We start from the raw sequence: 72,089 nt of genomic DNA, 5'->3' as shown, positions 1-72,089 counted from the left end.
CCCGGGCGTGAATCCAGGATTTTTGTTGGTGGTTAGCACTTTTAATAGAAATAGAAAAGATAATTGCTTCGCTTTCGCTTGAATAAAACGCATGATTAACTCTATGAGAGGAATGGCTTAATTTTCCTAAATTTGGGGCCGGGAGGGGAGCGTGAATCCAGGATTTTTGCTGGGGAGGGGTTAGCGCTTTTATTAGAAATAGAAAAGATTATTTCTTCTTCATCATTTAGCGATTTTAGCTATAACATTTGAATAAAAGCTAGTAAGATATGCCTTTCGCTTGAATAAAACGCATGATTAACTCTATGAGAGGTATTGCTTAATTTTCCTAAATTTGGGGCCGGGAGGGGAGCGTGACTCCAGGATTTTTGCGGGGGAGGGGGTTAGCGCTTTTATTAGAAATAGAAAAGATTATTGCTTCTTCATCATTTAGCGATTTTAGCTATAACATTTGAATAAAAGCTAGTAAGATATGCCTTTCGCTTGAATAAAACGCATGATTAACTCTCTGAGAGAGATGGCTTAATTTTCCTAAATTTGGGGCCGGGAGGGGAGCGTGAATCCAGGATTTGTGCTGGGGAGGGGGGTTAGCGCTTTTATTAGAAATAGAAAAGATTATTGCTTCTTCATCATTTAGTGATTTTAGCTATAACATTTGAATAAAAGCTAGTAAGATCTGCCTTTCTCTTGAATAAAACGCATGATTAACTCTATGAGAGAGATGGCTTAATTTTCCTAAATTTGGGGCGGGGCGGGGAGCGTGAATCCCGGCTTTTTGCTGGGGAGGAGGTTATCGATTTTATAAGAAATAGAAAAGATTATTGCTTATTCATCATTTAGCGATTTTATATATAACATTTGAATAAAAGCTAGTAAGATATGCCTTTCGCTTGAATAAAACGCATGATTAACTATATTATAGAGATGGCTTAATTTTCCTAAATTTGGGGCCGGGAGGGGAGCGTGAAGCCAGGATTTTTGCTGGGGTGGGGGTTATCTCTTTTATTAGAAATAGAAAAGATTATTGCTTCTTCATCATTTAGCGATTTTAGATATAACATTTGAATAAAAGATAGTAAGTTATAAATTTCGCTTGAATAAAAAAATGAAACTTAATATAATAATGCTTTTACTTACTACCGAGGAAAGTTGAATTAATTATAATCAAACTATGATTTTCAGAGTTTAGGTTGCTTTCGACAAAGATTTCTCCTTACATACGGGAAATTTCCACAAGATGATTGATCCATGGCCCTTCTAAAAGTGATAGAAGCTACTACACCCTGCTTCAACCTCTTTTACATATTCAAACTGAATTCTCGTATAACAATGCTTTGAGTTATTCCGCAGAAAATTGACCCCTCTAAATATTGACTCAGAGGATCGTGTGCTGAATTGTACAACGTTACCTCTTTGCATATTATTTTCACAGCTTTCAAGTTGATATCCTTGAACACACTTCCACCGTCTCAGTTTATTATATGAAAGCGAGCTGTATTTGTTAGAGCTTCAGAATCAGTCCCTATTTATTTAATTTAAGCACTTTTTTTTTTCAGATATAATAATGTTTGGCGTGATTGATACGGAATATATTGGTCTGAAATATTCCTCAACTGGCATCATTTTCGAAGCAGCTTTCTTACTCCTAGACAACCAACGACGTGAATTTCATTGCTATAAATGGAACATCAGATACAATATGTATAAGTACGAGAAAAACAGATGGCGTCCTACACTAAATTTTATAAATCAAAATGGCTTTTACGCTAAAACCATACGAGCACATAATGAAAATGGCTATAAAATACAACATGTACAAGAAGAAATTCTTGTAGCATTTAGGGTTCTCCTACATGCCGAATCTGAAAGCTTTTTCCCTGATCTGTTTGATCTGAAAGTGTAATTTCAGAGAAATTCTTTAAGCGTTTAGGTTTAACTGACCTTTTTTAGGGATGAGCATTTATGGTTCTCCTACATGATGAATCTGAAAGTGGGATTTCAAAGAAATTCTTTAAGAGTTTAGGGTTAACTTACCTTTTTTAGGGATGAGCATTTAGGGTTCTCCTACATTCTGAACCTGAAAGCTTTTTCCCTGACCTGTTGGATCTGAAAGTGGGATTTCAGAGAAATTCTTTAAGCGTTTAGGGTTAACTTACCTTTTTTTAGGGATGAGCATTTAGGGTTCTCCTACATGCTGAACCTGAAAGTGTGTTCCCTGACCTGTTGGATCTGAAAGTGTAATTTCAGAGAAATTCTTTAAGCGTTTAGGTTTAACTTACCTTTTTTTTAGGGATGAGCATTTAGGGTTCTCCTACATGTTGAATCTGAAAGTGTAATTTCAGAGAAATTCTTTAAGCGTTTAGGGTTAACTTACATTTTTAGGGATGAGCATTTAGGGTTCTCATACATGTTGAATCTGAAAGTGTTATATCAGAGAAATTCTTTAAGAGTTTAGTGTTAACTTACCTTTTTTTAGGGATGATCATTTAGGGTTCTCCTACATGTTGAATCTGAAAGTATAATTTTCATGGCGACGGATTTTTCTAAAGAATAAAAACGGTTGAGGCTTAAGATATTTATTGCTTAAACATTTGAAAAAAAAATGACATATTAAAAAAGAAGCTTAATCCATTTGATATGAGGAGGAGCAAGTTTAGGACTTTGGATATCTGATGCATTTTTCCATGTCAGGTATCTTTTCCGATATCCACTGAGCGAAATATCTAACTTCATCTTCTGGGTCATGGACTGAATGCGGGTACTTCTCACATTTGAAGTCTTCTAAATTGAATAATGCTATGTTTTTATCACATTTTTCTAGCAAGAGTTTATCAGTTGGCACGTTTCCCTTAACATAAACAGCTTGCACACCGAAAAAACTGCATATTTCCCGAATTTCTTCTTGTACATGTTGTATTTTATAGCCATTTTCATTATGTGCTCGTATGGTTTTAGCGTAAAAGCCATTTTGATTTATAAAATTTAGTGTAGGACCCCATCTGTTTTTCTCGTACTTTTACACATTGTATCTGATGTTCCATTTATAGCAATGAATTTCACGTCGTTGGTTGTCTATGAGTAAGAAAGCTGCTTCGAAAATGATGCCAGTTGATGAATATTTAATTCCAATATATTCCTTATCAATCACGCCAAACATTATTATATCTGAAAAAAAAAGTGCTTAAATTAAATAAATATGGAATTATTATGAAACTCTAACAAATACAGCTCGCTTTCATAGAATAAACTGAGAAGGAGGGAGTGTGTTCAAGGATCTCAACTTGAAAACTGTGAAAATGATAGGCAAATAGGTAACGTTTTACATTTCAGCACCCGCTCCTCTGAGTAAATATTTAGAGGGGTCAATTTTCTGCGGAATAACTCAAAGCATTGTTATACGAGAATTCAGTTTGAATATGTAAAAGAGATTGAAGCAGGGTGTAGTAGCTTCTATCACTTTTAGAAGGGCCATGGATCAATCATCTTGTGGAAATTTCCCGTATGTAATGAGAAATCTTTGTCAAAAGCAACCTAAACTCTGAAAAATCATAGTTTGATTATAATTAATTCAACTTTCCTCGGGAATAAGTCAAAGCATTATTATATGAAGGTTCAGGTTTTTATTCAAGCGAAAGGCATAACTTACTAGCTTTTATTCAAATGTTATAGCTAAAATCACTAAATGATGAAGAAGCAATAATCTTTTCTATTTCTAATAAAAGCGCTAACCCCCTCCCCAGCAAAAATCCTTGATTCACGCTCCCCTCCCGTCCACAAATTTAGGAAAATTAATCCATCCCTCTCATAGAGTTAATCATGCGTTTTATTCAAGCGAAAGGCATATCTTACTAGCTTTTATTCAAATGTTATAGCTAAAATCGCTAAATGATGAAGAAGCAATAATCTTTTCTATTTCTAATAAAAGCGCTAACCCCCCTCCCCAGCCAAAATCCTGGATTCGCGCTCCCCGCCCCGCCCCCCCTTTCGGACACTTAAGCACTCTCTCTCAGAGATGTAATACTGCTTTTTATTCCAGCGATAGGCCTAGCTTACTTGCTTTTATTCAAATGTTATAGCTAAAATCACTAAATGATGAAGAAGAACTAATCTTTTCTATTTCTAATAAAAGCGCTAACCCCCTCCCCAGCAAAAATCCTGGATTCACGCTCCCTCCCGGCCCCAAATATAGGAAAATTAAGCCATCTCTCTAATTGAGTTAATCTTGCGATATATTCAAGCGAAATGCATATCTTACTAGCTTTTATTCAAATGTTATAGCTAAAATCGCTAAATGATGAAGAAGAAATAATCTTTTATATTTATAATAAAAGCGCTAACCCCCCCCCCCCAGCAAAAATCCTGGATTCACGCTCCCCTCCTGGCACAAAATTTATTAATATTAATCAATCCATCTCATATAGTTAATCATGCGTTTTATTCAATAGAAATGAATCACTTAATAGCTTTTATTAATATTTTATAGATTAAATAAATAAATGATGAAGAATATCTACTATTTTATATTTCTAATAAAAGATCTAACCTCCTCCCCCTCACAACTCCGGGCGTCTCGCGCCTCTACCCGGCCCCCCACCGGTCGGACAAGTAAGACCTTCCGCTCAGAGTGGTAATCAAGCGTTTTATTCAAGCGAAAGGGAAGACCTTATCTTTTATATTTCTATTAAAAGTGTTAACCACCAACAAAAATCCTGGATTCACGCCCGGGAATATAAAAGAAGTTTTATTAAAGGCTTGAAAAGATTATAAATTTACACATTAGTTTTCTTGTCAAAGGGCGTACATGTCTGCACAAAAAATCCCCCTTACTTTTACTTACAACGAAGCTGTTAGAAGCAATGTATTGCCCCCTTTCACATAATGCCCTAAATATATTGTTAAACTTAATCTGTTTCTCTCCCTCCATACAGGTTACGAAACTATAATTGTCTCAAAGTGTTTTAATTTTGACGGAGAAACCCTTTGACTGCTGTGTTTGTAAACACATCGGAAAAGGGGACCAAAGTAATTATAACCCTGCGGAAATGTACTGTCAAAACATATCGGGTTAATAGCTAAGAGATATGCAGAAGTTGATAAGGCTTACAGAAAGGCCAAATTTATTGAAATGCTATTTCTTTTTGCGAGAATTTGGGATTGTAAAACAATGGTGGAGGGATTTAGCTGGAAATATAGAAGGAAGGAATTTATTGAAATGCTATTTCTTTTTGCGAGAATTTGGGGTTGTATAGTTTGTTGGGGGGGGGGATTTAGCTGGAAATATAGAGGGAAGGAATTTATTGAAATGGTATTTCTTTTTGCTAGAATATGATTGTAAAACAATGGAGGGGGGATGTACCTGGAATATTGAATGAATGAATATAATGAAATGCTATTTCTTTTTGTGAGAATTTGGAGTGGTGAGTTGGAAATATATAAGGGAGGAATATAATGAAATGCTATTTCTTTTGTGAGAATTTGGGGTTGTATAACAATGGTGGGGGGAGGGGGATTTAGCTGGAAATATAGAATGAAGGAATTTATTGAAATGCTATTTCTTTTTTGCGAGAATATGATTGTAAAACAATGGAGGGGGGATTTACCTGGGATATTGAAGGAAGGAATTTAATGAAATGCTATTTCTTTTTGTGAGAATTTGGAGTGGTGAGTTGGAAATATAGAGGGAAGGAATTTATTTGCATTGAGTATAAAGATTGTATGGTTTGTTGGGGGGGGGGGGATTTAGCTGGAAATATAGAGGGGAGGAATGTATGTTTTAGCTGAATATACTAGAGGGTGGCCACGGAAAATTCTTTTGAAAATAAAAATGTACTTACATTGCTAATTGCGGCTGCCAAGGCCTCAAGCTCATCAAATTTATCCATTGTGTCTTGGAACTTTCTGAATGTTTAATCACATTGCATGCCCGTTATATACGAAATATCTAGGTCAAATTGCTATGTAAACAAAGCCCTCTGATTGGCTGAGAAGGGGGATGTAACCGACTCGCTGATTGGCTGAGAAGAGGGATGTAACTGTTTCCGGGAACTCGTAACATTTGGCACGGAAATAAATTCTATTTCCGGATCATAACATCTGCCTCGAACAGGAAGGAAGTGTCATTAACTGTTTCCGGGAACTCGTAACATCTGGCTCGAATAACAACAACAAATTGGATCATAACATCTGCCTCAAACAGGAAGGAAGTGTCATTAACTTTGGTTCAAACGACAACAACATCTGGCTCAAATAACAACAACAAGAAGGAAGTGTCAAAGTTCCTGTTTTTCCATTCTCACTGACAAAATCCATAAAACCATCAAATAATCAACACACATAACCGTCCATGAAAACAGACATAAATGTGATAAACTTCCTGTTTTTTCATTCTCACTGACAAAGTCCATAAAACCATCCATAAATGTGACAAAATTCTTGTTTTTCAAATTCTCACTGACAGAGTCCATAAACCACGTGGTTCTATGCCCATATAAGGAGCCTCAGTCGGAGTTATAGGGTCATCTCTACTAGCGTATCAAAAAAAAAAATTAAAATAGAGGTTTCAAGCTCCTATTTGAAAAAAAGTGGATTTTTTTATTCTTTGCCAAAAGAAAAATCATGGACTCGTGTTTACTTATTTTTTATTTTTATTTTACAGAGATGATCGTATCGACCCAGTGGTCCTTTAATGTCAGGATCGAGCTCATTCAAACGGGAATTAAAAGTTTTAGTTCCTTTTTTAAGTGACCAAAAATATTGGATGACAACTGTGCCTCCTCCCATACCCCTTTATTTCTCAAAGTCACCCGATATAAATTTTGAGATAGCCATTCTGCTCAGCGTAGTTGAAAGACCGAATAACTATGCCTTTAGATATTACACGACCCCCACAGTCCCTGGGGAAAGGTCTAAGTTATAAAATTTGCCCTCTGTTTACGTATAGCATTTGCTATTAGGAAGTATGAATACATTTTTCGGGTGGGGGGGGAGAATTTTCTTTTGGGGTATTTTCCAAGGGAAAAATTTGCCATGGGGAGGGAAGTTCTTATGGGGTGATTTTTTCAGGGGAAAGTTTACACCAGAGGAATTTCCCAGAATTCCTACACAAAAGTCTTCTTACGTGTTGCTTTCTCTTTGCCGACTCAATTTTACGCTTGGAGATGGTAAAGATGTTTTCGGTAAATTTTTACCTGGATTGAATTGTCTAGAGGATATACCCGTGGGGAAGACGGATTTTTTCGTGTAGGTGGAGCCAGATTTCCAGGCGCTATTTAAAAAACTATCAGTAATTACAACCCCTCCAGAAATTAGGAGGGGATTGACCCCTCTTCAACACCTTGTTTTTTACGCTAAACTTTGAATTTTTCCCAATTCTTTAAGAATGACTCCAGAAACACAAAGTTAGTATATAGTTCCTACTTTTATAATATAAAAAAAGTTAGGGAGCACTGTGTACATAGTAGAACTTGTTAGCAAAAACAGAAGTAGAGTTGACCACAAAGATGAAACATTGAAAGCACTGTCACTTTTGGATCCTGAAATTGTCCTTGCTGAAGAGCAGTTTCACAAATCCTTCTTCTGAAGAAAACTTGAAGCATCATGAGGACACACCAAAATTACAGATGCAATTCATGTGCCATGTTCAGGACTTTCTTCAAGTCATTGAAGGAAGGGGCAATTCATTTGCTGAATCAGAAAATGACCTTCTTACTGTTGAAACAAGGAAGATCATGCCCAGTAACGTAGTACACAGCGCCAGGAACGCATACAAAATAGGACTCGACCAATATAAAAAGTTTACAGAAGAGCGACTGACAACATGATCCACGCCATTCACAGATGCTATTAAGAAAAATAACCCGCCACTATTCACAAGTATGATAGCCAAGAAACCGTCAAAGGCGAAACAAGAGATTTATAGTCTGAAGAACAGTTGTTCTTTGTTTGGTAGATTGTACATTGCCTGCCAGTCTTGTGACAGCGATATGGACGAGTTTTTTAAGCAGTAGAACCAGCCCATTCCCACTGTATTGTCCGACAGTGGATCCTTTAGAAAAACTGTAAAATCTGACCTTACAGCTTGTTTAGAAGCATTGCTGGACATACCAACTACTATTCTTCGAGTCAGTGGAAAAGTATTCAATGGACCAGCCTTGGTTCATATGCTTGCACCCGGCTCCCGCAAATTTTTCAAAGATTACGCGGACACAGTTTTTCTACCGTACATTCATAGCCAACTAGAGACGGTCAGTCGCATCGACGTTATATGAGACAGGTACATCAAAAGCAGCTTGAAGAAAAGAGAAAGAGAAAGGAGAGGTTTCGGACAGCGAGTCAGCCTAAAAGAATCAACTCCTATCCCTCGGAACAGGCCTGTTTTCCTCCTTAACGAAGAAAAAAAAGCGCGACTGTTCTTCCTGTTAGCAGACCGCTTGGCAATTATGAATTTGTTTGGAAAGGAAGTTTATATCAGAAAGGATTCAGATGTTGTGCCTTCGGTGTCAGCTGCTCGAGATGATTTTGTCCCTTGCGATCTTGAAGAGGCAGATACATAAATTATCCTCCACGATCGTCACTGCTGCCTGTCTGGTCACCAACAAGTTATGATACGAACCGTAGATACAGATGTGCTCGTGCTAGCTGTGGCTGATTGCTCATCCGTCCCACTTATTGAGCTCTGGGTGGACTTTGGTGTGAATCAGCAGCGCAGAATCATCCCAGCTCACGAAATTCCTCATACGCTTGGCCCCCAAAAGTCAAAGGTTTTGCCTGGTTTCCACGCGTTTACAGGCTGCGATACATTATCTTCCTTTTCTGCCATTGGAAAGAAGAAAGCCCTTGATGTCTGGAGTAGTAATCCTGATGCAACTGACGCGTTCTTGCATTTGTTGTCTGCGTCGACTGCTACGAGATCGCGAGCGCAAGAGCTACTGGAGAGATTTGGAGCTTTATGCTATGAGCGGACAAGCGAAGTCCAGGGTTTTACCGAAGCGAGAAAAGTGCTTTTTGCCATGGGACGGCAGATTGACCGCATCCCACCAACATCCGACGCCCTTCTTCAGCACACCAGACGTGCACACTTTCAGGTTGGCCGAATTTCGGGAAGAGCAGCCGAACCCATTCAGAATCCTCCTTCCCCCTCTGAATTTGGATGGAAGTTCATAAATGATGTATGGCATCCTGTCCGGACGACGCTACCCAAGGCTTCCAAGGCGTATAAAGAACTGGTCAAATGTGGCTGCAAGAAAGCCTGCAAGCCACCATGCAAGTTCATGAAGGCTTCACTACCGTGCACTGATTTGTGTGCCTGTAATGGAGCCTGCTACATTTCTGACGCCAGCAACAAATAGACTGCTGAACCAGGGCACCAACTGCATACAACTTTTCTTTTTTTTTCTTATTTTTGCCTCTTTTTACTTCTTCCTGCAGTGATTAAAGTCATATCTTTAAACAAAAGTTATAGTAGTGTATTTGATTCTTAAAGGAGGGCAAACGAGGGGGGGGCAGTCGTAGTTTTGCGCGTCAGGACTGTCATCCTCGGTTTCCTTTGCCCAGTGTTTGCCACCTACTCCCAGTAGAGTCATCATAACCACCGCAGCCAAAATTGAAAAGAAACTCAGTTTGACATTTTCCTTTAATGCTCCCCCCAGTTCCCCCTCTTACCCATATCCAGGATTTAGGATGTAATACTGTACCACTTGATCTTGAGAATGCCTCCTGAAATGGCGAGAACAAACTTAGAGACAGCAGATCAGAAATTTCCCTTCTTCAGCATTTCCCCGGGGGAAATATTTACCCTTGTTTCTGTCCTCCCAGGACATCCTCTGCACTTTCGCCATGGCATTAAATCAGTGACTATATACAATTGAATAAACAAACCGAATACAAATTTTAAATTGGAAAAAACAAATATTTCCCGTCTCCCCCCTGTTAGGTGAGTTTCAGCCCCCCATCCCTTCCTTTCATGTTGAGACACTCCAAGCGCCTTTTCCATCACTTTGCTTCAATTTCTGCCTAATACCGAGTATACACACTGAATATCAAGCTAAAATAGGGAAAAAGAATTTTTTTTGCTTTTCTCCTTTTTGGGTGGCTTTTACCCCCTGTTTCCCCCTCTTAAAGTATTCGGATCACTTGTGTCTCAGTTTCATTCAAAAGAGCACATCAAACTGCCCCTGTTGACCAACTTTCACACTTTTTTCCAAATTTGCACGAACCTTTGACTAAGCGACTACACTATAATCCTTTTCAAGATAGCGTAATCTAAGACAATATAGACTAATTTATAACATCACCAGGGTTACCAACTTTTTCGGTCACGAATATGTCCCCTGAGCATCCAAAAATATGTCAATTGTAGCCAAAATATGTCCATATTTCGTATAAAATATGTCCATCTTGAAATCTCAGAAACTAGAGGCTATATTTCTTATCACTTGGGGTATTGACTTTCAAAGCGGCCAATTAAGATAAATTATAAAGAAAACAAAAAATAATCATTTAATACGAGCACAAAACTCATAAAAACGTGTAAACAATAAAATATAACTTGTGGGGGCTTAAGGCTAATCTTCTAACGAGTATTCCTCTTGAAAGGTATGTTCAGCATGAGAGTCAAAATTCTCTATTCCTTTGCTAGCTTTTTGCCAATCGGAGTATTTCTTGCGCCTTTCAAAATATATAAGCCAGGATTCCAGCGACGTTCCAGAGCGTTCTAGCGACGTTGCTTCACATGCATCAAACAACTAGTCGTTTGTATTAGAAGACCGTTTCGTAATTTGGTCTTGATAAAATCAAGTAGCATAATTTTTCTTTCAGCTGTTGCAGAAGACTGGGCAGGCCACATAACAACATCATAAAATCACAAAATTCGTTGTAATTTTCTTCCCCCTTGGCATCTTTACTTTTTCTTAAGGCAGACCGGAAAACTAACGGATTCACTTCTGCAGTGGTTACGCGAATAATATGTTCTTTTTCGTCAAAAATTGAGTTCCAAAGTTAGTCAAGATCGCTTCTCGCCTCCTCTTGTAGAAATTCGGTTTCCGGATAACCCCTTTCAAAGATAGCAAAAAGTAGATAAACTAGAATTTTACCATAAGTTCTGCACGAGCTATTGAATTTTTTACTTTTATTTCAAATAAAAGGATTTATACTATTCATAACTACTGCTAATAAACCCATATAATTTATATTAAGAATTATTATATAATATTTTGGTAGTAATAAGAGACGGGTTGTACTACAGCAATCTGTGATGGTTTTATCTTACTTATGAGTTAGTGTTTTCACATCTTGTTGGGTTGAAATATTTCTATTTATTCATAAAACATTTCCATTTTGACATGTTGGATTAAACACCCTGATGTTTAACTGTTGCTACTCTAGGAGAGGAAATTATGTGCTAAACGATACATACAAGAATCATTCCACTCGTACAGTTTAGTTAAGTTTTGTCATTTGTCAGTTAAGAAGTAGTTTGTGTTGTATATTGCTTTTGCGTTTTCTAAGGTGATATTTTGGATAAGTTTGTGGCGAAAAGGTATAATAGCTTGTGTTGTATTTGGCTCTTAGTAAGATGAAGGGCTTTTTGTCGTTTTGTGAGGTAGTAGAAAATTTAAAAAATGTTTCCTGGGCTTAAACTATGCCCTGAAAAACCTTCCTGAAGTATCTACCCTCATCATATTAAATACCTAACCTCTATGTATTGAATAATTAATTAAAATATACCTGCATCGTAGGTCTCACCAAGACTAAGTTAATTATAACCGATTGCAGACAGATAAGCCTGTTTTTCTCAGATCAAACAGAGTACACTTCTCGAGTGTGTTATGGATAATACACACATCTGGTCCCGGTGTTTCTCAAAATTTGATACAAATCGCTTACAGCCATGGTTAAAATCCAATTCAGGCTGTAAGGAGTGTATTACAAAAATGTAGAGTCAAATAAAAATAGGCTAGGCTAGACACAAACCAAAATAATATATTAAAATTTTTGTCCTAGGATTAAAATAGGTTTGGGTACTTATGTATTATATCTTACACACCACAATGAAAACCACGCTATACATTGTATTACTCTATAGCGGTGTTTTGAATTATCCCGTCAAAAACGGGTTTTTCGTGACTGGTTTCCATTGCAGTATATGTTTAGTACAGGAGTACCGATTTAAATTTTTGACCCAGGATTGAAATAGGTTTGGGTTATTATGCATTATATCTTACACACCGCTATATACTATATAGGTAAATGCTTCAGGAAACCAGTCAACCGGCTATTTGCAATGACTAAATGGATCTCAAAGCGTGGTTTGTCATTCCGTTTACAATATTTAAACGGAATCTTTTATATACGGCAATGCAAGCCAGACAAACAGTTTGTGGTAACGAACTGTAAGTAAGGAGCGACCCGGCTCAATGGTAACCGAAACTCTAAAAAACGGAATTTTGATACCAATAGATACATCAAAAGAAATAGATTTTAATTTTGATTTCAAATATATAAGTTTTCATCAAGTTTAATCTTACCCATCAAAAGTTACGCGCCTGAGAAAAGTTATAGAAACTTAATGAAAATCACACAATCATATTCACCGTATTAGAGAACCCTACCGTAGAGGTTTCAAGCTCCTATCTACAAAAATGTAGAATTTTGTATTTTTTGCCAGAAGAAAGATCACGGATGCGTGTGTATGTGTTTTTGTTTTTTTTCCCCAGGGGTAATCGTATTGACCCAGTGGTCCTAGAATATTATAGTAGAGCTTGTTGGAACGGAAATTAAAAGTCCTAGTGCCCTTTTTAAGTGACCGAAAAATGGAGGGCAACTAGGCCCCCTCCCACGCTCATTTTTTCTCAAAGTCACCCAATTAAAATTTTGAGAGAGCCATTTTGTTCAGCATAGACGAAAATCCAATAAATATGTCTTTTAGGATGACTTAATCCCCCAGAGCTCCCAGGGAACGGTCTGCAAGTTATGAACTTTGTCTAGTGTTTACATATTGTATTGGTTATTGGGAAGTATACAGACATTTTCAGAAAGGATTTTTTTATGGGGGGGGGGGCTGGAGGAGGATGCTACTTGGGAGAATCTGTGCGCGGTGGATGTGTCTTTGGGGTAAGGGACATTTCTATGACGGGGGCGCCGGATTTACAAGAATTATTTAAAACAAGATGAGAAATTAAATTAAAAAAAAAACAAGTTTTTTTTTAACTGAAAGTAAGAAGGAACAGAATAACTTAAAATGAACAGAAATTATTACGTATTTTAGGGGGGTCTCCCCCCAGACAATAACACGCTCTTTACGCGACAGTTTTTTTTTGTGCTTTAAAAATAGCTATCTATTCTAATTAAAAGGCCTGTGTGATTAAGGAGTTTGTGAATAAATTTTTTTTTTCTTTTAAAGTAAGAAGCGTCGTGTTGACTAAGGGGAGAACCCCCTCATATATGTAATAACATATACGTAATAAAAAAAGCAATAAAAAAACAAGCGATACGGCTCAATAGTAATCGAAACTTTTAAAAACGGAATTTTGATGTCAATAAATGTATCAAAAGAATGGGCTTATAATTCTGGTCCTAAATATGTAAATTTTTATTAAGTTTAGTATTACTCCTCAAAGGCTACGAGCCTGAGAAAATATTTATTAGAGGGGATTTTTTAAAGAGGGGGGAACATCCCCTACAAGTGAAAGAATTTTAATGAAAATCACACCGTCAGATTCAGCGTATCAAAAAACCCTTTTACACAGGTTTCAAGCTCATATCTGCAAAAATCTGCAACTTTGTATTTTTTGCCAGAAGAAAAATATACGAATATAGAAGTTCGTTACGTAAGTTAATTTGTAAATTACGTCAGAACCAAATTTAGAGACAGCCATTTTGCAAAAGAAAAGTAAAATTTTTATGCAAATTTTGTTTACTTATTTAATGACGGTGAGCCAAAATAAAAGCTGTATTAACTAAAAAATGATAAGAAATTAAATAAAAACTAAAGTTTTTTAAACTGAATATTAAAGTTTTTTAAACTGAAAGTAAGGAGCGACATTAAAACTTAAGACGAACAGAAATTATTCCGTATATGAAGGGGGCTGTCCCCTCCTCAACGCCTCGCTCTTTACGCTAAAGTTTGACTTTGTCTCACAACTTTATTTTTTGAAACAATAAAAAACTTTAGCGTAAAGAGCGAGGCGTTGAGGAGGGGACGGCCCCTTTCATATGCGGAATAATTTCTGTTCCTTCTGTGTTTTAATGTCGCTCCTTACTTTCGGTTTAAAAAAATTGTTTTTTTTTATTTAATCACTAAATATACCGAGACGTGTAATGAAAAACATGTGTGCGCTGCCTTCGGGGATATAACCAACGGAAAGCGCGGTATTTAATTTGTTGTTTTTTGGGGTTGAGGGGGGGCGACTGTATCTTGGTTTGGTTACTTTTTTAATTTTTCTGCGCATATGATTTGCCCCCCCCCCACCTAATGGGCAAAGATATATCCCGTTGTTGTTTCTAATCTACTGTATATTCATAAATTTTTATTTTATTGTCATAAACCAAAATAGAACTATATAAAAGAGTCCGTTTAGTAGAAGAGTACCGTTTAAACTCTGTTTTTTTGGGGTTTTAGGGGAAAAAATGTACCTAGGTTAGGTTAGGTTACGTATTTAATATATGCTATGCTTTACCCCCCCCCCTAATGTGCAAATATATAGCCCAAATTCGTTTCTAAACTATTATACTTTCATCCTATTTTATTTCATTAACATTAACCAAACATGACTTCTTTCATGTGTGACATATAATGCATAAGTACCTAGGTTTGCATCTCTTACGAAATTTCCTAAGCATCAAAAATGAAGAAGGAGTATAAATACAAGGGTACTCTTGCATTATATGGGCATTTGCAAGGAAACCAGTCATGAGGCTTCCACTCGACAGAAACAAAGATTTGACGCTATCTGATGTTGTATAAACCATTATTCAGGGGTTTCTCACTCTGGGAACTATATTTAAACTGAGGTTTTTTGGGGTTTAGGGGAGGGGGGGAGGTACCTAGGTTAGGCTAGGTTGGGTTACGTATTTAATACATGCTATGCTTTACCCCCCCCCCACCTAATGTGCAAATATATAGCCCGAATTTGTTTCTAATCTATTATATATTCATCCTATTTATTTTAATTCATTAGCATTAGCCAAACTTGACTTTTTATCCGATACAAGCCCTCCCAAAATGGACCTGAAGGATTCCCTCTCAGATTGGTTTGAAATATCCTCCACCCCTGAAAATTCCCCCCCCCCTCCCGAATCTTTTTTGTAATTTTATGATGGTTTCTGTACTTTTCAATGTTTAGAAGGATTCGCCCGTTTTTTGTCTATTTTAAAATTTTCTTAACATGAAATCGAAAAATGAGAGGAGAAGCTTATATCGACGCCACTCACCATCTCCCCTAGCTATTATGGGAATGTCTTTGTGTTTCGTCCAAAGTAGGCCAGTGCCATTTTAATTCCTTGTTTTATGCTCCTTTTGAATATACGCTAATAGTTGTTAGCCTGAAAATGTACCCCTCCCCCTGATAGTCCCATGTACATCCCTAGGAAAATAAAAAAATAAAAAAATATTGAAAACTAAAACAATGAAATCCTTTCTTAATAATATGCACTATGTTACTATTAATCATACTACCATTTTGCTTTCTATTGTTATCCATTTTTTAAAACTATTTCAAATAATATTTGGTAAATAATGCGGTCAATGAGAGACAAAGATGACTGCAGAATAACCTGTCTTAATAAAGAGCCTATGAGGTATGACTATATTCAATGAATGTAGGAATATATTATTAGAGCTGAATAAGGGATCTTCAGGGGGGGGGGGTGCATTTTCAATATAATGACTATTATAATGTCTCCTTCAGAAAAGCCAAAAATCTTCGTTATTACATAAATTGGTGCTTCCAAGTATAGGCACTATCCTACATCGGGGGAGCTTTCGAAGCTCATACTTGGCCGATGAAGTTTACTCGTCATTGTACTACTCGCGAAATGGAACATACCCTTGGGGAACGCCCCTATGCTTGCCGTACTGGAAGTCCCCACCAGGAGAGCAGGAGTCCCTATAATAGAGTTTTCTTAACGTACTTTGTAATAACCTATGCATTTGGAATGACCCTTCAGTAGTGGGCTTTAAGGTGCTTTAAGAGAAGACACAATAAATCTTTTAAAATGAAAAATATGATTTCATTGCGAGGATTAGCGGCTTATCGTTTGATGATGGTCCCGTGAGACCTTATATTGAAAAAAAAAACACAGGAAAATATTCACAAAATAAAGGAGTCTTGGAAACATCTCGATAAAAAACTATTATTTTAAACTTTGATGAAAATTCTGTTATTTGAAAATACCTAAAATTGCAAACTTACAAGCATAAACTTGCACAAAAAATGGAAAGCAAGGGTTGAGTTGATACCAAACGCTATTTCCATTTTCTAGTGTTTAACTTCATTTGACCGTTAGAAATCCAGTAGGCTAGATGCTGTAAGGGCTCAACAAAAAATCTTTTTATAATTATAATTTACGGTATGACTGAATCATTCAAATGTCGGGATTTCTCTCCCAGGGAGAGTTTGCTTCGTACCTTCAATGCAATTACTTTTTTTCGACCACTTCGTATGGAAAGGGTGATGTTTAGAGTGGGTTTATTCGATTTCTAGTGCTCGTTTTAAGAGTCAAAAATGATCGGAGTGCAACCAGCCTCCCTTCTGTACCTTATTTCTACTCAACAGACCCCGTTCCCTGACCCTCAAAGACATCCGATTAAAATTTGATGTATCCATTAAGGGGTTACTCATTTCTTGCCCACTGGTGTATATGCGCCACCTGATGTACATGATTTCTGAATGTGGGACGCCGCTTCGATACCCATTTTGTTGAAACCAGTCAAACAATCCAATAAATATGCCTACACAGCCACTGGGGTAAGGACTCATCCCCACAGCCACTGTGGTAAGGGCTGAAATAATGCAAATTTTGAGTTGTTTACATATAGCTTTATTTTGGAAAAAGGGCTTGTTTGATGTTGGGTCTGCTTTTGGCTCGAAACTTAAGGAAAAGAATCAAAACCAGGAATCAAAGCAAAAGCTTAGGTCCGTAATTCCGTTGAATGAACCAATTTTTGTAAGAAATAGCCTTAATGCAATGTCTTTTTTTGCAATCAACAAGCTATTCAAATAACAATTCTCGATAAATTTAGGTTAATTTCTACTATCTGTCAAATGCATCTTGCACGCCAATATTCTGCCGGTATTTCACCGATATAGAAGTTACTTTAAATCTGTGAATTTTTGCTGCAGCCTGTTCGTTTTTTTTTCAGAAAGCTTAAGTTTGAACTGCAACGGAAGCCCTAAGGCTGGATTTAATAACTTGATTTGCCATAAAAATGGCAGTGTCTCGTAATAGCTTGGACTTTGATAAACTGACAAAACTGGCAGTGTTGAAATCTCCGCCAATAGATGAAAAAATGATGCAATTGTTGGAATATGATGCCCCCATACTTTCCTCCTCGGGGGTGGGGGGGGGAGGATATTCTTAAAATAGAAAAAAAGCGTAGACTGAATTGAGCCTGTACTAAAATGTGCGAAAATTAGTAAAATCCTAATATTTGAGAAAAAATAATGAAAAAGACACCGCTTACCTTAGTAAAAATCTTAGCTCTGCTCTCTCTCGAAAGTAGTCTTTGCAAGAAACGTGTCTCGGCGGGTATAATGTTGGGGGTGGAGGATCTAGACCCGTACTGTTAGGTTATATGCACCGCACGCCTAGGCTGACATGATTGTGGGTTCCCAATGCCGTACACAATTTTTTATTGTAGGCGGGGTAAAGTATATTTTTGAAGATCTGGGGGGGGGCGACAATTGTGTTGCTATTTCCTTTTTTTAATGAAATACAAAAAGTATTTGTTAAAGTATAGGGGAAGGCATACAATTTCTGGGGAAAGGGCTAATTCCCCACCCCCTTCCCAACAAGCACTAGTGGCCACCATCGGCTCTGATTCAGTTTACTTTTCCATAGTTTGCACTTAGCCTACATGTTTGCGAAGTTGTCTGGACAAAGAAAATGGACCTTTTCCTCGTCCTTCCTAAAATCCTGGATTCGTGCCAGGTTACTAAGCAGTGTACCAGTGTCTTTTATCCAGTTTATTTTCCGGTTGATTATATTAAGTTTTGTAATAGTTCTTTTAATGGGTAAATGAGATGAGGCCAATCAGAAATATTTGTGAGCCAACATTTGTGAGGCCAATTAGAAATGATTCCGGAGAAATGTACCATGCCGTGTTTTGGTCTAATATCTACTAGCAATGAGATTGAGGCACTGCTTTATTCTTGCTACAATCGAGATATTCTAAGAGACTAGCTGGATATCCTCCCCACGGGCAGAAGGCAGAACTTTGCATTTTTCTATGATTTTTCTTTGAGCTATGGGTCTTATTAGGGAGGCATGGGACTGAACCTTTTTAAGGAAGACGGACGTTGACGGTCTACAGCTCATATTGCCCCTTAAAAAGGGAAAATATGTTAAAATTCATAAAATCCTTGAAATTGAAATCTGAACCTTCTTTATTTCACAGCAAAACGCGTTCAAAAAAATTTCATGGGGAAATGAATGCCCCCTCCCTCCAAAAAAAAAACAGAAACAACTAACTATGTAGGAGCTATTGATTTTTTCCCCCTTTCTTTCGAGTAAAAAGTAGTAACTACCGCTATTAACAAGCCTGAATAATACAAATTTAACTGAAAAGTATACTGGATTAATTTGGTTGGGATTTAGGATTGAATCAGGGTTGTGGCTGCCATGGAAAGATTCGTGAAAATATGGACTTTTCATGCCAACTACAATATGTTATACAAGTGAAATCTTTAGAAATTGATCTTTCGAGATCGACAACCGATTATTTTATCGGTTATTTTAGCGATTATTTCGAGAGGACAACCGCCTCTCTTCTTCAGCGCGTAACGAAATAATGTATTCAAGAAAAGTGCCAAAGAAAAAAAAAAAAAAACGCGGAAAGTCAATGTGAAAAGAAACCAAAAAACCAACGAAAAACCCAAAAAATTAAAAGATGAATAAAATTCAATAAAAGCCAAAATTACAATAATTAAAACCAAATAACTAACAACAATAAAACCGAGTCATTCGCCAATATCCGTGTTTTGCACAAAATCCAAAAAGTTATGAACTGCCATTGACGGATACTAGCGAATAACTGAGAAGTTGAAAGAAGACAATTCATTCACTAAAAAACAAATGTGGTTTAAGAAATTATGATAGGTTACGTATTTAATATATGCTATGCTTTACTCCCCCCCCCCCCTAATATGCAAATGTATAGTCCAAATATGTTTCTAAACTATTATATTTTCATCCTACTTTGTTGTATTTCATTAGCATTAACGAAACTTCACTTCACGCGTGTTTTCTAGATTCTTGACAAGTACCATGTATTTTTTCCCAGTATTAAAACAGGTACAGACTAGTCTTTTGTCCGATTTCCTTAGCCTTAAACATAGAGAAGGAGAAGAACACCTCCCCAGGCATCCGCCCAATTTAGGCTCTGAATTCATTCCTGCATGTGATCATTGGACTTGCTCAATATAATGCCGCAGTTTTCATCAATATCGCCCCCCCCCCTCTTTTGAGAGGGTTTGTCCCTTTTTCGTAAATTACGCAGATTTTTTAGGCTCGTAACTTTTTATGAGTAATCTGGAATTTAATGAATCTTGTTTAGTTGGAATCACCGTAAAAACGAGATTCATTTGATGCATTTGTTATTGCCAACCATCCTTTTTTAAAGTTTTGGTTACTGTAGTCACATTTCGCTCTTTACTTGCAGTTCTACTAATGTAAGCAAGCATCATGAGTCAGTTGATTTGAGCTAGTTTTATAGATATACGTTGTATTGTCTACGAAGCAATACTTTTTGTTCGTTTAAAATTTCAACACCGCTATTTACTTTCATCAGATATTTTTTTTTTTTTTTAATTAACAGCATCAACAAGACTGATTTTCAAAAGTGTAAATAATAGTTAGTGCCCCTCTCTTCTCCCGTCACCCTTCCCTTTATAAATCATTTTAAAAATAAACCTTAATGTTTGAATAATCTTCAATTCCCATTCCCATATAAAAAAAAAGAAAAAAAAAATATTAAACGAGTTAGAGTGTAATAAAGAGTCAATTATTTACTATATTATTTTAAACAGAAATTATAATATATGTGTAATATTAGAGGTCTCTTCTCGAAATCACAATGTTCTGGTTATGAATGTCTAATTTTTATAGACTTCTGTAGTTCAGCGTAGAGACGAGACATCGGCTCAGGAATTAGAAAGTGAGATATCAAGTGCTGCTTCCTTTCCAGCTCAACGAGAACCCCCCTCTATTCACATGGCTCTTTGCATTGGGAACAGTTCAAAAAAGAAGAATGAATGGGACAAAACTACTATACCTGGTCCTGGTAAGTTTAAACTTCTAGACTGGGCAAATTCGAACAATTATTCGTACAGATTAACAAGCACTGTTGGTTTTACATCTGAAGGTAGAATAATCTTTCATGGAAGGTGATAGATTTCCAAAGGTCGTCCTTTTCTCCAAACAAAAAGCAGGTTACCCCCGAATAAGGTGGGAGGAGGTCATAAGGAAGCTTTTAAAGTAAACTTAAACTTCATGGAAGGTTGTAAAGAAGGGAGTTTTGAACAGATTGCAACGAAGAAGGAGCGTACGCAGTTGTGTTAGCCTCACGTGGCTTGGTGCTGCAGTGAGGTATTAGCAGTAGCAATAGTATTAAAAATCAATGTTCAGTTCAGATTTCAGAGTTTATTCACCAATAAATACAAAATGGAAATATAATAACCTTAGTCCCCTCGAAAGGCTACATGGCCAGGGATACAAGGGGACTTCTGAATGCTTTAATTCTTTTGTCTAATATAAACTTTATTCTTCATGAATTAAATGAAAAAACAAGTTTTTTCAACTGAAAGTAAGGAGTAACTTTAAAACTTAAAACGAACAGAAATTATTAAGTATATGAGACGGTTTGCCTTCTAGTCAATACCTCGCTCTTTACGCTAACTTTTTTTTTAGTACTTTCAAAAGAACTATCAAGTCTAATTAAAGAGGCTTTGTGATTCAGGGATTTGTGATTCGAACAAAATTTGAACTGTAGCGTAATATTTGAAACCATAATACACAAGTAACAAAACCCCTTCCCCCTACAGAAATTAAAAAAATAAAACTCAAATAAAATTCTCAAATTTTGGAAGCCTTCTTTTCCACGGGGGGGGGGTATTTTCTGGGGGTTAAAGTATTTGGACAGTTTGAAGTCAGAAAGCAATTCTTTCTAGGTATATAGCAACTAAAAAAATTACAGAAGAATAGCGAGGTATTTGGAAATTTTGTTGACTAAAAAAATAAATAAAAATAAAATAAAATAAAAAAAATCCCCGTATAAATTAAATGTTATGTTTCATTTAAGTAGTTTTTTTCCAAATGATTTTTTCAATGACCGTTTTTCCAAGTATCAAATACTATTATTAGGTTTATGTAGTGTTTCATTTAAGTGTTTTATGATGATCGCCATGGGCGCTGGGAAATTTGGGACTATAAATTAATTATTAGGAAACCAACAGAAAAAGAGCAGAATAGGGAAAAAACATGGAAAAAATGTGTTTTACTCCATTTTTATAAACAGTTGAGTCTAAAGGCATTATTATTATGGTGTTTGATAACCAAGTTCAAAACTGACGATATTGTTAGAAAATATCCGTCCAACGCTTTGGCATTCCTCAGAAGAACGGATTGCTGGGAGTATATATCTTAGTTTTTGTAGGTAGATTATTGTTTTGTGTATTTTTTTGTAGTTAATAACTTTTATTCATTTTTATATACTTTTACTTTAACTGACATATTTTTCCATTGCCTTTAAAAATGATGTATTCGATGTTCCAAAATTGTGAAGTGTTTAATTTTTATTAATGACGCTTACATTGACCGGTCTCATGCAGTAGGAATTATGTCTGTCCACTCGTCGAAGATCAATTTGAAACATAAGTAGTTTTTGATCATTGGCAATATTCTCATCGCTAATAAATTTAATAAGATTTTCCTCAAAGTGTTCTATTTCTAAAAGCGTGTTTATATTGGCCATAATTGAGTATGTCCATCCTTAGTGCAAGTTTTGAATTGCCTAGGACGTTATATAAATGTTTGTTTTCATGTAGTTCCTTCAGTTTCATGATGTAAGCTTTCTTATTGTTCACTGGAAGAAAATATTTGTTCAATGGAAGGAATCATCATATTAGCTTCAAAGAGGGATCATTTGATTGGAAATTGAAAGTTCTAGTTCACTTTTTAAGAGTCAAAAGAGATTGGAGGACAAGTAGCCCCCACCCCCTTCACACCCTTTTTTCCTCAAACCTATCCGATAAGAACTTTGAGATAGATTTTTTTTTAAATAGTTCAAAGACCTCACCCTTCCCTCTCCTACTGTCTACGCTAAAGTTTCTTCTTTATGCCAACTACGCTGCCCCCACCCCAAAGACTTTAATAAGGTAAAGTTTTGTATGGGGAGAAAGTTAAAAGTTTCAAGAAATTTCGAAGGGACGTTAAAACACATCAAAATACACTAATAAGAACTAGATAAAGAATTTTCTATCCAATTACTCCCAGAAATTCTCTCAAACTGAAAATGCTAAAATACTTCAAATTACAACCACACTAAAATATGGTTAAAATACATACTTAGCAATAAATGCTAAATTATTGTGGCACAAAAAATTCAAAAAATGGTTTAATCAAAACGATCCTGTTCTTTCTGCGTCAACAAATGAAATAGCCGAACTACTGTATTTTGAAGCTATTTTTTCGATCCATTCATTGTTGCGTGAAAAAATCACGTTTGATTTATTAGAGGCATAAAATTAAGTTGTCTATAGGAAAGGCCATAAGGCTTCAATGTTTTATTATTATTAATTAAAAAAAACCTTCCATAAAAATAAGTTTTCTAAGAAAAGTAAAGAGCCATATTGAACTCAGGACCAACAGAAATTAATTCTTATTATAGTTAAAACTCAAATGACCAGAAATTACTGTTAAAGAATAAATGAAAACCCCGAACGAACAGAAATTAAAATTAACTATCTTACAAACATAAAAATAACCGGTGCAAACATAAATGAATGAATAAATCTTATATAGCTTCAATATTTTTTTTATTATTTTCCCCCCAGAGGTCCTTTATATGCAAGGGTTAAAATACCATTTTGTTAAAAATAGTTGAAAGGTTAAATAACAAAACTCTAGTGTCGACAAAACACCCAGGGCCCTTGGGCAGGAAGGGATTCTTATATAAACTTCTGAGAGAGCTCATTTGATTGGAAATTGGAATTTCTACTCCAGCTTTTAAGAGTCAAAAGTGATCAAAGGGCAACTACCTCCCCACGCCATTTTTCCACAAAATACATCAGATAAATATTTTGAGGTAGCCATTTTGTTACAAAAAAAAAAATCAAAGGTCAGATAACGAAAACTCCGGGGTCGACACATGTTGTACAAACATAATATTTGTAATATAATTCGTTTTATAACTAATTAATCATTAGTTATAATAATTATACATACTAAACAGAAATTAAAATTAACTATCTTACAAACATAAAGATAACCGGTGCAAACATAAATGAATGAATAAATCTTATATAGCTTCAATATTTTTTTTATTATTGTCCCCCCAGAGGATTCTCGTATAAACTTCAGAGAGGGCTCATTTGATTGAAAATAGAAAGTTCTAGTTCACTTTTAAAGAGTCAAAGGAGACAGAAGCTTAATTAGTCCTAACACGCCCTTTTCCCCCAAACCCATCCAATAAAAATTTTGAAATAGCAATTTTGTTAAAAATAGTTCAAACATCAGATAATAAAAACTCCGAGGTTGACACAAGCCCATTTTTTCACTTTGATATTGTTACTTTGATATCAGTTTTGATACTTTGATGAATATTTGATTTTTTTTTAAAGTTTGATTTTGAAATAAGGAATTTTTAAAAACTTGAAATTTTTTGCAATCAAAAACGAATAAAAATTAATTAAAAAAGAATTCCGAAAAAGGTTAATCAACTAAAAGCAAGGAGCAGCATGCTGGTAGATATGGGAATGTAACATTTTAGCTGAATAGAGAAATAAATTAATTATTCCTACTACCCCTACCTCTTTTAACATTTATCTGAAGCCTCATGAAGAGAAAGCAATTTGTCCATTGAAATGTACTTATGTATTTTGCAAAAGTATTCAAAAAGTCTTTTTCCAAACCCTTTTTTTTAGGAAGAATTAAACAAATCTAGCTTTCAATGAGAAATTGCATTTAAAACTCTCAGAGCTTTAATACATGCTTTGCTAGATAGTAAACATTACATACTCTCCTTATAAGATTGGGAATCTTTTTTATGTAATTTAATTTAAATACTTTTTTATTATCAAATCATTTTTTAGTTTTCCTTTTATGTTGATAGCAAATCTTCTTTCTGGGAAGTTGCAGATTCAGACATATTTTAGTAGAAAAGCAGAAAAAACTACTTAGCAGTAAAAAAGAGAAAAATACATTTATTATTAGAATAAAAAGCTTGAAGAACCTAGGATGCCACATCATGCTTTGCTGCTTTTTTTGTTCCACCTTAAAACAAAAAACAAATTATAGCATTTTTGTCTTAATTTAAACGACTGGACTCGTTTGAGAAGCTTTGATCCCATTACGACATAATTCATGCTGAAGTAAATGCTATAAAAGGCTAGAAAAAAAAATTAAGTTCTTGCTCATTAAGAAATAAAATGTGTTTTGCGAAACAATTGTTGAATCTATCAAATTGAAATAATATTAAAGACTTCAAATCATAGAAACAAGACATATTTTCTCTTTTATTGCCTAGAATAAAACAACCGCTCCACAAGAATCAAAATCAGAGTTTTATTCTAGGCAATAAAAGAGAAAATATGTCTTGTTTCTATGATTTCAACTCTTTAATATTATTTAAATTTGATAGATTCAAAACTCTGATTTTGATTCTTGTGGAGCGGTTGTTTTCAACCGCTCCACAAGTGAAGTCATTTAAAGGAAGATAAAAATGCTACAATTTGTTTTTTGTTTTAAGGTGCAACAAAACAAGCAGCATAGCATGATGTGGCATCCCAGGTTCTTTAAGCTTTTTATTCTAATGTTGGGGCTTCTGAAGAATCAAGTCAATTGAGACGAGAGCCTGGAAATAATCAGGCATTTGCCGACCGAATCTCAAGGGTCAATCTAGTGGTGCTTGAACCTCCTAGAGACTCTGCAGCTCCTGCAAATCGTCTCTATGGGCTCGACCCCAAATTGGTATTCAAAGAGGACACAAGCGATAAACTTGATGGATTCAACTTTATATGCTCAGTCACCAAAGACGGAAAAACTTTCACTGGCAGAGGTAACTTTTTGAAATATAAAAAAAACTACCATTTACTGGTCCGTGTCTGGCAGATAGTCTTTTCTAGGTTAATTATTTTTAGCCAAATATACAGTTTGCAAACTTTGACTAGACATATGGTTTTACAATGCAGCAGCACCTTCAAATTTAAGTTGAATCCTTCAAAGTCGTTGAGTATCCCGTGTTTCTTATTAAATTTTGACTGATTCTTCCTCCCTCTCCCACTTTTTTAAGATAAGTATTTGCTACTAACAAAAACTGAATGATTAAATTTAGAGGTCTGTATAATTGAATACAGAATTCCAATTTTTCTCTATTAAACAGTTCGTGGTAACAAACTTTAAGAAGCGACCCGCCTCAATAGTAGCCGAAACTCTAAAAAACGGAATTTTAATACTAAAAGATGCATAAAAAAAATCCAATTTTCCTGCTGATTTCAAACGTATTTTTCTCTTTTTTACTACTAAGTAGTTTTTTATGCTTTTCTACTAAAATATGTCTGAATCTGCAACTTTCCAGAAAGAAGATTTGCTATCAACATAAAAGGAAAACTAAAAAATGATTTGATAATTAAAAAGTATTTAAAATAAGTTGCATAAATAATATTCCCAATCTTATAAGGAGGGTATGTAATTTTTACTATCTAGCAAAACATGTATTAAAGCTCTGAAAATTTTAAATGCAATTTCTCATTGAAAGCTAGATTTTTTTAATTCTTCCTAAAAAAAAAGGGTTTGGAAAAAGACTTTTTGAATACTTTCGAAAAATGCATTTTATTTCTTAATGAGCAACAACTTAAAAAAAAATTCTAGCCTTTTATTGCATATTAAATAAAAAAAACAAGTTTTTTTTAACTGAAAGTAAGGAGCGACATTAAAAGTTAAAACGAACAGAAATTATTCTGTATAAGAAAGGGGCTGTCTCCTCCTCAACGCCTTGCTCTTTACGCTAAAGCTTTTTATTGTTTTGAAAAATAGAGTTGTGAGAAATAGTCTAACTTTAGTGTAAAGAGCGAGGCGTTGAGGAGGGTGCAGCCCCTTTCATATACGAAATAATTTCTGTTCGTTTTAAGTTTTAATGTCGCTCCTTACTTTAGCTTAAAGAGCAATGTATTGACTAGGGTGCGAACCCTCTAATATGCGTATTAAAAATATATGAATATAGAAGTTCGTTACGTAAGTTAATTTGTAAGTTACGTATATTTATTACTAATAAAAACGTTCGTAAATAAAATCAAAAACGTTTCAAGAAAGCCATTGAACCAAACAAAAGTAAAATTACTATTCCAATTTTGTTTCAATTATTCATTTACGGTGAGCCAGAATCAAGACCTGCATTAATTCAAAAACGTTCAAAAGGTAAATGAAAAAACAGTTTTTTTACCTGAAGGTAAGGAGCGACGTTAAAACTTAAAACGAACAGAAATTATTCCGTATATGAAAGGGGCTGTCCCCTCCTCAACACCTCAGTCGTTACGCTAAAGTTTGACTTTCTCACAACTCTATTTTTTTTAAACAATAAAAAAAAACTTTCGTGTACAGCGCGAGGCATTGCGGAGGGTACTCCACCCTTTCGTAGGCTGACTATTTTCTGTACTTTTCCTTTTTAAACGCCGCTCCTTCCTGTCAGTTAAAAAAACTTGTTTTTTTTTATTTAATTGACTATCTACGACAAATTGATTCTGACGGTTACCTGAAGCTGTTGGTTTATGCAGGACGTTTTGGATTCCAAGACTGAAATAATTGGGTCTATCTTGGGCTACAAAATTTAACAGTGCAATCGAAAAGCAAAGGCTAATAGCGAAGGTGCCACAATATTGAAAAACTTGCTTCTTTATTCCCTGCCTTCTGCCTCTATGCCTCTAAGTTTTAATGTCGCTCCTTACTTTCAGTTAAAAAAAAATGTTTTTTTTAGTTAATTAGTAAAAGAAATTGTACCAACAAAACAACCTTTTTGAGTTTAAATAATAAATTTGAGGTTAGTAGTGCAACAAAGATGTCCGAAATAAAACAAAAATAAACTAAAAATTCACCAGCACGAGTTTAAAAAAAGGGTGAACATGTTAGATCCTATTGAAATCAAATTCATAAACGGATTTTCAATTTCATAGAAGGATTTGCATGGTCCTAAGATCCATGTCCCTCGAAAGTAACCCTTCCAATTCTCACTTTTGTCGAGATTTGTGCTTCTTTCAGGGAGTTTTTTTGGGATTTCCGAAAAGTTTGTTTGATTTCCACCAATACTAGTTTCTAAGGATTGTTCAATTTGCTCATTCTAATTTGAGGCCCATGCTGTTATGGGCCTACACACATGCATATCTTTGAAGTACATATTTATTAAATAATGGACTTGTCAACTTGGTGAAACAAAATCATGCAGGGATTTCCTATACATAAAATAGCAAAGTCGTAACTGGGACAGTATAGCCTGTGCTCTATACTGAAGGCCACTTACTGAAGTAAATGGCCACTTACTCACCAGACTACTTTAAACACAAGATCACTTATGAAAGCCGATGACAAAAGTGCTTTATTTGGTTCTCAAAATGTATCCAAGGCCCCCAATACAAAAATTTGAGCAATTTTTATCTAAAGAATTACCTTTGAGTCTGCTGAAATCAACCAATTTAAAGCGCCCTTCACCCGAATTTTTTAATAAGAGAAATGGAAGCCCATGTTTGGTTTTTGCTATTGTGGTGACTGCCACCACCACGAATTTATTAACCAAAAATTGACACTATTAACATAACAAACCAGCGTCAAGAAAAAATGAAGAGCAATCAGATAAATAAAAACAATGAACAGTCCGTGGTAATGAACTGTAAGTGAAGGGCAACCCGTACCAACAATTATTATAATAGGCTACCAAGATTGTAATAATTGAAAAATACACTAACCGGAATTACAAAGAGAAAACTTTGATGTTGGTAAATACAAAAAAAAACGCTTTTTAGGCTGATTCTAAATATGAAAAAAAAAAAAATAACTACCCATCATAGGTCATTTAAGCTTTGTTTAAGTTAAGCTTCTAAGATAAGTTTAACTTGATTAATCGTTTCATTTATTTATTTAGAATAGACTCATCTTATTCACACTTTAATTTTATTATTAACTTTAATGTATATCCGTCATTGATTTGATTTGTTCATTCATAGTAGTGTTTGTTTGTTTTAAGCTTGACTTATTAAATAACTTCATTTTTGCTCGCTTTAATTTTTAATATCATTCTTTACTTTCCCTTGAATTTTTTTTTGAAAAACTATCTTTAAAAATAAATTTTTTTAAATGTCTACTTGATTTGCGATTTTCTATTTAAAAGTGTATAATTAAACCTTATTTTATTAACGAAGTGGATGTCAAACAGTTCGTGGTTACGAACTGTAAGTAAGGAGCGACCCGGCTCAATAGTAACCGAAACTCTAGAAACAAATTTTTGATACCAATAGATACATCAAAATAATCAGTTTTTAATGCTGATTTGAAATATATAAGTTTCATAAAGTTTACTCCTACCCATCAAAAGTTATAAGCCAGAGAATATTTGGCTGATTTTCGAAAAAGAGGGAAAGACCCCCTAAAAATTACAGAACCTTAATGAAAATCACACCCTCATATTCAGCGTATCAGAAAACCCTACTGCAGAGGTTTCATACTCCTATCTACAAAAATGTGGAATTTTGCATTTTTTGCCAGAAGAAATATCACGGATGCGTGTTTATTTATTAATTTTTTTTTTATTTATTTTTTTTTCAAGGGTGGTCGTATCGAACCAGTGGTCCTAGAATATCGTGAGAGGAATCATTGGAACGGAAATTAAAAGTTCTAGTTCCCTTTTTAAGTGATAAAAAAAATGGAGGGCAACTAGGCCCCCTCCCACGCCTCATTTTTTTCCCAAAGTCACCCGATAAAAATTTTGAGATAGCCATTTTGTTCAGCATGGTCGAAAATATGATAACTATGTCTTTTAAGATGACTTAATCCCCCGAAGTCCCCTGGGGCAGGGCTGAAAGTTATGAACTTTACCCAATGATAACATATAGTATTGGTTATTGGGAAGTATACAGACGTTTTAAGGGGGGATTTTTTCCGGTAGTGGGGGGGGAGGGGTGGGTTGTTGGTCAGGGGTTATTTGGGAGGATCTTTCCATGAAGGAATTTTTCATGGGGGAAGGGGCATTGCTATGAAGGGGGCACCAGATTTCCCAGCATTTTTTAAAAAAAGATAAGAAATTAAATTAAAGAAAACAAGTTTTTCAACTGAAATTAAGGAGCAACATCAATACTTAAAACGAACAGAAAATATTACGTATATGATTGGGTTCACCCCCTAGTCAATACCTCACTCTTTAAGCCAAAGATTTTGTAGTACTTTCGTAAGAGCTATTTATTCTATTTTACGGCCTTTGTGATTAATTTTGTGATATAAATTTTTAAAGAATTGGAACAAAATTCGAACTTTAGCTTAAAGAGCAATGTATTGACTAAGGTGCGAACCTTCTAATATACGTATTAAAAATATATGAATATAGAAGTTCGTTACGCAAGTTAAGTTGTAAGTTACGTATATTTATTACTAACAAAAACGTTCGTAAATAAAATTAAACAAGTTTCGAGAAAGTCATTTAACCAAATAAAAGTAAAATTAATATTCAAATTTTGTTTCAATTATTCATGTACGGTGAGCCAAAATCAAAACCTGCATTAATTCAAAAACGTTCAAAAATTAAATAAAAAAAAACAGTTTTTTTTACCTGAAAGTAAGGAACGACGTTAAAACTTAAAACGAACAGAAATTATTCCGTATATGAAAGGGGATGTCCCCTCCTCAACGCCTCAGTCGTTACGCTAAAGTTTGACCTGCTCACAACTCTATTTTTTTTAAACAATAAAAAAAATTTTAGCGTAAAGAGCGAGGCGTTGAGGAGGGGACAGCACCCTTTCATATACGGTATAATTTCTGTACGTTTTAAGTTTTAACGCCGTTCCTTACTTTCAGTTAAAAAAACTTGTTTTTTTTAATTTAATTGACTATCTACGACAAATTGTTTGTCGTAGATAGTCAATTTTTTTAATAGTCAATTTTTTGACTAGTCAAATTTTTTTAGGCTAATTTTGTTTTGTTTTACTGAAGTCTCCTTTGGACCTAACTTAGGATGGAGATTAACATCCTCCCCCATGCACATGCAGTTTCTATCACAAGTTTTATAGTAAATTACTAATAACCTTATTTTTAGTCATTTTATTTTATCTGGCATTTCAAAAACTGAACACCCCACTTCAACAGGGACGAGTAACATCCAGAGATCATCTTCACATAGATTGACGAGTCAAAGGTCATCAGATGAGCTTATTTCTATCGTAAGTGTCTGATATTCCAATGAAAATTTTATGCCAAACGTTTATTATGTTTACATGATATTGGGACCTCCTCTAGGCTATTACATTTTGCCTTTGTAAGCAAAACGGGTGGGTCGATTTTGAAGCAGCAGATGGTGTTTTAGGCAGGACGGTGTTTTTAGTAGAAAGATGGTGCTTCTAAATCGGAACTCGCTGGATACGAGCCTGAGACTAAGTCAAAGAACTTTGTGCCTGTCTTAGTAGAAGTAACTGTTAAGGTATTTATCATATTTTCAAATTTTATCATTTCGTCATCTTTGTTGTTTGTCCTCTTTCTAATTTTTGTCTCTTTATTCATTTCTTCAATTTCTCTCAGTTTGCCTTTTGTTTCTAGTTACTATTTTACATACTTGTTAGTTATAAACTTTTTTCTTTTCCTTGATTTCTTTCCTATCCTTTCACGTATTTTTACTTCTTTTTGGTTTTATTTGTTTGTTTGGAGGGGACTGGTTGGATTGGTAATCAGAAGTTCTAGTGCCCTTGTTAAGATTTAGTGACCGGAGGGTGGAATATTTTGGTTAGGCCTGGGTATGATTTGGAAACCAATCAGAAATTAAATAAAAAGAGCTTTTCAACTGAAAGCAAGAAACAGATTTGAAACATATCTGAAAAGATTATTCTTTATATGAAGCGGACTGTCTCCTTAGCTTCTTGCGCTTTACTGTGAAGTTTGGCTTTTTTTCCAAATTTTAAACAAAATTTGCAATAGGAAAGATAAACTTTTTCAAAGCACTAAATATACTTTTGTTTTATGAGCAAGGTGTTGAGAAGGGGGAGGTCCCCCTTATATACAAAGTAATTTATATTTATTTTATGTTTTAAACTTGCTCCTTACTTTAGTTGAAAACCCTTTTCTATTTGTTTCTTTTGAATTGTTTGCTTCTCATTGTTGCACCCAATTCAGATTTGGTGCTAAAGACGGGTAATAAGTTGGATGCAAAACCCCTATGCCTTCCCAAGGCCAGAACAAAATTTGCACTTTACTGAAAAAATACAAATGAATGTGCATTGTCAGTTTAATATACATATACTGATATTTAGTAATTACACTGTAAATATTATTTGATTTATTAACGTTATAAAAGTAAAAACATTTAGATTTTTTCAGTAAAGTGCAAATTATGTTCTGGCCTAGGGAAGGCAAAGGGGTTTTGAACCCAACTTATGTTAATTTCTGCGCGTTTTGAGTTTGATTCGGTTATTTATTGTAATTTCTGTTCGTTTTGGATTTCATTTATTTATCGATGCTGATTTGTGGTAGTTTCATGCTTGGTAGATTATTTGATTTTATTTTTCTAATTTCTGGTACATTGGAGCTCTTTACTTTTCTTTGAAAAACTTATTTTGTGGAAAAAGTTTTTTTAATTAATTACTCTAAAGTAGTTACTCTCAGACTATGTGTCACGGAACCCTGGGCTGCCGTGAGTGCTTTCGCTACGAGCTTCACGTTAGTAAGCAAGATGATTCAGCCAAAAATCGTGAAATTATTAAAAAATGTATGCAGACACTTTGTATTTAGAAGTTAAGATGCTTTCACTCCCCAGTATAAAAAAAAGTATCTGGAATGAAGTCTATTTGATTGATTACGTAAGAAGGGGAATGTCTTCAAACACCACACTTTGTTTTTTAAAGCAGGACCAACAATGGTGCAGAAATTTTAAAGAATCGAAAATGAAAACGAAGTTAAAGCTCAAATTATCTTCAATTTACATATTGTAAAAGATGGTAACTCCTAGGTAGCAGGTAGTCCCTATTACTGGCGCTGATTAAACCTGACGTGAAGCACGTCGTAAGTTGCATGTTATGTCCAAATACAGCCAAGAATTTTACGTCTGTTACAAGAACAAAGATTTCTAAGAGTTTGAAAAAAAACACATCTGGAGTTCTATTTACCGTCAGTTTACGCGTTGCAAAGGATGGTCAGCCCCACACTACTGTCAAAAGTATCAATACCTTCCTTGAAGCGTGTTAAGTCCAGATGTGATGAAACAATTATACAGGTGTCAAATAGAAAAGGATACACAGGTGTAAAATACAATAATAAGCATGCTAATTTAGACATCTCAAACTTTGTTTGGTCACAAAGACTAATCAAAAAATGAGACAAGCACACTTCTGTAAAGTGCTTTAGAAGAGCTCCGTTGGATTGCTTCTTCTTCTCAAACAACATCTGTTTCCAAGCTTCTTTGATGTTGGAAAACAGTTTTCCAAATCACCTTCTTCCAAGGAATCACTTGCAAGGTCTAGAAGACAGCATATTTGACGATTTTCTAGACACCATTTTAGGTGACATAGCAATTGGATAAAAAAACCATTTTCTGCGAACTGAAACATAGTAAAGGCGAATAAATATCAGAAAGATGAAAAAGAAAGATGAAGAAATATCAGAAAAATGAATCAAAAAGACAAATCAAATACTTCATAATCCAGCAAGACTGGTCAAGACAACAGTTTAACCCAAAAACATTGTGGAAGAAGCCAAGGATAGTTTTGGGTGCAGATCTATTCGGAAAACAAGGCTGAAGTACAGAAAAGCTCTTCTGAAAACTTTCTGAATACGTATTTTTAATTTAAGCGTACATAAGAAAACTATCTGGATAAGTTACCATGAGGGTTGACTATTTGCCTATTGGCTATTTGGCAGTTGATTAAACTGCCCAAAAATATAAACACATAATGACATAGTCATCTTAAGGTTTTCGTTCGTCGCATTAAAACAATTTAACAAAAACTTTCACCATTTTTTCGTCTTTTCCTATTTTTTATTCAACTAAAAAGACCTCTGCTCTGCCGTGATTTTTCTGTGCACCAGACAAGGGTACCACGAAGAAAAACTTTGAAAGCGCTGGTGTAAAGCAGTAAAAGTACGTAATTGCAGCACTTAGTATAAAGCAGTACATATTCACAGCCTAGGCGGCAAGTTATAAGGTTTATTTAGAATCTTTCTGACCCTAAAAAAATCAAATGAATGTTCATTGCCAGTTTAATATACATATGCTGATATTTATTCCTTAAAACATTAATTAATTTTTGATTTCTTAAGTTATAAATTGAAAACATTTAAAAGAGTTTTTTTCAGCAAAGTACAAACATTATTCTAGCTTTTAGAAAGCATAGTGGTTTTGAAGCCTACTCATATTAATTTTATGTGACCCTGTAAGCTCAGGCAGAGTCGACCCGGCTCTAAATGGGTACCTGTAGAAATCTGGGGGAAAACACGGGAAGTGTCGGATGATTTGCCCCCAACCATGCATTGCACTCCTGGCCGAAGGCAATAAGGCAGGAGATAGGTACCTGGGCAACGCAGACCTTTGGTCAGCATGCGAATTTTTTTTTCATATTAATTTCTGCTCGTTTTGAGTTTGACTCTGTTATTTATTTTAATTTCTGTTCGTTTTGGGTTTCATTTATTTATTGATAGGCCTACTGATTTGTGTTATTTGTATGCTTGGTAGATTATTTGATTATATTTTTGTTCAGTTTTGGTTTAATAAGAGTTCTTTACTTTTTTTTGAAAAACTTATGCTGTGGAAAAAGTTTTTTTAATTAATTTCTGTTCGTTTTATACTGCCGCACTCCTTTTTCAGAGTAAAGGAAAATAGTATTTTGAATCATTCAAGTTTTCCTTTAAGAACCTAAGTTTTTGCCTGCTATTTGAATGCTGCAGAAACTTTTTCAAAAATTATTAACAACATAAACTTTTGAAAATAATGACACGAATTAGTGTTTAATTTAGTCATATACATCCTCTAGATGACAGTAGAAAGGCTTATTTACATACGATACGTACAAGATCATTGACCAACTAACGGTACGAACAACTGGACGAACAAGACCACGTGCCTCTTTCTAGACTAATCATGGGAGTCAGAAATACTAACGCGGGTAACGTAACATGCTCAGTGAATACAACCAGGACAAGATCATTGACCTCCAATGAGCTAGAATATGACTAGTACAAGATGACACCTAATCAGAGGACTACAATCCTTGTAGGTAGAAGATCACGTGCCTCTTTCTAGGTCAATGACAGGGTTAGATTACGACCAGGACGATGTGACATCATCAGACCAGACTTTCTAGAGGTGTTTGTTTGAATTTACGTAATTTCTATGACTAAATCAAATGCCATTTCATTTGCTATGGCTTCTAGGGTGCTGCATATATAGATCACGCATGTCTGCACCTACCAGAGTTTCTTTGGAATGCTAGCTTTAAAACATGTCATAACTACATGAATATTGAGCAGCACTCTAAAGAGACAAAAATTTTTGACTTAACACTAAAAACGTTGAAAGTAATCGTATCATCAAGAAGACCTAGCCTTACTACTCGACTGTGTTCTGCATAATACACAAGTAACATCGACCAGTGTTGTCAATATAAAATATGCAATAAAGGAAATATAAATTTTTGACTTAACGCTAAAAAAATTGAAAGTAATAGACTCATTAAGATGTCTTGGCTTTACTTCTCGACTGTGGTTGCTATAATAAACAAGTACACAATATGGGAATAGTGAGACGATACCATCGAGCAGGGTTGTCAATATAAAATATGCAATAAAAGAGATAGAAATTTTTGACTTAACGCTAAAAAAGTTGAAAGTAATAGACTCATGAAGATGACCTGCCATTACTTCTCGACTGTGGTCGGTATAATAGACAAGTACACAATATAGGATTAGTGAGACGATTATGGATTTGAACCATCAAGGACCGCAAGCACCAATAGGCCCCCAACCTCCTAAGGGCCCCTTCCTCCCACTTTTTTTTGAGAATACCCCCAATTTTCAATATAAAGGCTCCATTAAGAGTTAAAAATGTGTAAGAAAAAAGGTGTCAGAACGTCATCTCTGACCTCATCTTTCGACACTTAGACAAGCAGATGCTATGAACATCTAATTCCGATACTTTTTACCTCACATTATCAGATTTGTCATTTAGTATGTTACCATTTTTTTTTAAGTCTCCCCGTGGCCTAAATGTTTCCTCATTATGACTGTTCTATTTACTAATCTTAGATACTTCAGCTATTCATGCAAATATCCAGCAATAAAATCTATATTAAAAGAAGTTTTCGTCACTACAAAAATTAAGACACAACGAAAACGTCTATTTCCAAACACATTTTTGACCGACTAATTTAAATGCGGATAGATACAGATTGAAGACGTTCGTGAAACGTTGAATAGTTTATTGTTCTATGTTCGCTAATGGCTCTAATAAAATTTAGTTCATCTGTGATGTAGGAATCAGAGCAAAGGTTTAGGGAATGATCGACATAAGATGTAACAACACCTCCTTTACCTTGTGAGGGGTAGACTGACTGGATTTATAATGTAGTTATCAATTATTCTGTGTGTATTTTCTGTAAATTGTGAAATCCAGTATATCAAAGCTACGAACAATTTATACATCCAGATATGATAGTTTATTTGTATTTTTAAATTTTTATGGTCAATTGTAAACTTCGATCATATGTATTGAGGTGATCTAGAAAGCCCCTAAGTCCACTTTCCCCATAATTCCAGAGTGATATTACATCATCCATATAACACCCCCAATAGATATGTTTTAAAAAATATGAATTTACGGCTCAATTTTCAAGGCGTTCTACATAAATGTTCGCTGATAATCTGGATAGCATTGCTCTCATAGGGATGACCATTTTTTGTTGATAAAAGAATTACGAAACTGAAAATACATTGAATACTTATTACAAATTTTGACTAGGGGGGTTTACATTTTTCCACTATCTCTAGCGAATTACATAAGCGCGATTTTTGAGAATAAAGCAAAGGTTTGAAGGCTGTACATAACTACTTTCCAAATATTGGAAGCATTGGGCTTTCAAACATGTTACAATTGACCTTAAGGGAATACCTTGCTTATGTAATTTCGGTAAACCGTAAAACTTTGGCCCAAAAGTTACCTCGGGATACCTTTTAGGTTACTTTTTCTCGAAATGACGAGAAATATGCTTAGGGCTATACTCGTTCACTTTAAGCCTATTTTTTATATTCTTTTATTATTTTTCTTATACATGTCTTCGATCAGCGAGATCAGGTTGGATGGAATGCCAAAGTGAAGAAGGATGTGCCATAGACCTTCTCTCCATATCCGATCAAAAGCTTGTTTAAAGTCTATGAAAAGGTAGTAGATGCTGCGGCTAAGTTCGCTATACTTTTCCATGATCTGCCGAACAGTGAATATCTGATCAATTGTTGATCTGTTAGGTCGGAAGCCGGCTTGGTATTCCGGAATGATCAGTGAGGAAATGGCTTGTATACGCCTGAGCATGACTCTGGTGAGGATTTTTGCTGCGTGGCTGGTAAGACTTATTGGGTGGTAGTTGTCGCAGACAGCTTTAGAGCCTTTCTTATGCAGGGGAATTATCGTGGCTTCGCACCAGGGTGAGGGGAAGTGACATATTTCCGAAGCAGCTGTGGCAATTTTGTGGTAAAGGTCAAGGAGTGGTTTGCAGTTTACTTTCAGTAGTTCAGGCTGGATTCCATCGGGGCCGGCAGCTTTTTTTTGTTTTCATATCTCTGATAGCTGCTTCTATTTCAAAGTGTAGGGGGGGGAGGACTTGGATCTGTAGAGGTTATAGGGAAAGTGTTGAGAATTGTAGAGTCTGGGTGGATGTCCAGATTCATTTTATTTTATAAATAATCTTTTCATCGAGAGCGGAGTCCGTTTGTGGATTGAATTTGGTTCCACTGTTTGTCGAGAAGGGAGACCGCCTGGATGCCCTTCTGTTCGGCGGAGTTCAACACACTTCTATATATCTACTGGGGGTCTTCTTTTTTGAAGGCCGATTCACATTGATCACACACTTCTTCAATAAAACCACAATGCGCACGTCTGATGGTTACCTCAACAGCTCGTTTGAGTTTCTTGTATCGGTCCCTACTTTCTTTATCTTGCTTGTTCGTGAGTTGGCACTTTTCGTCGCAGAGTGAAATGATCTCGTTTGTTATCCAAGGTTTGTGAATTTTTTTTGGGTACCCAGTGTGGAATGAGTGACATCACATATGATATTTGTGCTGCTAGTCACCAGGTTGTCAATATCTTCCTTAGACAGGATAGGTGGAGATCCCGACGTGAGCTCCGAAATTTTTTCGGATAGAATGGTGATATAGGTCATATTTGTGTGTTCGTCTTTCAGTAGATCTACTCGAAACTTGGGGGTTTTCTGAGATAACTTTGATGCTGTTTTAAGTCTTGGTTTGAACTTAGACATGCCAAGCGAGTGGTCGCTGTCAAAGTCGCCACCGGCTAGCGTGACTGTGTTTAGGAAGGACGTTTTTCAACGTCTAGACACGAGGTTGTAGTCTATTAAGTTTTTAGTTTTTCCATCCGATGAGGTCCGGGATGTCTTACGGCGAGGTCTCTGCTTGAACAGTGTGTTTGTAATTATTAAATTGCTGTATCTGCAGAATTCGATAAGGCGTTCTCCTCTTCTATTCATTTTTCCATGTCCAAATTTGCCCATTACATCTTTGTGTCCTGTGTGGTTTTTTCCGACAATGACATTGAAGTCACCAATGACAAAGATTATGTCCTTTTTAGGGACAGAATCAACCAGACTTTGAAGCTGGAGATAGAAGTTTTCAGACTCTTTGTCGTCTCTGCTGGAATCCGGAGTGTATACTTGGATAATTGTGAGGTTGGTGGGTGAACCTTTCAGGCGGATCATGATGATCCGTTCCGTGAGTGGGGTTACGGATGTTAAGGATTTTCTGGCTTTATTAGACAGTAGGAAACCTACACCTTGTCGATGTTTCTTATCATTACGTCCCGAAAGTAGAAGGGTAACATCTCCATGTTCCTCTTCACCAGTGACTGGAAGATGGGTTTCAGCGAGACCGATAACATCCCAGCTGTACCGTTTTATCTCTCTTAGGAGTAGGTCTATTTTCCCTTGTTTAGCGAGGGTTCTAGTGTTGAGGGTACCTATTGACATAGTTATTTTTGGATAAACAATAGCCTCCAGGGTTGGAGTTGTCAACGTAGATATATTCGCGCGATTCACGGTTGTCGAGTCGTTGGCTGCCCCGGACGCGGTATCTCTTAACGCATTATCGTCGGTTACCCCGGACGCGGTAGCACTGGTTCTCATATTTGATCTCTTATTCGTATTCATATTCATCATTAAAATTAAAGAACTAAAGAAGGGGCTTCTTGGCTGGCTTCGGGACAGCAGTAAGCCACTCCTCTCTGTCCCTAGCAGGGGCTGTCTGTATCTATTACCGATAGTGCGCCCTTTTGGTATCCTGCAACACCAGAAATTTAACCCATTGCTGGGGGAAGATTTGTGACTGACGGGACGTATCCATACGCCGATGGGCCCTGCCCAGTGCACATTAAAGGAGTCATCCTCCTCCTCCGTCTGAATTTAAGGCCCCCAGACGAGGGTGCTTCAGCAATGTTTCAAGACCCCCAGAGACTGGGTCCTCCCTTGGTCCGCGCCTCACTACCCATGAGGTACCCTATATATCTGCAGGGCGTTCCCCTATCCGCCACCTGGGGACGCGCTGAGTGGCCTGGGGCAGGTCCCACTGAGAACTCTAAAGTTTTCAGTAGTTCTCAGATGTACTGCAATAGATGTAATGCAGATGTACTCGTTTGTACTGCAATAACATACTAATCTCTACAATTATCTTACTCTACTTATCTCTATAATTGTTTCAATATTCTCTATAACAGCCTGGAGGTTTATTTCTTGTTTTCCTATTGCTTCTCCTAAGACTACTTGATTCTCCACTCGAGCCTGCCTTAACCTCTATTTCCCCTTTATCTACTTCTACACTAACTAGACTAGGCTCCATTTGAACCTCATGTTCCAGTTTTATTGCCGAATCTACTAGGACACTTGGCAAGACTATTTTAGCTGTTCTAGGGATCCCTTTGTCCTTGCCAACGCCTCCTAGCGGATAACAATAAAGAACACCTTCCTTCAGAAACAGGCCGTCAAAAATTTTCAACAGCCAAGACACAAAATTGTTATCTGTCACTCCCCCTGGCACGGAACTCTTTTCCGCCCTGTCGACTTCTGGCACGGAACTCTTCCGCTCTGTCGACTATTTTTTTCTCTGGCACGGAACTCTTTTCCGCCCTGTCGACTTCTGGCACGGAACTCTTTTCTGCCCTGTCGACTATTTTTTCCTCTGGCACGGAACTCTTTTCCGCCCTATCGACTTCTGGCACGCTCTTTTCCGCCCTGTTGACTATTTTCCATGGTACGAAACCTGCAGGGTTTTCGAGCTTCGGTGATCCACCGCCTACCTCTCTCTTCGCCCATGGGAGCTCAGACCTTCCTTTCCCAGGATCTTCTGAACCCGTTAACCGCTGGTCCGTTGGTCGACCGTCGTCCGCCCCTTCACCAGCTTCATCTCTCTTGAAACAACGCCTCATTACGTTGGTTCCTAATAAATTCTCAGTTATCTGGTCCCTCGGTCAACCATAGTTCGCCCCTTCACCAGCCTCATCTCTCTCGACACAACGCCTCATTACGTCGGTTACTAATAATAAATTTCTCGTCTCTCTTGATAATACACCTTTCTAGATCTGTGCCTTATAAAAAATTCTCAGTTTCTCGTCATATTTTTTTTTTTCCTAAAATTTCTGCTTAAATTCCTAATATGACCCCTACATCCTGCACTAAAACAAAAAATCTACCTATCCCCCTGGTCACGTTTTACGTCAGGCCAGTTCTGACGGAGTCCTTCCTTCTGTCCTGTCCAACAAAATTCAGCATCTACGGTTGCTGAAAAAATTCCTGCTTTTCTTCACCAATTGCTTTTTCAATAACTTCAAAACGCTACGCTGTCTTATACGCTTCAAAGAGGGAATTGTAATCATCCTGGTATTCTAATAAATATCTCTCGATTTTTAGTCTGGAGCCATAAGTAGAAAGATCCATGTCGAGGCGGTCAGAAAAATATATCAATCCGCCATACCAAAATCGATATGGTTTTCAGGTAAGCGCTACCTCTTATAAAACTGACACACTGTTTCATTGGATGATTGTATCAATACAGCAAAATGATTCCATTTCTTTCCATCTGTATTTCCTGGTAAATATGCCTGCGTCATTTCCTTTTCAAGTTCCTCTAAATTTATAATATTGGAGGAATCTTTATCCTCAAAAAAATTAAGTAATGGCCCTGTTACTCTAAGCGGTACTGCATCTATCACCTGCGAGTCTGACCAGCCCAGCAATGTTTTTACCCTTCTCAATTGGCTAAAAAAAGGTTTTTATAAATTTTGCATTTTCAAGAACTGGAATATTTTCCAAGGGGTCCATTACTGACCCAATTACTCAGTGATTCAATTTCTCCTTGTTGCTCTTATCCTCAATAGGTTTATCTGTTATATCATCCTCAGGATTGTCCTCCATTTTTATACCACTTTTTAACGTAGAGTTATCTTTGTCTATTTAAGTATCAACTGTAGTAAGAAATTTTACGATTAAAGTGGCATTATAATCCTAACTTGAAGAATAAAAATTCAAAGTTACATTTAATTATTTATTTTTTATTTATTTGAAAAAGGATGAAGCAATATCTTTGTCAAATTCAGGATCTGAAGGATCTAAAATTGGAATTGCGCTTATTTTAAACGAGAAAAAAATATTAGTACAACAACTTAATTAAGTCAACGCTGTAAAAACAAGGAACAATCGCTATTCAACACTCCTAACAGATTTCCTACTCGCGTGCGAACTTAAAATGCATGAATTACTTTCGTTAATTGTCCTTCGACGTTCTTCACTTTTTCTCAAAAACTGTAATCTAGAGAGGGAACCTTAAATTGGAGCGGGAACCTGGAACCTGGAACTGAACTGGAAACTTGAACAGAAGCTGGAACCTGAAACTGGAATCCTTGATGATGCACACGGTAGCAAGTTTTTTAACTTCCGCCGTCAAACGATGAAAAGTTTTTTTGGCATATATGGATAATACAATTTTGCCCAAACCAACACTGCTTTCAGTAGATAGTCTCTACGCCTCCAATATAGTTCAAAAAGTTGAATTTTACCAAAATTGGAAGGTTAAGAAACTTGCGACGACAATGTAGGTGATGGGCCTCAAAAGAAAATGTTAACTTGATATGTAACAACCGCAGATTGAAATGGTATGAACTGCAAACCTCTCCGGCAAAAACCGCTGCACCACTTTGTAAACTCTCTCTGTGAATTATCTACTTCTCTGGGAAGTAAGACTTCTTCTCTTTAGGGCCTTATTGTAGCGTTGGCCTATTATCTGGGTTCTACCGGTGGAGGATGTCTAGAGTCTCTAACCATCACATAGTTTATGTTTAGAGTATAAAATGTTTGTTTATACATATAATACTCTGAATGTACATATGGCGAGGACAGATACAGAATTCGAACTGACTCAAATAATCTAAATTGGTAACATATATTCAGCACAATATGCAGATACACAACCGGCTATTTGACAGAACTGCTCTATTTTAATTTGTCAACTTCCAAGAATTAAAAAAAATATTCAGGAGTAATTTAGTTATCAAGGAAATGGGATTTGACTAGGAAATGAACCTTTTGACATATACTTAGAATTTTAATTATTGGTTTTAACCCAGAAAAACCCCCTTTCAAAGTTTTCAGGAAACTCATTTGCCGTGTAGGCTAACAGTAAACAACTCACTGAAACATCAAGCCGCCTGAGGCAAATGCACCTTGGTACGCTTCTCCTCCATTCCAATTTATTCAAAGCCTTCCTCGTTACACCCTCCCAAGAAGTTCCATTTCCCTAAAATCTTTCCTTGCGATACCCTCCCACCCCATTCAGGGAAGGCCTGCTCTTCATTTTGCCCTAATCGGTTGCCCGACAAGGACAATCTTTGGCAATCTGTCATCCTTCATCCGTAAAACCTGTCCTAGCTATCTCATCCTTTCTCTCATTATAACCCCAGAAAACAGCAAGCTTTCTAGGGCTATCCGGTGAATAGATATTTAATCAATGGTAATTTTTTTTCGGGGCTCCACGTGGCTACTCTTAAGGCAGTCTGTGGCAATTATTAAATTATTCCGGGGCTATTCCTTACCAACTTTCCTTAGTAATTTGAAGATAAGTAGTTGATCCCTCTAAGTAGCAGTGAGTCCCCTTTCAGAAATCTTAATGATTTGATCTTTGACCTGGCTCTTGATTTTCATTCAACTGGCTCTTCTACTTTCTTTAAAGCAACAAACAAAAATTTCCAGGAATGCGATTTTTTTACCATTTTGAATTAATTACATTCGTCGAAGACAAAATATGAAGGAACTTGGATTCGACTAAGTACCGTATAATAACAAATTAATGTAGATTCAATAAAACTATTAAATTTGGCTTCAGCAAATTCCCCCTTTCTCCCTATTAAGTGGAAGTTTCCCAGGAATATATTTTTTCTATTTTAAAAGCCTCCCTATAAGACCATAGAGAGCTATGTTTAAGAACTGCCAAAAATATGCCTTCTTTTACGCATTTATTATTGTTTTCTATGTGATCTAGCCAGTGTAGTCTTAGAACTTATTAGAGTACCAGCGGAGTTTTTGTCTTCTTTTGGACTAGCAAGAAATATGATATTGTATTGTCCATAATATTGTAGTGTGTATAGTATAATATTATAGACAATAATATAGCACTGTACTAATGATATATTGTAATGTAATAATAATATTGTATTGTATATTTTAATAATATTGTATTGTATAGTAAAAAATATGATAAAAGATTTATTTCTTCAATATGTTCAGAAAATCTTTACTTGTCAGAACTTTAGGGTCGGCTTCATTGAAACTGCATCCCATTATACTACTTTTAGTTTTGGAAGTATTTAGAAAGTATACAAATAATCCATTTTCATTTTTAAAGAAAGATGTGTTAGTATTAGATATTAAAGGCAGTCATAAGGTGCTGAAATTTGATATCATCTACATGGAACTGTAAAATCTCTATTACCTATATATATTTTTTTAAGTTCGTCTGTCTTGATTGCTCTTCTGTTAGTAAGAGCTGTCTCACTTTCTATTGCTCTTACATTAGGGGATCAGTAAATTCTCTTGAAAGACTTGTAGCCCGAGAAATAAAAAAAATTGCAGCAAGCATTATCAGTGGAAAAACAACTGATATTTTTATCGTTTTTTTCAGCAAATTTAGAATTTTACGCGCAGAATCTACTAGATGGTTTTCTGTGAACTCACTCCTTATTTTGATCTGCGCAACTTGTAATCATTGGACGTAAGGGAGGCCAAAGTAACAGAAATTGGAGGGTGTAATCAGTGCCGTCAACTGGGAGGGAAGGGGGTTGTACCCCCACAATTTGTGCCCCCTCCCAACCTAAAATTTGAAAAATTCCGTTTTTGGGGATATTTTAGTGAAAAAAAACTTTCTTTGTTGGATCGTAAGGGAGGCCGAAGTAACTGAAATTGGAGGGTGTAATCAGTGGCGTCAACTGGGAGGGAAGGGGGTTGTACCCCCCCCCCCCTCAATTTGTGCCCCCTCCCCGCCTAGAATTTGAAAAAGTTTGTTTTAGGGGATATTTTAGTGAAAAAAAAACTTTCTTTGTTGGATCTATGTTTAGAAATTTTTACCGCCCCCTTGGATACTGAAAAATACATTTTGCATCAGTTGAATCCACTGGGCGTATCTCATAGTTCTTTCAAACATAATTTATAAAGTGAGAGAGGTATCAACTGGGCTTTTATCTACTGACTCATTGTAGAGAGAAGTTTTTATTTCACACAAAAAAGTTGGGCAAATTAGGGCTATAATACTATAAGGCGCCTGGGGCTATATTGAAAGAAAGTTTAAGATAGCCAGGTCATGGATTGCGGATGAAACATGATCGACTGCCGAAAATCGGCCATTCAGCTGGGGCTAATGAAAAGTAAAAAGTCCTTAAACTCCAACCAGGAAGACTCTGAACAAATTTTAATTAGAGGGGTAAAGATTAGGTAAATCTTTAGTAGTGCAATAAAATTACATCACCAGCCAGCAGGGATACGCAATTTATAGGTTTGAGAGCCTAGCTTGATGTGTCCATCAGTACACAAGTAACTGGAAAGGGGTAGGATTAAGTGATTCCTCCCCCTACCCGTGAGATTAGTCCGAAGGACGCCCTGGGAAATTATTGGCCTATTTAGGACAGTTTTTCGAATCTATTTCCCTAAAAAAAGTTGTGCCCAGGGATTCTTCCCAAAGCATTTTTTTTATAATTGGGGTATGAAGTGCCCATAAATAGAAGAAAACTGAAAAATTCGGGAGGGCAACCACCTCCCTTCTTCGGCAATCTTATTGAAAGATAGAAGGAAACATATCAAAAGGAACAAACTGACAAAAAAACAATGTGGAAAGCAAACAGAAAAAGACACAGACCAAAACCAAAATTGGAACAATTAAAAAAACACAGAAAAGAAAACATACAATGTGGAGAACTAACACAAATAATAAACAAATAAAATCAAAAATTAACAGAACTTAAAAGCCAAAACAAAACCTTGATTCCAATAGCGAGCCAAAAAACTGATTCTCAATCTTCATTTCTTTAGTTTTATTTTTGTTACAGCAAGCCAACGTGGTTTACAAAATTATCCTTTAAATCGAAGAATAGCATTGATTCTACAAAGTGAACTAATGACACTTTCTATAACTCTGAATAAAGCTGTCACTGAATGAGGGTCTCTTACCCACTGTGCTGCAATATAGTAAACTTTTAACCCATTGTTCCTCTCCCACAAAAGTAAACAAAACATAAATCGTAAACATCTTATTTTGTCATATCTCGTCATAGCAAGGACGTATCCAGAATTTTGTTCTGGGTGGGAGTCAGAAAAAAAGAAGAAAAATGCACCCAAAATTTGATTATATGCACTTTTGTTGTGTTTTTACGACTCTGATTCTTTTGAAGGAGGCGGGATTCAAATTCACATAGCCACCTCCCCCACCTCCCACTGGATACGGCCTTGTAGTCTCATTAGGTGCAGTACTCTCATTTATATGGATAATAATGTTATTTGTTTTATTTATTTATTGATAGCTCATAATAACATTTTCTTTCAGTTTATCTCTTATTTTGATGATGAACCTGAGCAGAATACTATTCGACCAAGACCCCGTCCGTTATGTAAATATTCTGCAGAAGAAAGAAAGAAGAGGAGAGAGGACTATTGAAAAATACCCTTTGTAATTTCGCTGCCAGCAAAAGAAGAACTGTATTATTTTATTGCTAAAAAACTAATCAATGGATTAGTTAATTTTTTGTTAAACTAATCAATGGAAATAGGATATAATTCCACAGAATTGTGTTCTTAGAAAATCTTTATTCTACAGCTAAATCAGATAACCTGAAGAAGAATTATTATGTTGTAAATTTCTCCCTATGTCTGGTTAAAGAAACTTAAGGGATAAAATCTAAAGGGACGTGCTAAGTCTATAATAATGGGTAAAATATAAGAAATAAAATATGAATAAAAAACTAGAGACAAAAAAATATATCAGGAAAAATAGATATAAAGGGACCCACTAAATAAATTCCTACGAAACATCTATGGTTGCAATTTGTGCCACAAATGGTCCCGGAGGAGCTCTTTATATTACATATAGGAATTTCTCCCTAATATTGTCTCAACTTAGACTACCGGCTTAGATTATTATTAGTAATTTTAAGCGGATATTTTGAAACTGTCAAACGCTACTGTGAAACGCTTAAATATTTTTTTTCTTTACACAACAATTGGCATCACCAAATATTATTGAATAGTTTTAAATGTATATGCATACATTTAATGTAAGTATAAATTCAGTTTAAACAAATATAAATAAACAAATTTAAAAAGTATAAAATCAATAAAAATAAATGAAAATATATATGTACATACTTATTTATATAATCATAAATAAATATTTACAGCAAATGAATAAATATGGATGTATATAATAATTCAAAAGATTTATAATTAATACCGTAAAACAAACTTCAACCCAATAAATACAAATCAATAACAAATTGAAGTATGTACAAATCGTTTCAAGTTCTGCGCTCATATTGGAAAAAAAATTGCAGTTGATGCAATGAATTTCTAAGTTTGAGCTTTTGTATTATTTATTATTAACTTTAATTATTATTAATTTTAATTATTTTGATATTGTCACTATCATTATTGGCCATCAAAAAATCATACAAGATTCAAGTCTTAAGCATTTAATTACTTATATTAAAGTTTAATATTAGCTATTAGTTATTGTTTGAAAACTGTATAAACGACTTTGCACACTGGATTTTGAACAACAATGGGAATATTATCCGTTTTCTTAAGACCATAACCTTTTTCTTAAGAATTTATTACTGCTATTTCCCTTATTCAAGATACTACCCAAAAATGAAGGATTCTTATCCCTTATTAGCAGGGTTATACGAAGTGCATTTATACGCATCTTGTCGTGTGCTTTTGTATTTTTTTTATTACTTTCATCAAGTTCACCTGGACAGATTAGGTTTTCATGCCAAATCCATGGTATTTTTGTCCAATGACAAAACTACACATGAATACCCGCAGGGTTGTTAGATATCAGCCTCTTTGTGTCATTTTTAATGTCATTTAAATAGATGTAACTTGAAAATAATACAGTTAAAAATTTTAGCGAAACACGGCATCTAAAAGTTCAGCTACCATGCTTGATATTCCAGTAGAGACTTTAATTATTTCACTATGATTTTAGGTATTACTTTGATGTAAGCAGAAAGGTGAATGTAAAGTACAATATCTACAGGGGTCCTTTTCACCATGCAAATCGTATTGAACGCCTTTGCCAATATGTAGCCTATCAAAAGAGAAATAAAAAAGTCAGGTTTACACTTAGAGGGGGGGGAGGGGCAGTCAACCAGAATGTAGCTATAAACTAAATCTTTCTGGCTATTCGCCTGCAGATCCATCCCCCATCATATATTGTACTCCCGGTCAAGGCAAATTATCAGGAGATCGGCACCTGCGCAATGCAGATTTCAAATGCTCATGAGAAAGTTTGTTTTTGCTTTTAGCAGTTGATAAAAGGTTGTCTTTGGCCAAAAGCCCTAAGAGTAAGCCAAGGGAGCCTTGGCAAACGATGTTCACTTTTTTAAACACATTACGATCACCTTTGTCAAAAATCCTAAAACCCATAACTGAAAATCCAAACATCCTTAAATGAATACGCGCTGACTCTTTTTGAGGACAGAAATATCGAAAAGTCAACTAAAATTTGAGGGTAAGAAAGTCAAAGTGGTAGTGACTATGGAGGGTAAATTGCTTGAAGGTGACTGTAGTTCAGCTATAGTCCAAGGTTTGAACACACTCTCTGTTTTTATCAACAGGTGTGGAACAGGCTTAAGGCATCACAATACCCAGGTTCAGTTTTGGGTTTCAATGGGACTATATATGTTCATTAACCTAGCTGCCGAAAAAGGTTACTATCCAATCTATACAATGCAGAAATGCTATGGACGTTGAATAGTCGTTTTCAGTGATCTTCATGTCTCTATTTTTCGTATCTCTGCAGCATTATTCTTTTGTTAGTCTTAAGGTTGAAAAATTATTTGGTTCTTTTATGTTACACCTAACGTTTGTTATGTTTTGTGTAACGTGTCCCTGATTATAATATGCTCCAAGTTTGTAAACCAAGTGTTCCGGTGTGAACTATTGTATAAATTAGCTTTTTAAATTTCAAGGGAGAAATTTCCACTATGTAAAATAAGACTTTTGTGTAAAAAGAAGCATTAGAACAAAAATTGTTATGAGTATCATGTGTGAAAAGTACCATAAGAGTCCCATAAGTACTATAACCCATGAGTTTCAAAAAGTACCATAAGTGAAAAATTCATTAAAGTAGCAAGGACACCAAAGGAAAAAAAAACTTGACACCTAAGAACACCGAGGGAAAAAAACTTAATTTTATGAATTGGTTAAGTCGAAACTTATACAACCATATGTATCTTTAAAAAAACAAAATAGGAAAAATTAGAAATATAATTTTTAATGATAAAGGCCTCCATGTGCAGTTTTTGGTAGTAGCGAGTGCCAAAAAAAAAATTGTGAGTGAAAATTGTACAAAAGAGAAAAAAAAGAAAATAAGAAAAAAAAAACAGATGGAAGCACAGCTAAAGAATGTGACACTTTTCTTGGATGATGTGGTTGTACTGATGTTTTAAATTTCACAGACGAAAATGATTTTCAGATATAACTAATTAGTTATTCTTATTTATTTTCCTAGTTCCACGTTGAAAACCAAGCCTTAAAAGCTTCCCAGTTTTGAAACAACTCAGATTATTTATTGTAATTTTTGTTTGTTTTGGGTTTCATTTATTTATTGATGATTTGTGGCAGTTTTATGCTTGGAAAATTATTTTACTTTATTTCTGCTGAGAGAAATCTTAGGAAATCGTGATTTTTGGGTAGGAATAGACTTTAGCTTGGTCTAAGGGGATAAAAATATTTGTATTCTGATGTCCTTGTTACTTTAGCTTTGAATAGTGGGGGTTTGATTGTAGAAACTGTTTAGAGAGGTATGCACCTGCCTTATTATTCCATCGAAAATTTGTCCTCTCGGATAGAATTGATTATAAAGCTAAGGCATAATTCGACTAGTTTCTTTTTTTGTTTCCAATTCCTTCTTAACTTGGTTTACAAATTTTACTTAAATTATTCGACGAGTGTTTTACAGATATCGCTTTTGCTTAAAGTGCAATCAAAATATATGTGTCTTTTTAAAAAACAATTATTATAAATGTATATATTATTAAAACTGTTCTAATATTCGAATTGTGTTCATAAGTAACTAATTTAGCATTATGAATTGCAACAGGGGCAATTTCCCATACTTAGAAGAAGGGTAAATTTTGTCTAACATTAAAAGAATGAAAATTTCTTTCATTCACAATAATGCCACCTGCAAACCGGAATATAGGATCAAATTATATGTTTTTTTTTACATTTAGTACTGCAAGCATTGCCCAGGCGGGGATGTCATTGAAAGTGAAGTAGGTCGGAATAAAGTGATGTAAGAAGAAGGTAAGTAGGAGAGGAGACCAGATATTTACTTTAGGCTAAAATAATCTTTTTGGAAAAGGGTTTCCATAAACTAGGTTACCTTACAAACAACAACAGGTAAAACAATGAGGAGTCAATATAGGATAGTGAAATTTCTTATCCTTACATGAATATTTCCGATCTATATACAAAAGTCGTCCTCAACAAAGCACGCATAAACATATACAACAAGACTTACAATAAAATACGTAATCATTACAGAATTTTTTTTTACAAAAGTCCTAGAATCCTTACTTCAAGGAAGTTCAGCAAGGACTAAAGAAAAACAGCAAGAAACAAGGCAATTCATTCAGGCAAAAAGCAAATCAAGAGCATGATTTCAATGTTATTCTCATTTTTTTTGGTAGCCAGCCTTATGTGTACATTGCTGAGGACAGCCCTTGGATATGATTTATTTTTTACCTGAATAAATTGCCTTATTTTGTTTTTTTTTCTTCAGTCCTGGTTGAAATTCCTTGAAGTAATGATTTTAGGACTGTTATAATTTTATTTTAGTTTTAATGAATATGTGTTTTACGGAAAACATCAGTAGATGGCGTTCCAGATTCAGTAGAATTTCTGTAAGCCACTAGGTGTCACAAATTATCCTAAACTAGGTGCCATACTAGGTGCCACACTAGGTGCCATAAATTATCATGGTCCACATGACCGCAGAAACCAGTTGGCTTTTTCCGTCGTAATCGTTCACAAATATAAGACTGGAATTTTCGTCAAGACTCAAAGTTTTTCTCTGTTACTGGCCAGTAAGGTTCAAAAAATTTCCTTTTTGGAGAGTTTTTGTCCGCATTCCTTTCCTGTCATCTCCTTAATAAAATAATTCATCTTTACAAAATATTTTACTAGTCAACTCAACAGATTCAATGCTGATATAATTCAAGTCTGGGCCAATTCTCGTCGAAATATAACATTGCCATTAAATACCAGTTCTAAGAAAGTTATCAGAAGAATATGAAGTTCAAAACGCAAGGGAATCTGAAAGTTTAAAAAAACCCAGAAGGTACAGACTGGGCATGCTCAAATCAACATTTAGCTTAGGGCTAAGTCAAATGATCTTAGTATATCTGTCAAACAAAAAGTTTTTTTTTTTGTATCTTGACCAGACTTAAATCATTGACCTGGGTTAGTTCTTTTTTTCAGTATTTTGGCTGACAGAAGGAACTAAAAAAATATCCAGGTAAAGCAGTAGGCTGAGAAAAGATCAAGTTTCTGATAGGTACTCGGTGTTTTTGCAGGATTTGATCAGTTTCAGACTAAAAACATTCCATTGCTAAACTTGTTCTTTGGGGGCTGCTTTCTTTTGTGAGAACAAGTAACTGAACAACCCCAAACATTGATATTTTTAGGCCACATATTGTTTAGTGATCGTCCTCTGAAGTTTGCTCCTCCTCTTGAACAGCCATGTCAGCAAATCAGCTTATAATTATTCCCATGATGATCAGACTTGCGCGCGATGAAGAACTTTAATCTCGTACCTGTTTTGTTTCTGGAAAAATAGAACCAATACTAAATACCATAAATGAAAAAAGGCGCGGGTCAGACTCATCAAAATTAGGGTCTGGCAGCGCATTGGCCTCAAACAAAAATTTGAATTTGAAGCAGAATTCTCCGGCGATTTGAGGTAAATGTTATAAAAGAAGGGTGAATATAATATTTTTAATAAGATTTAGTTTTTTTTCAGGAGGCATTTCGTAGAATCCATATATGTGTTCTTTTGTTCGTAGACGTATATTAAATTCTGTAGATCTACGGAAAAATCTGTAGAAGTGGAAACACTGCATATAGCCTAAATGTATATTGAACGACAAAAAATTCACTGTCTTAGATTAATTCCTCAATGTTTAACCTATTAATGTTCGAATGATAGAAATGCAGTGTGATATTTGTCGTTATTTACTTGCATACTAATTATTGAAGGAAGGGGGAGGGGCATCCTGTCTCCTAAAGATCTGGTTCAAGAAATTTAGAGGCTTTAATGAATCTGAGCTAATGAGGGTTTTTGACCGTAAACTCTAGTTTTTTTGTAAGAAAATTATGGAAAATACAATTCTCTGGTTCAAATGTGAAACTTAAGTCTATTTTTGGATCGAAAAATAAAACTATTTCTATAAAATCTGAGCTAATAAGGTTTTTTGACAGTAAACTCTATTTTTTTGTGAGAAAATTATAGAAAATACAATTCTCTGGTTCAAATGTGAAACTTAGGTCCATTTTGGATCGAAAAATAAAACTATTACTGTAAAATCTGAGCTAATAGGCATTTTTGACCGTAAACTCTAGTTTTTTGTAAGAAAATTATGGAAAATAAAATTCTCTGGTTCAAATGTGAAACTTAAGTCTATTTTCGGATCGAAAAAAAAAACTATTTCCGTAAAATCTGAGCTAATAAGGGTTTTCGACCGTAAACTCTAGTTTCTTGTAAGAAAATTATGAAAAACACAATTCTCTGGTTCAAATGTGAAACTTAGGTCCATTTTGGATCGAAAAATAAAACTATTTCCGTAAAATCTGAGCTAATAAGGGTTTTTGACCGTAAACTCTAGTTTTTTGTAAGAAAATTAGGGAAAATACAATTCTCTGGTTCAAATGCGAAACTTAAGTCTATTTTGGATCGAAAATTAAACTATTTCTGTAAAATCTGAACTAATAAGGGTTTTGACCGTAAAATCTTGTTTTTTGTATGAAAATTATGGAAAATACAATTCTCTGGTTCAAATGTGAAACTTAAGTCTATTTTTGGATCAAAAAATTAAACTATTTCTATAAAATCTGAGCTAAAAAGGGTTTTTTACCGTAAACTCTAGTTTCTTGTAAGAAAATTATTGGAAATACAATTCTCTGGTTCAAATGTGAAACTAAGGTCCATTTTGGATCGTAAAATAAAACTATTTCCGTAAAATCTGAGCTAATAAGGGTTTTTGACCGTAAACTCTAGTTTTTTGTATGAAAATTATGGTAAATACAATTCTCTGGTTCAAATGTGAAACTTAAGTCTATTTATGGTTCGAAAAATAAAACTATTTCTGTAAAATCTAAGCTAATAAGCTTTTTTGACCGTAAACTCTAGTTTTTTGTAAGAAAATTATGGAAAATACAATTCTCTGGTTCAAATGTGAAACTTAAGTCTATTTTCAGATCGAAAAATAAAACTATTTCCGTAAAATCTGAACTAATAAGGGGATTGACCGTAAACTCTAGTTTCTTGTAAGAAAATTATGGAAAATACAATTCTCTGGTTCAAATGTGAAACTTCAGTCTATTTTTGGATAGAAAAATAAACTATTTCTGTAAAATCTGAGCTAATAAGGGTTTTTTACCGCAAACTCTAGTTTTTTGTATGAAAATTAGGGAAAATACAATTCTTTGGTTCAAATGTGAAACTTCAGTCTATTTTTGGATCGAAAAATAAAACTTTTTCTGTAAAATCTGAGCTAATAAGGGTTTTTTACCGTAAACTCTAGTTTTTTGTAAGAAAATTAAGGAAAATACAATTCACTGGTTCAAATGTGAAACTTAAGTCTGTTTTTGGATCGAAAAATAAACTATTTCTGTAAAATATGAGCGAATAAGGATTTTTGACCGTAAACTCTAGTTTTTTGTAAGAAAATTATGGAAAATACAATTCTCTTGTTCAAATGTGAAACTTAAGTCCATTTTTGATCGAAAAATAAACTATTTCTGTAAAATCTGGGCTGATAAGGGTTTTTGATAATAAAAACTAGTTTTTTGTAAGAAAATTATGGAAAATACAATTCTCTGGTTCAATTGTGAAACTTAAGTCTATTTTTGGATTGAAAAATAAACTATTTCTGTAAAATCTGAGCTAATAAGCGTTTTTGACCGTAAAATCTAGTTTTTTGTAAGAAAATTATGGAAAATACAATTCTCTGGTTCAAATGTGAAATTTAAGTCTATTTTTGGATTGAAAAATAAACTATTTCTGTAAAATCTGAGCTAATAAGGGTTTTTGGCCGTAAACTCTAGTTTCTTGTAAGAAAATTATTGAAAATACAATTCTCTGGTTCAAATGTGAAACTTAGGTCCATTTTGGATCGAAAAATAAAACTATTTCCATAAAATCTGAGCTAATAAGGGTTTTTGACCGTAAACTCTAGTTTTTTGTAAGAAAATTAGGGAAAATACAATTTTCTCGTTCAAATGTGAAACTTAAGTCTATTTTTGGATCGAAAAATAAACTACTTCCGTAAAATCTGAACTAAAAAGGGTTTTTGACCGTAAAATCTTGTTTTTTTGTATGAAAATTATGGAAAATACAATTCTCTGGTTCAAATGTGAAACTTAAGTCTATTTTTGGATCGAAAAATAAAACTATTTCTATAAAATCTGAGCTAATAAGGGTTTTTGACCGTAAACTCTAGTTTCTTGTAAGAAAACTATTGAAAATACAATTCTCTGGTTCAAATGTGAAACTTAGGTCCATTTTGGATCGAAAAATAAAACTATATCCGTAAAATCTGAGCTAATAAGGGTTTTTGATTGTAAACACCATTTTTTTGTAAGAAAATTTGGGAAAATACAATTCTCTGGTTCAAATTGGAAACTTAATTCTATTTTTGGATCGAAAAATAAATTATTTCTGTAAAATCTGAGCTAATAAGGGTTTTTGACCGTAAACTATATTTTTTGTAAGAAAATTATAGAAAAAACAATTCTCTGGTTCAAATGTGAAACTTAAGTCTATTCTTGGATCGAAAAATAAAACTATTTCTGTAAAATCTGAGCTAATAAGCATTTTTGACCGTAAACTCTAGTTTTTTGTAAGAAAATTATGAAAAATACAATTCTCTGGTTCAAATGTGAAACTTAAGTCTATTTTTGGATCGAAAAATAAAACTATATCCGTAAAATCTGAGCTAATAAAGGTTTTTGACCGTAAACTCTAGTTTTTGTAAGAAAATTAGGGAAAATTGGTTCAAATGTGAAACTTAAATCTATTTTTGGATCGAAAAATAAACTATTTCTGTAAAATCTGAGCTAATAAGGGTTTTTGACCTTAAACTCTAGTTTTTTTTCGGAAGAAAATAATGGAAAATACAATTCTCTGATTCAAATGTGAAACTTAAGTCCATTTTGGATCGAAAAATAAAACTATATCCGTAAAATCTGAGCTAATAAGGGTTTTTGACCGTAAACTCTAGTTTTATGTAAGAAAATTATGGAAAATACAATTCGTTGGATCAAAGATGATACTTAAGTTCGTTTTTGGATCTAAAAATAAACTATTTCTCTAAAATCTGAGCTAATAAGGATTTTTGACCGTAAACTCTAGTTTTTTGTAAGAAAATTATGGAAAATACAATTTGCTAGTTCAAATGTGAAACTTAGGTCCATTTGGATCGAAAAATAAAACTATTTCCTTAAAATCTGAGCCAAAAAGGGTTTTTGACCGTAAACTCTAGTTTTTTGTAAGGAAATTAGGGAAAATACAATTCTCTGGTTCAAATGTGAAACTTAAGTCTATTTTTGGATCGAAAAATAAACTATTTCTGTAAAATCTGATCTAATAAGGGTTTTTGACCGTAAACTCTAGTTTTTTGTAATAAAATTATGGAAAATACAATTCTCTGGTTCAAATGTGAAACTTAAGTCTATTTTTGGATCGAAAAATAAAACTATTTCTGTAAAATCTGAGCTAATAAGCTTTTTTGACCGTAAACTCTGGTTTTTTGTAAGAAAATTATGGAATATACAATTCTCTGGTTCAAATGTGAAACTTAAGTCTATTTTTAGATCGAAAAATAAAACTATTTCCGTAAAATCTGAGCTAATAAGGGTATTGACCTAAAACTCTAGTTTATTGTAAGAAAATTATGGAAAATACAATTCTCTGGTTCAAATGTGAAACTTAAGTCTATTTTTGGATAGAAAAATAAACTATTTCTGTAAAATCTGAGCTAATAAGGGTTTTTGACCGTAAACTCTAGTTTTTTGCAAGAAAATTATGAAAAATACAATTCTCTGGTTCAAATGTGAAACTTAAGTCTATTTTTGGATCGAAAAATAAAACTTTTTCTGTAAAATCTGAGCTAATAAGCTTTTTTGACCGTAAACTCTAGTTCTTTGTAAGAAAATTATGGAAAATACAAATCTCTGGTTCAAATGTGAAATTTAAGTCTATTTGTGGATCGAAAAATAAAACTATTTCTGTAAAATCGGAGCTAATAAGCGTTTTTGACCGTAAACTCTAGTTTTTTGTTATAAAAGTATGGAAAATACAATTCTCTGGTTCAAATGTGAAACTTAAGTCTATTTTTGGATCGAAAAATAAACTATTTCTGTAAAATCTGAGCTAATAAGGGTTTTTGACCGTAAACTATAGTTTTTTGTAAGAAAATTATGGAAAATACAATTCTCTGGTTCAAATGTGAAACTTAAGTCTATTTTTGGATCGAAAAATAAAACCATTTCTATAAAATCTGAGCTAATAAGGGTTTTTGACCGTAAACTCTAGTTTCTTGTAAAAAAATTATTGAAAATACAATTCTCTGGTTCAAATGTGAAACTTAGGTCCATTTTGGATCGAAAAATTAAACTATTTCGATAAAATCTGAGCTAATAAGGGTTTTTGACCGTAAACTCTAGTTTTTTGTAAGAAAATTAGGGAAAATACAATGCTCTGGTTCAAATTTGAAACTTAAGTCTATTTTTGGATCGAAAAATAAACTACTTCTGTAAAATCTGAACTAATAAGGGTTTTTGACCGTAAAATCTTGTTTTTTTGTATGAAAATTATGAAAAATACAATTCTCTGGTTCAAATGTGAAACTTAAGTCTATTTTTGGATCGAAAAATAAAACTATTTCTATAAAATCTGAGCTAATAAGGGTTTTTGACCGTAAACTCTAGTTTCTTATAAGAAAATTATTGAAAATACAATTCTCTGGTTCAAATGTGAAACTTAGGTCCATTTTGGATCGAAAAATAAAACTATTTCCGTAGCATCTGAGCTAATAAGGGTTTTTGACCGTAAACGTTATTTTTTTGTAAGAAAATCGTTGAAAATACAATTTTTTGGCTAAAATCTAAAGCTTCAGTACATTTTTGGGTCGAAAAATAAATTATTTCTATAAAATCTGAGCTAATAAGGGCTTTTGAAAGTAAACTCTAGTTTTTTGCAAGACGATTATGGAAAATACAATTCCCTGGTTCAAATGTGAAACTTAGCTCCATTTTGGATCAAAAAATAAATCTATTTCCGTAAAATCTGAGCTAATAAGTTTTTTTTTACCGTAAACTCTATTTTTTTGTAAGAAAATTAGGGAAAATACAATTCTCTGGTTCAAATGTGAAACTTAAGTCTAATTTGGATCGAAAAATAAATTATTTCTGTAAAATCTGAGCTAATAAGGGTTTTTGACCGTAAACTCTAGTTTTTTGTAAGAAAATTATGGAAAATACAATTCCCTGGTTCAAATTTGAAACTTAAGTCTATTTTTGGATCGGAAAATAAAACTATTTCTATAAAATCTGAGCTAATAAGGGTTTTTGACCGTAAACTCTAGTTTCTTGTGAGAAAATTATGGAAAATATAATTCCCTGGTTCAAACGTGAAACTTATGTAATTTTTGGATTGAAAAATAACACTATTTCCGTAAAATCTGAGCTAATAATGGTTTTTGACTGTAAACTCTAGTTTTTTGTAAGAAAATTAGGGAAAATACAATTAGCTGGTTCAAATGTGAAATTTAAGTCTATTTTTGGATCGAAAAATAAAACTATTTCTGTAAAATCTGAGCTAATAGGTATTTTTGACCGTAAACTCTAGTTTTTTGTAAGAAAATTATGGAAAATACAATTATGTGGTTCAAATGTGAAACTTAAGTCTATTTTCGGATCGAAAAATAAAACTATTTCCTTAAAATCTGAGCTAATAAGGGTTTTCGACCGTAAACTCTAGTTTCTTGTAAGAAAATTATGGAAAACACAATTCTCTGGTTCAAATGTGAAACTTCGGTCCATTTTGGATCGAAAAATAAAACTATTTACGTAAAATCTGAGCTTATAAGGGTTTTTGACTGTAAACTCTATTTTTTTATAAGAAAATTAGGAAAAATACAATTCTCTGGTTCAAATGTGAAACTTAAGTCTATTTTTGGATCGAAAGATAAACTATTTCTGTAAAATCTGAGCTAATAAGGGTTTTGACCGTAAAATCTTGTGTTTTGTATGAAAATTATGAAAATACAATTCTCTGGTTCAAATGTGAAACTTAAGTCTATTTTTGGATAAAAAAATTAAACTATTTCTATAAAGTCTGAGCTAATAAGGGTTTTTGACCGTAAACTCTAGTTTCTTGTAAGAAAATTATGGAAAATACAATTCTCTGGTTCAAATGTGAAACTTAAGTCTATTTTTGGATCGAAAAATAAAACTATTTCTATAAAATATGAGCTAATAAGGGTTTTTGACCGTAAACTCTAGTTTCTTGTGAGAAAATTATGGAAAATACAATTCTCTGGTTCAAATGTGAAACTTAGGTCCATTTTGGATCGAAAAATAAAACTAGTACTGTAAAATCTGAGCTAATAGGCATTTTTGACCGTAAACTCTAGTTTTTTGTAAGAAAATTATGGAAAATAAAATTCTCTGGTTCAAATGTGAAACTTAAGTCTATTTTCGGATCGAAAAAAAAAACTATTTCCGTAAAAACTGAGCTAATAAGGGTTTTCGACCGTAAACTCTAGTTTCTTGTAAGAAAATTATGAAAAACACAATTCTCTGGTTCAAATGTGAAACTTAGGTCCATTTTGGATCGAAAAATAAAACTATTTCCGTAAAATCTGAGCTAATAAGGTTTTTTGACCGTAAACTCTAGTTTTTTGTAAGAAAATTAGGGAAAATACAATTCTCTGGTTCAAATGTGAAACTTAAGTCTATTTTGGATCGAAAATTAAACTATTTCTGTAAAATCTGAACTAATAAGGGTTTTGACCGTAAAATCTTGTTTTTTGTATGAAAATTATGGAAAATACAATTCTCTGGTTCAAATGTGAAACTTAAGTCTATTTTTGGATCAAAAAATTAAACTATTTCTATAAAATCTGAGCTAAAAAGGGTTTTTTACCGTAAACTCTAGTTTCTTGTAAGAAAATTATTGGAAATACAATTCTCTGGTTCAAATGTGAAACTAAGGTCCATTTTGGATCGAAAAATAAAACTATTTCCGTAAAATCTAAGCTAATAAGCTTTTTTGACCGTAAACTCTAGTTTTTTGTAAGAAAATTATGGAAAATACAATTCTCTGGTTCAAATGTGAAACTTAAGTCTATTTTCAGATCGAAAAATAAAAATATTTCCGTAAAATCTGAGCTAATAAGGGGATTGACCGTAAACTCTAGTTTCTTGTAAGAAAATTATGGAAAATACAATTCTCTGGTTCAAATGTGAAACTTCAGTCTATTTTTGGATAGAAAAATAAACTATTTCTGTAAAATCTGAGCTAATAAGGGTTTTTTACCGTAAACTCTAGTTTTTTGTATGAAAATTAGGGAAAATACAATTCTTTGGTTCAAATGTGAAACTTCAGTCTATTTTTGGATCGAAAAATAAAACTTTTTCTGTAAAATCTGAGCTAATAAGGGTTTTTTACCGTAAACTCTAGTTTTTTGTAAGAAAATTAGGGAAAATACAATTCTCTGGTTCAAATGTGAAACTTAAGTCTATTTTTGGATCGAAAAATAAACTATTTCTGTAAAATATGAGCGAATAAGGATTTTTGACCGTAAACTCTAGTTTTTTGTAAGAAAATTATGGAAAATACAATTCTCTGGTTCAAATGTGAAACTTAAGTCTATTTTTGGATCGAAAAATAAACTCTTTCTGTAAAATCTGAGCTAATAAGGATTTTTGACCGTAAACTCTAGTTTTTTGTAAGAAAATTATGGAAAATACAATTCTCTAGTTCAAATGTGAAACTTAAGTATATTTTTGGATTTAAAAATAAACTATTTCTGTAAAATCTGAGCTAATAAGCGTTTTTGACCGTAAAATCTAGTTTTTTGTAAGAAAATTATGGAAAATACAATTCTCTGGTTCAAATGTGAAACTTAAGTCTATTTTTGGATTGAAAAATAAAACAATTTCTATAAAATCTGAGCTAATAAGGGTTTTTGGCCGTAAACTCTAGTTTCTTGTAAGAAAATTATTGAAAATACAATTCTCTGGTTCAAATGTGAAACTTAGGTCCATTTTGGATCGAAAAATAAAACTATTTCCATAAAATCTGAGCTAATAAGGGTTTTTGACCGTAAACTCTAGTTTTTTGTAAGAAAATTAGGGAAAATACAATTTTCTCGTTCAAATGTGAAACTTAAGTCTATTTTTGGATCGAAAAATAAACTACTTCCGTAAAATCTGAACTAAAAAGGGTTTTTGACCGTAAAATCTTGTTTTTTTGTATGAAAATTATGGAAAATACAATTCTCTGGTTCAAATGTGAAACTTAAGTCTATTTTTGGATCGAAAAATAAAACTATTTCTATAAAATCTGAGCTAATAAGGGTTTTTGACCGTAAACTCTAGTTTCTTGTAATAAAACTATGGAAAATACAATTCTCTGGTTCAAATTTGAAACTTATGTCCATTTTGGAACGAAAAATAAAACTATTTCCGTAAAATCTGAGCTAATAAGGGTTTTTGGCCGTAAACTCTAGTTTTTTGTAAGAAAATTAGGGAAAATACAATTCTCTGGTTCAAAATCTGAAATTTAATTCTATTTTAGGATCGAAAAATAAACTATTTCTGTAAAGTCTGAGCTAATAAGGGTTTTTGACCGTAAACTCTAGTTTTTTTTGTAAGAAAATTATGGAAAAAACAATTCTCTGGTTCAAATGTGAAACTTAAGTCTATTCTTGGATCGAAAAATAAAACTATTTATGTAAAATATGAGCTAATAAGCATTTTTGACCGTAAACTCTAGTTTTTTGTAAGAAAATTATGAAAAATACAATTCTCTGGTTCAAATGTTAAACTTAAGTCTATTTTTGGATCGAAAAATAAAACTATTTCCGTAAAATCTGAGCTAATAACGGTTTTTGGCCGTAAACTCTAGTTTTTGTAAGAAAATTAGGAAAAATAAAATTCTCTTGTTCAAATGTGAAACTTAAGTCTGTTTTTGTATCTAAAATTAAACTATTTCCGTTAAATCTGAGCTAATAGGCGTTTTGACCGTAAACTCTAGTTTTTTTGTAAGAAAATTATGGAAAATACAATTCCCTGATTCAAATGTGAAACTTAAGTCCTTTTTGGATCGAAAAACAAAACTATATCCGTAAAATCCGAGCTAATAAGGGTTTTTGACCGTAAACTCTAGTTTTTTGTAAGAAAATTAAGGAAAATACAATTCGTTGGCTCATGGGTGAAACTTAAAAAATTATTGAAAAATTATTGAAGAAACAAATTATTGAAGGAAGGGGGAGGGGCATCCTGTCTCCTAAAGATCTGGTTCAAGAAATTTAGAGGCTTTAATGAATCTGAGCTAATGAGGTTTTTTTACCGTAAACTCTAGTTTTTTGTAAGAAAATTATGGAAAATACAATTCTCTGGTTCAAATGTGAAACTTAAGTCTATTTTTGGATCAAAAGATAAAACTATTTCTATAAAATATGAGCTAATAAGGGTTTTTGACCGTAAACTCTAGTTTCTTGTAAGAAAATTATGGAAAATACAATTCTCTGGTTCAAATGTGAAACTTATGTCCATTTTGGATCGAAAAATAAAACTATTTCTGTAAAATCTGAGCTAATAGGCATTTTTGACCGTAAACTCTAGTTTTTTGTAAGAAAATTATGGAAAATAAAATTCTCTGGTTCAAATGTGAAACTTAAGTCTATTTTCGGATCGAAAAAAAAAACTATTTCCGTAAAATCTGAGCTAATAAGGGTTTTCGACCGTAAACTCTAGTTTCTTGTAAGAAAATTATGAAAAAAACAATTCTCTGGTTCAAACGTGAAACTTAGGTCCATTTTGGATCGAAAAATAAAACTATTTCCGTAAAATCTGAGCTAATAAGGGTTTTTGACCGTAAACTCTAGTTTTTTGTAAGAAAATTAGGGAAAATACAATTCTCTGGTTCAAATGTGAAACTTAAGTCTATTTTGGATCGAAAATTAAACTATTTCTGTAAAATCTGAACTAATAAGGGTTTTGACCGTAAAATCTTGTTTTTTGTATGAAAATTATGGAAAATACAATTCTCTGGTTCAAATGTGAAATTTAAGTCTATTTTTGGATCAAAAAATTAAACTATTTCTATAAAATCTGAGCTAAAAAGGGTTTTTTACCGTAAACTCTAGTTTCTTGTAAGAAAATTATTGGAAATACAATTCTCTGGTTCAAATGTGAAACTAAGGTCCATTTTGGATCGAAAAATAAAACTATTTACGTAAAATCTGAGCTAATAATGGTTTTTGACAGTAAACTATAGTTTTTTGTAAGAAAATTATGTAAAATACAATTCTCTGGTTCAAATGTGAAAATTAAGTCTATTTTTTGATCGAAAAATAAAACTATTTCTGTAAAATCTAAGCTAATAAGCTTTTTTGACCGTAAACTCTAGTTTTTTGTAAGAAAATTATGGAAAATACAATTCTCTGGTTCAAATGTGAAACTTAAGTCTATTTTCAGATCGAAAAATAAAACTATTTCCGTAAAATCTGAACTAATAAGGGGATTGACCGTAAACTCTAGTTTCTTGTAAGAAAATTATGGAAAATACAATTCTCTGGTTCAAATGTGAAACTTCAGTCTATTTTTGGATAGAAAAATAAACTATTTCTGTAAAATCTGAGCTAATAAGGGTTTTTTACCGCAAACTCTAGTTTTTTGTATGAAAATTAGGGAAAATACAATTCTTTGGTTCAAATGTGAAACTTCAGTCTATTTTTGGATCGAAAAATAAAACTATTTCTGTAAAATCTGAGCTAATAAGGGTTTTTTACCGTAAACTCTAGTTTTTTGTAAGAAAATTAGGGAAAATACAATTCTCTGGTTCAAATGTGAAACTTAAGTCTATTTTTGGATCGAAAAATAAACTATTTCTGTAAAATATGAGCGAATAAGGATTTTTGACCGTAAACTCTAGTTTTTTGTAAGAAAATTATGGAAAATACAATTCTCTGGTTCAAATGTGAAACTTAAGTCTATTTTTGGATCGAAAAATAAACTCTTTCCGTAAAATCTGAGCTAATAAGGGTTTTCGACCGTAAACTCTAGTTTCTTGTAAGAAAATTATGGAAAAAACAATTCTCTGGTTCAAATGTGAAACTTAGGTCCATTTTGGAACCAAAAATAAAACTATTTCCGTAAAATCTGAGCTAATAATGGTTTTTGACCGTAAACTCTAGTTTTTTGTAAGAAAATTAGGTAAAATACAATTCTCTGGTTCAAATGTGAAACTTAAGTCTATTTTGGATCGAAAATTAAACTATTTCTGTAAAATCTGAACTAATAAGGGTTTTGACCGTAAAATCTTGTTTTTTGTATGAAAATTATGGAAAATACAATTCTCTGGTTCAAATGTGAAATTTAAGTCTATTTTTGGATCAAAAAATTAAACTATTTCTATAAAATCTGAGCTAAAAAGGGTTTTTTACCGTAAACTCTAGTTTCTTGTAAGAAAATTATTGGAAATACAATTCTCTGGTTCAAATGTGAAACTAAGGTCCATTTTGGATCGAAAAATAAAACTATTTCCGTAAAATCTGAGCTAATAATGTTTTTTGACAGTAAACTCTAGTTTTTTGTAAGAAAATTATTGAAAATACAATTCTCTGGTTCAAATGTGAAACTTAAGTCTATTTTTGGATCGAAAAATAAAACTATTTCTGTAAAATCTAAGCTAATAAGCTTTTTTGACCGTAAACTCTAGTTTTTTGTAAGAAAATTATGGAAAATACAATTCTCTGGTTCAAATGTGAAACTTAAGTCTATTTTCAGATCGAAAAATAAAACTATTTCCGTAAAATCTGAACTAATAAGGGGATTGACCGTAAACTCTAGTTTCTTGTAAGAAAATTATGGAAAATACAATTCTCTGGTTCAAATGTGAAACTTCAGTCTATTTTTGGATAGAAAAATAAACTATTTCTGTAAAATCTGAGCTAATAAGGGTTTTTTACCGTAAACTCTAGTTTTTTGTATGAAAATTAGGGAAAATACAATTCTTTGGTTCAAATGTGAAACTTCAGTCTATTTTTGGATCGAAAAATAAAACTTTTTCTGTAAAATCTGAGCTAATAAGGTTTTTTTACCGTAAACTCTATTTTTTTGTAAGAAAATTAGGGAAAATACAATTCTCTGGTTCAAATGTGAAACTTAAGTCTATTTTTGGATTGAAAAATAAATTATTTCTGTAAAATGTGAGCTAATAAGAGTTTTTGACCGTAAACTCTAGTTTTTTGCAAGAAAATTATGGAAAATACAATTCTCTGGTTCAAATGTGAAATTTAAGTCTATTTTTGGATCGAAAAATAAACTATTTCCGTAAAATCTGAGCTAATAAGGGTTTTTGGCCGTAAACTCTAGTTTTTTGTTAGAAAATTGTGGAAAATACAATTATCTGGTTCAAATGTGAAACTTAGGTCCATTTTGGATCGAAGAATAAAACTATTTCCTTAAAATCTGAGCTAATAAGGGTTTTTGACCGTAAACTCTAGTTTTTTGTAAGAAAATTAGGGAAAATACATTTTTCTCGTTCAAATGTGAAACTTAAGTCTATTTTTGGATCGAAAAATAAACTACTTCCGTAAAATCTGAACTAAAAAGGGTTTTTGACCGTAAAATCTTGTTTTTTTGTATGAAAATTATGGAAAATACAATTCTCTGGTTCAAATGTGAAACTTAAGTCTATTTTTGGATCGAAAAATAAAACTATTTCTATAAAATCTGAGCTAATAAGGGTTTTTGACCGTAAACTCTAGTTTCTTGTAAGAAAACTATTGAAAATACAATTCTCTGGTTCAAATGTGAAACTTAGGTCCATTTTGGATCGAAAAATAAAACTATATCCGTAAAATCTGAGCTAATAAGGGTTTTTGATTGTAAACACTATTTTTTTGTAAGAAAATTTGGGAAAATACAATTCTCTGGTTCAAATGGGAAACTTAAGTCTATTTTTGGATCTAAAAATAAATTATTTCTGTAAAATCTGAGCTAATAAGGGTTTTTGACCGTAAACTCTAGTTTTTGTAAGAAAATTATAGAAAAAACAAGTCTCTGGTTCAAATGTGAAACTTAAGTCTATTCTTGGATCGAAAAATAAAACTATTTCTGTAAAATCTGAGCTAATAAGCATTTTTGACCGTAAACTCTAGTTTTTTGTAAGAAAATTATGAAAAATACAATTCTCTGGTTCAAATGTGAAACTTAAGTCTATTTTTGGATCGAAAAATAAAACTATTTCCGTAAAATCTGAGCTAATAAAGGTTTTTGACCGTAAACTCTAGTTTTTGTAAGAAAATTAGGTAAAATACAATTCTCTGGTTCAAATGTGAAACTTAAATCTATTTTTGGATCGAAAAATAAACTATTTCTGTAAAATCTGGGCTAATAAGGGTTTTTGACCGTAAACTCTAGTTTTTTTTCGTAAGAAAATAATGGAAAATACAATTCTCTGATTCAAATGTGAAACTTAAGTCCATTTTGGATCGAAAAATAAAACTATATCTGTAAAATCCGAGCTAATAAGGGTTTTTGACCGTAAACTCTAGTTTTTTGTAAGAAAATTATGGAAAATACAATTCGTTGGCTCATAGGTGAAACTTAAGTCCAGTTATGGATCGAAAAATAAACTATTTCTGTAAAATCTGAGCTAATAAGGGTTTTTGACCGTAAACTCTAGTTTATTGTAAGAAAATTATGGAAAATACAATTCTCTGGTTCAAATGTGAAACTTAGATCATTTTGGATCGAAAAATAAAACTATTTCCTTAAAATCTGAGCCAAAAAGGGTTTTTGACCGTAAACTCTAGTTTTTTGTAAGGAAATTAGGGAAAATACAATTCTCTGGTTCAAATGTGAAACTTAAGTCTATTTTTGGATCGAAAAATAAACTATTTCTGTAAAATCTGATCTAATAAGGGTTTTTGACCGGAAACTCTAGTTTTTTGTAAGAAAATTATGGAAAATACAATTCTCTGGTTCAAATGTGAAACTTAAGTCTATTTTTGGATCGAAAAATAAAACTATTTCAGTAAAATCTGAGCTAATAAGGTTTTATGACCGTAAACTCTGGTTTTTTGTAAGAAAATTATGGAATATACAATTCTCTGGTTCAAATGTGAAACTTAAGTCTATTTTTGGATCGAAAAATAAAACTATTTCCGTAAAATCTGAGCTAATAAGGGTATTGACCTCAAACTCTAGTTTCTTGTAAGAAAATTATGGAAAATACAATTCTCTGGTTCAAATGTGAAACTTCAGTCTATTTTTGGATAGAAAAATAAACTATTTCTTTAAAATCTGAGCTAATAAGGGTTTTTGACCGTAAACTCTAGTTTTTTGCAAGAAAATTATGGAAAATACAATTCTCTGGTTCAAATGTGAAACTTAAGTCTATTTTTGGATCGAAAAATAAAACTTTTTCTGTAAAATCTGAGCTAATAAGCTTTTTTGACCGTAAACTCTAGTTCTTTGTAAGAAAATTATGGAAAATACAAATCTCTGGTTCAAATGTGAAATTTAAGTCTATTTTTGGATCGAAAAATAAAACTATTTCTGTAAAATCTGAGCTAATAAGCGTTTTTGACCGTAAACTCTAGTTTTTTGTTAGAAAAGTATGGAAAATACAATTCTCTAGTTCAAATGTGAAACTTAAGTCTATTTTTGGATCGAAAAATAAACTATTTCAGTAAAATCTGAGCTAATAAGGGTTTTTGACCGTAAAATCTAGTTTTTTGTAAGAAAATTATGGAAAATACAATTCTCTGGTTCAAATATGAAACTTTAGTCTATTTTTGGATCGAAAAATAAAACCATTTCTATAAAATCTGAGCTAATAAGGGTTTTTGACCGTAAACTCTAGTTTCTTGTAAGAAAATTATTGAAAATACAATTCTCTGGTTCAAATGTGAAACTTAGGTCCATTTTGGATCGAAAAATTAAACTATTTCGATAAAATCTGAGCTAATAAGGGTTTTTGACCGTAAACTCTAGTTTTTTGTAAGAAAATTAGGGAAAATACAATGCTCTGTTTCAAATGTGAAACTTAAGTCTATTTTTGGATCGAAAAATAAACTACTTCTGTAAAATCTGAACTAATAAGGGTTTTTGACCGTAAAATCTTGTTTTTTTGTATGAAAATTATGGAAAATACAATTCTCTGGTTCAAATGTGAAACTTAAGTCTATTTTTGGATCGAAAAATAAAACTATTTCTATAAAATCTGAGCTAATAAGGGTTTTTGACCGTAAACTCTAGTTTCTTGTAAGAAAATTATTGAAAATACAATTCTCTGGTTCAAATGTGAAACTTAGGTCCATTTTGGATCGAAAAATAAAACTATTTCCGTAGCATCTGAGCTAATAAGGGTTTTTGACCGTAAACGTTAGTTTTTTGTAAGAAAATTAGGGAAAATACAATTCTCTGGTTCAAATGTGAAACTTAAGTCTATTTTTGGATTGAAAAATAAATTATTTCTGTAAAATCTGAGCTAATAAGGGTTTTTGACCGTAAACTCTAGTTTTTTGTAAGACAATTATGGAAAATACAATTCTCTGGTTAAAATGTGAAACTTAGGTCCATTTTGGATCGAAAAATAAATCTATTTCCGTAAAATCTGAGCTAATAAGTTTTTTTTTACCGTAAACTCTATTTTTTGTAAGAAAACTAGGAAAATACAATTCTCTGGTTCAAATGTGAAACTTAAGTCTATTTTGGATCGAAAAATAAATTATTTCTATAAAATCTTAGCTAAAAAGGGTTTTTGACAGTAAACTCTAGTTTTTTGTAAGAAAATTATGGAAAATACAATTCCCTGGTTCAAACGTGAAACTTAGTTCCAATTTTGGATCGAAAAAATAAACTATTTCTATAAAATCTGAGCTAATAAGGGTTTTTGACCGTAAACTCTAGTTTATTGTAAGAAAATTATGGAAAATACAATTCTCTGGTTCAAATGTGAAACTTAGGTCAATTTTGGATTGAAAAATAAAACTATTTCCGTAAAATCTGAGCTAATAATGGTTTTTGACCGTAAACTCTAGTTTTTTGTAAGAAAATCAGGGAAAATACAATTCTCTGGTTCAAATGTGAAATTTAAGTCTATTTTTGGATCGAAAAATAAAACTATTTCTGTAAAATCTGAGCTAATAGGTATTTTTGACCGTAAACTCTAGTTTTTTGTAAGAAAATTATGGAAAATACAATTATCTGGTTCAAATGTGAAACTTAAGTCTATTTTCGGATCGAAAAATAAAACTATTTCCTTAAAATCTGAGCTAATAAGGGTTTTCGACCGTAAACTCTAGTTTCTTGTAAGAAAATTATGGAAAACACAATTCTCTGGTTCAAATGTGAAACTTCGGTCCATTTTGGATCGAAAAATAAAACTATTTCCGTAAAATCGGAGCTAATAAGGGTTTTTGAGCGTAAACTCTAGTTTTTTGTAAGAAAATTAGGGAAAATACAATTCTCTGGTTCAAATGTGAAACTTAAGTCTATTTTTGGATCGAAAAATAAACTATTTCTGTAAAATCTGAAATAATAAGGGTTTTGACCGTAAAATCTTGTGTTTTGTATGAAAATTATGAAAATACAATTCTCTGGTTCAAATGTGAAACTTAAGTCTATTTTTGGATCAAAAAATTAAACTATTTCTATAAAGTCTGAGCTAATAAGGGTTTTTGACCGTAAACTCTAGTTTCTTGTAAGAAAATTATTGAAAATACAATTCTCTGGTGCAAATGTGAAACTTAAGTCCATTTTGGATCGAAAAATTAAACTATTTCCGTAAAATCTGAGCTAATAAGGGTTTTTGACCGTAAACTCTAGTTTTTTGTACGGAAATTAAGGAAAATACAATTCTCTGGCTCAAATGTGAAACTTAAGTCTATTTTTGGATCGAAAAATAAACTATTTCTGTAAAATCTGAGCTAATAAGGGTTTTTGACCGTAATCTCTAGTTTTCTGTAAGAAAATTATGGAAAATACAATTTTTTGGTTGAAATGTAAAACTTAAGTATATTTTTGGATCGAAAAATAAAACTATTTCTGTAAAATCTGAGCTAATAAGCGTTTTTGACCGTAAACTCTAGTTTTTTGTAAGAAAATTATGGAAAATACAATTCTCTGGTTCAAATGTGAAACTTAAGTCTATTTTTAGATCGAAAAATAAAACTGTTTCCGTAAAATCTGAGCTAATAAGGGTATTGACCGTAAACTGTAGTTTCTTGTAAGAAAATTATGGAAAATACAATTCTCTGGTTCAAATGTGAAACTTCAGTCTATTTTTGGATAGAAAAATAAACTATTTCCGTAAAATCTGAGCTAATAAGGGTTTTTGACCGTAAACTATAGTTTTTGTAAGAAAATTATGGAAAATACAATTCGCTGGTTCAAATTTGAAACTTAAGTCTATTTTTGGATCGAAAAATAAAACTATTTCCGTAAAATCTGAGCTAATATGGGTTTTTGACCGTAAACTCTAGTTTTTTGTAAGAAAATTAGGGAAAATACAATTCTCTGGTTCAAATGTGAAACTTAAGTCTTTTTTTGGATCGAAAAATAAACTATTTCTGTAAAATCTGAGCTAATAAGGGTTTTTGACCGTAAACTCTAGTTTTTTGTAAGAAAATTTTGGAAAATACAATTCCCTGGTTCAAATGTGAAACTTAAGTCTATTTTTGGATCGAAAAATAAACTATTTCTGTAAAATCTGAGCTAATAAGGGTTTTTGACCGTAAACTCTAGTTTCTTGTAAGAAAATTATGGAAAATACAATTCTCTGGTTCAAATGTGAAACTTATGTCCATTTTGGATCGAAAAATAAAACTATTTTCGTAAAATCTGAGCTAATAAGGGTTTTTGACTGTAAACTCTAGTTTTTTGTAAGAAAATCAGGGAAAATACAATTCTCTGGTTCAAATGTGAAACTTAAGTCTTTTTTTGGATCGAAAAATAAACTATTTCTGTAAAATCTGAGCTAATAAGGGTTTTTGACCGTAAACTCTAGTTTTTGTAAGAAAATTATGGAAAATACAATTCTCTGGTTCAAATGTGAAACTTAAGTCTATTTTTGGATCGAAAAATAAAACAATTTCTGTAAAATCTGAGCTAATAAGCTTTTTTGACCGTAAACTCTAGTTTTTTGTAAGAAAATTATGGAATATACAATTCTCTGGTTCAAATGTGAAACTTAAGTCTATTTTTAGATCGAAAAATAAAACTATTTCCGTAAAATCTGAGCTAATAAGGGTATTGACCATAAACTCTAGTTTCTTGTAAGAAAATTATGGAAAATACAATTCTCTGGTTCAAATGTGAAACTTCAGTCCATTTTTGGATATAAAAATAAACTATTTCTGTAAAATTTGAGCTAATAAGGGTTTTTGACCGTAAACTCTAGTTTTTTGGAAGAAAATTATTGAAAATACAATTCTCTGGTTCAAATGTGAAACTTAATTCTATTTTTGGATCGAAAAATAAAACTTTTTCCGCAAAATCTGAGCTAATAAGGTTTTTGACCGTAAACTCTAGTTTTTTGTAAGAAAATCAGGAAAAATACAATTCTCTGGTTCAAATGTGAAATTTAAGTCTATTTTTGGATCGAAAAATAAAACTATTTCTGTAAAATCTGAGCTAATAGGCATTTTTGACCGTAAACTCTAGTTTTTTGTAAGAAAATTATGGAAAATACAATTATCTGGTTCAAATGTGAAACTTAAGTCTATTTTCAGATCGAAAAATAAAACTATTTCCGTAAAATCTGAGCTAATAAGGGTTTTCGACCGTAAACTCTAGTTTCTTGTAAGAAAATTATGGAAAACACAATTCTCTGGTTCAAATGTGAAACTTAGGTCCATTTTGGATCTAAAAATAAAAATATTTCCGTAAAATCTGAGCTAATAAGTTTTTTGACCGTAAACTCTAGTTTTTTGTAAGAAAATCAGGAAAAATACAATTCTCTGGTTCAAATGTGAAATTTAAGTCTATTTTTGGATCGAAAAATAAAACTATTTCTGTAAAATCTGAGCTAATAGGCATTTTTGACCGTAAACTCTAGTTTTTTGTAAGAAAATTATGGAAAATACAATTATCTGGTTCAAATGTGAAACTTAAGTCTATTTTCAGATCGAAAAATAAAACTATTTCCGTAAAATCTGAGCTAATAAGGGTTTTCGACCGTAAACTCTAGTTTCTTGTAAGAAAATTATGGAAAACACAATTCTCTGGTTCAAATGTGAAACTTAGGTCCATTTTGGATCGAAAAATAAAACTATTTCCGTAAAATCTGAGCTAATAAGGGTTTTTGATCGTAAACACTATTCTTTTGTAAGAAAATTTGGGAAAATACAATTCGCTGGTTCAAATGGGAAACTTAAGTCTATTTTTGGATCGAAAAATAAACTATTTCTGTAAAATCTGAGCTAATAAGGGTTTTTGACCGTAAAATCTTGTTTTTTGTATGAAAATTATGAAAATACAATTATCTGGTTCAAATGTGAAACTTAAGTTTATTTTTGGATCAAAAAATTAAACTATTTCTATAAAATCTGAGCTAATAAGGTTTTTGACGGTAAACTCTAGTTTTTTGTAAGAAAATCAGGAAAAATACAATTCTCTGGTTCAAATGTGAAATTTAAGTCTATTTTTGGATCGAAAAATAAAACTATTTCTGTAAAATCTGAGCTAATAGGCATTTTTGACCGTAAACTCTAGTTTTTTGTAAGAAAATTATGGAAAATACAATTATCTGGTTCAAATGTGAAACTTAAGTCTATTTTCAGATCGAAAAATAAAACTATTTCCGTAAAATCTGAGCTAATAAGGGTTTTCGACCGTAAACTCTAGTTTCTTGTAAGAAAATTATAGAAAACACAATTCTCTGGTTCAAATGTGAAACTTCGGTCCATTTTGGATCGAAAAATAAAACTATTT

At 33.3% G+C, this 72,089-nt stretch overlaps 1 long non-coding RNA gene across 1 annotated transcript; it reads left to right on the top strand.

The window, feature by feature from the left end:
* Nucleotides 1-11,483: 11,483 nt before the first annotated feature.
* On the top strand, nt 11,484-46,068 carry LOC148950870 (uncharacterized). Its single transcript, XR_016141915.1, has 4 exons — nt 11,484-11,505; nt 20,323-20,497; nt 30,722-30,845; nt 45,958-46,068. It is a non-coding gene; the product is annotated as an uncharacterized LOC148950870 (long non-coding RNA).
* The last annotated feature ends 26,021 nt before the right edge of the window (nt 46,069-72,089 follow it).

The sequence above is a fragment of the Artemia sp. Qi Xiang Cuo genome, chromosome 6 (assembly GCF_049724085.1).
Source record: "Artemia sp. Qi Xiang Cuo chromosome 6, ASM4972408v1, whole genome shotgun sequence".
Taxonomy (NCBI): domain Eukaryota; kingdom Metazoa; phylum Arthropoda; class Branchiopoda; order Anostraca; family Artemiidae; genus Artemia; species Artemia sp. Qi Xiang Cuo.
The sequence above is the reverse complement of the archived record's forward strand: the minus strand, read 5'-3'. Positions and strand labels throughout refer to the sequence as shown.